Source organism: Callorhinus ursinus, unplaced genomic scaffold (assembly GCF_003265705.2).
Source record: "Callorhinus ursinus isolate GAN/ISIS: 27379988/994484 unplaced genomic scaffold, GSC_fseal_2.0 scaffold34, whole genome shotgun sequence".
NCBI classification, from domain to species: Eukaryota; Metazoa; Chordata; class Mammalia; order Carnivora; family Otariidae; genus Callorhinus; species Callorhinus ursinus.
In genome coordinates, this window is record NW_027397096.1 from 6,221,083 (window position 1) to 6,272,568 (window position 51,486).

Below are 51,486 nucleotides of genomic sequence, written 5' to 3' on the forward strand. Positions count from 1 at the left end.
ACCCCGCCGCGGCTCTGCGCCCGGGGCCGCGCCGCTCTGACCGATTTGGCTCTGGTGGTGGCGCCCGGGGGCGGGGGACGGCGGTCCCCGGGAGCAGCCCCGCCCCCGCCCGCGCGCCGCCCCCGAGGAGTCCGCGGGGAGGAGGAGACTCCGGCGCAGAGCGGGGGCCGCGGGAAGCGGGAAGGGAGCGCGGGGAGCCGCGGTGGCCGGGGCCGGCCCAAGGGCGCCCTCGCCTCGGAGCCGGGCGTGGGGGCCGGGGCGCAGGCGGAGGCCGGCGGGGCGGCGAGCGCGGAGAAGTTTGGCGGCGAGGGGCCGGGCGTCCCGGGGCGGCGCGGCGGCGAGGCGGCGGCGGCGCGGGGGCCGGGGCCATGGGGGCGGGCGCGGGCGGCTGGGCTGGCGCGGAGGCGGCGCGGCGCGCACAGAACCCTCGGAGCTGCGCGGCCGGCGCGGCGCAAAGTTAGCCCGGCGCCCCGGGACGAGCCCCGCAGCCGCCCGCGGGCCCTGGACCCCGCGTCGGCATGGGCGAGCACCCCAGCCCGGGCCCCGCAGTGGCCGCCTGCGCCGAGGCGGAGCGCATCGAGGAGCTGGAACCCGAGGCCGAGGAGCGGCCGCCGGCGGCGCCGGAAGACGTGAGTGCCCCCTCCCCCGCCCGGGCAAACTTTCTGGGGGGCACTAACTGGGGAGCTGCCCCCGTCTCGCCCCCGCGGGGCAACTTCGAGGTTTCAAGGTGACGCGGGAGCGCCCCGGATTGGCCGGGTCCCCGCGGGCGGGAGGGGGCGGAGGGACCGGTCTCCCCCAAACGCGCGCGCGCCATCCCCCGCTCGGGCTCCGCGGCTTCCCTGCGGGACGCAGCCCCGCCGCTGCGCTGGGGACCGGTCGGCCGCGGGAGCCCCCTCCCCGCGGCTGGTGCAGTGGCCGGGACACGGCGTTTTCCCGCAGAGGCGGCCGCGTCACAGCCGTGACTACCCCTCCCCTCCCACTCGCGACCTGCGGGCTCTCTGAGCCCGGGGAAGGAGCGGGCGCCGCGGAGTCCCCGGAACCCGGCCGCGCCGACCGCTCTGGGGACCCCCTTCTTTGCTTCCGGATTAGCTCCCTCCCGGCACCTGCCCTGTCGCCACACTGAAATTCAAGCCGGCCCGGGTCCCTGAACCCGGCCGGAGGAGGGAGAGGCGGAGTGCTGGGAGCGGTGTCGCTTCCAGAAGAGAGCCCAGGAGTCCCAGACCGAGTCGATGCCAGCGACGGTCCCCCGGGCGAGGATGGGGAGGGGCTGCCCCAGAGGGCTTCCCTGCCATCTGCTGCTGGAGTCTCTCCTTCCCTCTGGTCCGGCGAGCCATCGGCGGAGCGGGCACTGGGGAGTCCTGGGAACTGGGGTTTCTTAAGCTGCTCCCTCCTGGGGTTAACCTGCATATAGAGGTGAAAAACTGGAGAGACATTCTGCCCTGCCCTAGCCCTCTCTCAGGGTAGGGAAAGGGAGAAGCCAGGACGGGTAACCTACCAGGGAATGTGCCCCAGGAGAGCTTAACCTCTTCCCTCCCCTTTGGCTCCCTTGGTTAAACCTCTCACCTGCTTCTGGCTCCCAAGCCCTGTACTCACCAGGCTCGTGTACTCAGAACTTAGATTCAGCCTTGGAGAGACTGTTTAGATTTCAGTGGATTCCGGAGACCCCCTCCTCCCAAACTGCAGGCAACCGTTAGTGTTTATTCAGGGCTGAGTTTTCCTGAGTGGGGGTGGGGGGGGTCTCTGACCCCCAGCAGGTGGAGACTGTTGCAGCAGGGTGGGTTCCCAGGTGTGGGAGTAGACATGGAAATGAGCTTTAGGCAGAAGTTATTAGAGGCCCTTGGATAGAGTTGGATGCCTTTATTTAGTAATTGCTGAGAATCACCCTTGTTCAGCGTATCCGTCTTCCCGCCGGACTCCAAGAGAGGGACAACCCCCCCCCCACCCAACCTGAGTTCCCTGTATTTGCTTAGTGCAGACTCATTTAGGGAGCTCCTCCCAGGTTTCCCCTGGTGTCTTGTGGCGGGTTCCTGAGTCTGGGCAGCAGCTGGGAAGCTATGTCAGAAATATCAGGGGCTAGAGAGTCCTTGGTGATAAGTATGTGTTTCTTTCTCTCTCTCCTCTTCCTCCTCTTCTGCATGGCCTCCCTCTCTACCAGCACTGGAAAGTCCTGTTTGATCAGGTATGTGAGCAGTTAAATCCCCCCACTTCCTTCCAGCCCTCCCCACAATCAGTCTCCCTGCTTGCGTGGGCTTCCCTAGCTCTGCACTCCTGAGACGGTGACGTGTGGTGGGGGCGTGGCTTAGTGCATCTCCGAGACTGATCGACAGTGCTCTCCACTGCTCTCCAGGTTTCAGGAGTAGGCGGTGGGCTCGCCTGAGAGATCCTTCGCTCCCTCCTCCTCCCAACTCTGCCTTCTAAATACCATGTAGAAATTGCACAATAGGTATCAAAAGCCTGGGACATTCCCTATATGCGGGGATGGGTGGGGGGGATTGCAGTCGGGACTGAGGAGGTGGGGGGAGGGCTCAGATTAATATCCTCTCTCCTTTTTTACCTCCACCTTCAAAGATCCGTGGCCACCACTGAAGTCAACTCTCTGCTGTCCTTGGAGGGTGACTCACAGTATGGGCTCTTTTGAAAGCTGACTCTAACTTTGCGGCAGGGATGAGAGAGTTATGGGAAATAGTATGTGATTGTTTGCAACTCCTAGCGTCTAGGTGTGGGGAATGGAGTTGGGAATGCCAACTTTGGAATCTCTTGATGGACATTTGACCTTCAGCAAGGAAACAGTGTCTTCGTTGCTTAGTACCAGTGTTGAGAGCTTTTGTGTATTTCCCTCTCTGTCTCCATTCCCGGATGCAGAGGAGAGGAGGCAAGTGATGGTCCATCGCAGGGAGACTGGTGAGCACTCTGGTCCTGCAGTAGGCATGATTGTGCCATGAAGTTTGTGCAACTTTAAGAGCCCAGTCTGGTTGGGCCAGAGGGAACCTGTTGGGTTGGACGAGGAGATGAAGCTAGCTTGGACCAGACCTTATCCTGTTGTAGGCAGGGAAAGCCTTTGAAAGTTTTTTCAGCAGGGATCCAAGCAATGCTTTGGAAAGGTCTGGTGTGCTAGTGGGAAGGAAGTAAGGTGGATGGCAGGCATGAGAGAAAGTAGGCAGGGACCTGCTGCAGTGAATGAACATGGAGGATGGCAAGAATGGAAAGGAAGGGGGACGTGGCAATGGGGGGAATTGGAAGATCTCACTGGACCCACGTAGATGAGTGAAATGCATAGATAACTTTGGGATTCTGAACCTGGAAGGAAAAAGGGAAAGTCAGGGTGGGGAGTGGGGTGTTAGCAAAAATGACAGCTTTGGTGACAGACCAGTTCAATGCAAAGAACCCACCAAATGCAGGTGCCCGAGTGGGACCGAGACCTGGAATTACAGCAGGAAAGTCGTGGTAGGCAGAGGTTGAGGGGTGCTTGTGGGCATCCCGCACATTAGAATGAGGCCTGGCTATGGTTTGGGGAGCATCCACCGGCTCCCGTCCCAGCGGGGTGGCGCATCTCTCCCTCTGCTCCCACTCGCCACCCACTCTCCCTCCAGTTCCTGGGAGCACAGCGGCCGCCCTGAGGCAGGAGGGGCCTCCTGCTGCCACCGACACCACGACCAGCAAGCTGTCAGCCCTTCACACCTCCTGCCAGATTTAGAATCAGAACCTAGAACAAAGTGTATCATTCTTTTTCCCTCTGTGTCTGTCTTCCTCATTTGATTAATTTTCTGTGTATGTTTACATTTTAAAAGGGACTATTTCGGTGAATGGAGGAAAACAGTAGGAAGAATTTGGAGCAGAGAGAGGAGAGTGTGTGTGGAGAGCAGAGAGAATGTGTAGCAACTAATATTCGAGGGTGGTGTGAAATCCATTTTCTCCCACCAGAGGGAGGTCCCTCGTGTCACAGGGAGCATCCCCCTGCTTCTGGGAAGGCCCACCCGGAAACCATGCTAGACAGACAAAATTAATTCTAGGAAAGAAACTCCCAAAGTACTCCAGGCAAACCATTTTTTTCTCACAGTAAGTTCTGCCTTATGCCTATTCCCCATCTATCACGTGGTGTTAGAAGCCCATTTCTGGGGGCACCTGAGGTGGGGGGTGCAGTCGGTTAAGCATCTGACTCTTGGTTTTGGCTGAGGTCATGATCTTGGGGTCATGGGATCGAGCCCCACGTCTGGCTCTGCTCAGTGAGGAGTCTGTTTGTCCCACTCCCTCTAAAATAATAAATCTTTTTTTTTTTTTTTAAGAATTTATTTGTCAGAGAGAGAGAGAGCGAGCTTGCACAAGCAGGGGGAGCGGCAGGCAGAGGGAGAAGCAGGCTTCCCGCTGAGCAAGGACCCCGATGCGGGGCTTGATCCCAGGACCCTGGGACCATGACCCCAGCCAAAGGCAGCCACTTAACCGACTGAGCCACCCAGGCACCCCTAAAATAATAAAATTTTTTATAGAAAAATTTTTTATAGAAAAAATCTATAAAAAAAAAAGTGCCCATTTCTGTTGCCTTCCTTCCTGTGGGTGATTTGTGTTTAAGGAGAGCTGCTCCTGAGCAGGCCTTGACTTCTGTGTTCCTTGCCCCTACTTTGTGAAGCTGCCCCTGGACCATTCCCCAGTGGTGCTAACTGGAGAAATGCTATGAAGTTTCACAGAGGGGTGTGCAACTTCAGGATGCGAAGGTTATTCAGAATTCGGAAGGGTTTTTCCCCTTGCCTTTCCTGTGGGCCTGCTTAACGGTAGGACTTGAGGATTGTGGACCTTGGTGCACTTAGGAAAGAGCATTTCAGTGGAGGTTGAGGCAGCCCCCCCCCAAACCACCTTATCCAGAAATGGGCAGCCCTGACCAGTCAAACTGTGGTCAATGGGGGGTTCATGACACCTGTTGGAGTCTCTGCAAACTGATATGTTCACCTTCCAGAGGTTGATGGGATGAGAAGCTGGCCAAAGTTGGTCCTCCTTTCCTTTCTCGGGCAAGGGAACACCAACGATGACCCAGTTTCGAACTGGGACCTGCTGGGACTTCTCCCCCTGGTTTTAGGGATATTTGGCATTGCACCAGTTCCCTCTGTGCTGTCTGGTTCTTTAGCACATGGAGTGGCTTTGACCCAGCATGAAGCTAATTAAACCCCAAGAACTAGAAGGCACGACCTTGGCCTGTTGGTCCTGTGTGGTCATCCCTCAAATAATTGGTCAGGATGCCTTTTGTGGGAGTTGGAAGTGAAGAAAATAGGTGACCCCAGTCCCTTGGAGTCTCCCCTCCCCCATATTCTGGGAATTTGGCTGGCCTGCTCAAGCAGGAGAGTAGCAGGCCAGCCCTCCTTACCCCATCCCTGACTTCTTCCCCGTGGGTCCTGGAAGTTATAGTAGGCGGGAAACCAGGAGGTCATCACTTCAACCCCTAGACGGTCCATCATATGTTTTGTTTCTTATTTCCACTTCTGCTTGAGGGAATTATCTTTTCATGCGCCTGGGATCTAAACGGTTTTCCTAAATATTAGATTTTAAAGTTACGTAAATACCAATCTGTCGTCATAGTGTAGCATCTTACAAAATGTCTTTTCTGTAGTTGAATCTTTTGAGCTTTTCCATCATGATTCCTTCTATTGCTTTAGACCTGAGACGGTCTTCATCCCTCTTTATTTTTTTTAAAGTTTATTTATTTATTTAAGCAGTTTCTACACCCCACGTGGGGTTCAAACTCACAACCCTGAGACCAAGAGTCGCATGCTCTTCCGACTGAGCCTGCCAAGCGCTCCAGTCTTCATCCCTCTTTAGATCTTATAAATATGCACTTCTATTTCCTACTGTAGTTTCTGTGACTAAAGAAATCATCCAGCCCTTTACTCCATCCTGACCTTGTTTCTATCCAGTTATGCCAGCACTTAGTAAGAAACACTTCCTTTATTTTTTTTTAAGATTTTATTTATTTATTTGAGAGGGAGAGAAAGTGCACGGGCACAAGCAGGGGGGAAGGGCAGAGGGACAGGGAGAGGGAGAAGCAGACTCCCAGCTGAGCAGGGAGCGCGATGCGGGACTCGATCCCGGGACCCTGAGATCATGACCTGAGCCGAAGGCAGACACTTAACCAACTGAGCCACCCAGGCGCCCCAAGAAACTCTTCCTTTAATGTGTTTAGAAAATTTTATCACTTGATAAACTTTTATATGTGGGGGGCCAGTTTATTCTTTATGTCTCATCTATCTCGCTGATGTTTGTAATTTTGTGCAGGTAATGTGCCCTTCACTTCTTGCTTTATGTTGTTCCATAGGCTCCTCTTTTTCAGGTTATGTTTAGACAGTCTCAGTCCCTTCCCGAACTCTAGGGAGGTGCCGTCAGGGATCCAAGGTCAAAGAGCAGGGCAATGGCAGATACTGGACCCGAATGCACTTAACCCCTAAAGGGCTTCCAGGGTGGGAAAGTCATTTCCAGGTTCACCCTTAAAATACCTTCAGGATCTATCTTCAAGATCTGCAAATGTTTAATGAGCAAAAGTGTGGAGCAGAAATCTGTTGAGTCAACAAAGCACAGTTGCTTTTGAGCTCAGATGAGTGAGAAGGAAAAGGAAGGATTGGAAGTAATTTGGGTTTTCTCCCCCACTTCCACTGGGAACATGCATTTCTCAGGCCCCCATAAGAGCCCCAACTTTGCTAATCTCCCAGAAGGAGAGCAGACAAGTTGTGGCTGTCCCACCACTGACATTATAAACGTGCTACAACCAGCACGCAGAGCAACTGAACGACCTGCTAGATACAAAAGCCTGGATTTGGAGTCAGATGGACCTGGCTTCAGGCCTTATGCCTTTGTCACAGGGGCCAAGTGGCATTAGCTCTCTGAGCCTCGATTTCCTCATTTGTAAAACAAGGACAGTGATCTTGAACTCCAGGAACAATAGTAGGAATTAAATGAGAGTGGAGATTCTTTACAATGTCTGATATCCAGTGGACATTCAACAGCTGTCTCTTAACTGGGAATCAGAATTTGCTGGAAAGACGCACAGGGTTGCTTCTGAGATCCAGGCCCCCACAGGGAAATCAGCGGCCTCTCTAAACCAGCTCCTGCCCAATCCAGGTTCCTGGAAAGAGAGCCACTTCTGAGCCCGGAGGATTTTCCTGCTGGCTTTCCCCAAGTGTCTCCCCTGCTCGGCCCCCTTCTCTCCAGCCTGGGGTCTTCCCTTGGCCTGACCCTGAAGCCGTCCTCGTTTGCAGTTCTCCCGCAAGCTGGCTTAAGTTCTGGGAGCTGAAAGGGGGTTCAAATGGGGCCACCGAATGGATTAGCAAGGGGCCACAGAGAAAACACCTGCCCCGGAGACAGGGCATTGATGGCGGCCCCCAGAACACACGATTAGCCAGCAGAAAGAGGTTCCCAGAGAAGGACAAAGCCACGGGTTTGACTGGAGCCCTTGCTCAGGCTCTGCACCTCCAGCCCCTTATCAGGTGGCCTCCAGGGCGCTTGAAGCTGTGGACGGGCCTCCACCACAAAGCGGGCCTCCACCACAAAGCGAGCTTTCCTATCCTGCTCCTGCCCCAGTGACCTTGGCAGCCGTGCTGAGTTAACCCTTTTTATCCCTCACCTCTCACAGAACTACATTTGGTGGCAGTTGAGCGGTGGGGCCCAGGGACCTGAGATTGCATGCTGCCTGCCGCATAACGGGCACACATGCATTCAAGCAGACGACACGTCAGACTGCAGCCCTGTGTGTGTCGTCTTGGGTCAAAGCGTCTCCTCCCCACGCAGGCCCTGACTGGGTGGGGCTGCCTCACTCACGCCGGCCCCTCTGGGGCTGCTCCCACCTCAAGGACCATAGGTTAGGAGAAGGTTGGTGGAAGCACCTTGTCCGATCTGCTCCTTTTGCCAGCGCGGAAGCAGAGGTCAGCGGCCCTCTGAGATCATCTGCCTGGTGTCCCGTTGGGCAGTTCCTGGTGGCCTCCCGGGAGAACAGGGCACTCTTCTGTGCTGTATGTGTATCTTGAGTGTGAACAACTGGGGTAGCCACCACCTCTGTCCCGCCAGCTTTTCTGAAGCAAATTGCAGGTTGGAGTCGGTAAATATTTCTTTGAGGGAGCAACTATTGAGTGCCTACTGCATGCACACAGGTCCTCCTCTCATTTTGATCTTTCAGCAACCCTGTGAGGTGAGTGGTGCTATCCCCTCTTTACAGAGGAGGACACTGAGGCCCAAAGGGGAAAGGCTTGCCCAGAGACCCAAAGCAAATAAGGGTCCTCTGCAGAAGGGGCTGTGTGTCTTTGTCCACACGGCTTCAGGTGGCTTCTGAAACAGGGTGGAGGGCCCCCAGGAGGTGAAAGTGTTTGGTGACCGTTTATCCTACCTGCCCGGCTCCCATTCCCCTCCTCCCTGGATCTCCCAGCCCATTCATTTCTGGGGAACAAGGGACCCTTCGGTGGCTTCCAAGAGAAGCAGTGGGAGGAAATGGGTTTAGGCTGAAGGGAGGGATGGGGCAGGTGTCAGCCCCCTGCCCCCTGCTTGCACCCAACCCCACCCCTCCCTGCCGGTGGCTGCCCCCCGGGCCTGGATGCCTGCCTTTGTGGCTATGACTCAGCTTTGGTCCCCAGGCAGCTGTGATGGTTGTGCCTGGATGAGTCAGCCCGGGCAGTGCTTCTGCTCCTTGGGGACCCAAGGGACCTGCCTCTGAGTCACAGCCCCCAGCTGCCCTCTCAGAGTCTCCAAGGCCTTCTTTGGGGGGCTCTGAGAAAAGGAGAAGCAACGTCTTCCAAGAGGCTCTGAGGCTGGAAAGAGACAAAGCCTGGAGGAAGGGGCCAGCTCCTTCCTCCAGAAGGGGAGCTGGCCCCCACCCCTCACTGCCCTCCTAACCCCAGCTTCCTGCATGGGGGTGGGTGGTCTGGGAGCTCTTCCCCTCCAGCCCAGGTGTTGAGAGAGTTGGGTGGTTTCTGGAAACATGCCCATTATCCAGCGACTCAGCCTGGAATCAGGCCAGGATGCCCACTTCTCTGCTGAGGGAAGGGCGTCCTAGCTCCCTAACCAGCCTGCCAACCTCAGAGCCGGGTTCAGCTGTTTGACTTATGGGGAGCAAGGATGCTCAGGAGCCCGTCTTGGGGCTTAAGGGAGAAACCTCCTGAGAGGGATGAACTGCCTCCCCCCAGACCCCTCCCATGGTTGCTGAAAGAACAGAAATAATACAGCTGGGAATCCTAGAATCACAGAAGCTTCTCCAGCTGTCCGAGGCCTTGGCCTGGCCAAATTCCAGGGGGAGCACAAGGGTCCCTCATGCCTCCATGTGGGGAGACCCAAGGACAGGAGGGTCAGAACCTGTTTTTCAGGAACTGGTCTCTCTTCTGCCCAGGGAGGCTTCGAGGTTTGAAAATCCACTCCAGCTCCAGTTTGAGCAAGCCAGATGGTGCCTTGCTCCACTCACTGAAAGGGTCTCTGGGCAAACTGTCTGTCTCTGAACCTCAGTTTCCATATCTGTTAAACGGGACTAATCACACTCACTCTAGGGTTGGTGTGAGAATAAAAATAATAAGATATTTGTGAAAAATCAGTATTTCAGAATCAGGGGACTGGCGTGAGGTGGTTTTCTCTATGGGGAGAATTAGCATCCTCATTTGCGAGGAAGGAGAACTGGAAGAGAAGGCTGCTATTCCCATAACCTCACCTCCTGACCTCAGCAGCTGCAGGCCTGGACCTGATTTATGGGGCAGTAAATATCCATAATGGGCCAGAGTTCCCTGGTGGGCTCTGGCTGTTGGGTGGGGACAGCACTGCTGAGCCCTAAGCCCCTGGGTAGCCTCGTTAATTCATTTCTGTTCAGAAGCCGGGTAATGATGCAAGGACCCAGCAGATGAGGCTTGCTAACCATCCCCAAATTGGAGAGGGGCAACTGCCTGTGCTTTGCCTCACCCCCTGCATGCATGCCATGTGGTCACTTCCCAGGGCTCCTTCTGTCTTGGAGGACAGAGAGAGGACACTGGGGTCAGGGATGGGAGCCTTCCTTAGATCCCAGGTCCCGACCTTCTGGACTGGAGAGGTCTCCACCAGGATGGCACTCCACGTGCTTCCTTCGGGGTCCTTAAAGGTACTCACACCCTTCACTGAGATCCTGGGCCTCTCTACATCCAGGAGAGGGAGAGGGTCGGCCTGGGACAGGAAAGGAGTTCGAGTGTTGGAAACAGGGATCAGACGTGCAATTGTCCTGGAAATGCAGTTTGTCCAATTCATACACACGTAATAGATATAAAATACGTGTGTTCCTTTCTTCTTTTTCTTATGCTTCACTGCTGCTGGGTAAACTCTGAAGCTTGGCCTGGCTCCCTGGCTGGCGGCGGGAGGGGGCGGGGGAACGTGGCGCCGCTGTCCTGGGTGCTGAGCAGGCAGATCCCGGCTCCCGCAGGGCTGTTCTCTGTGAGCTCAGCCCAGCCTTTCCTTTAGGCCAGTCCCTGATTCTTCAGCCTCTCCGGGGCAGCATCCTCCTCAACCCTTGGGCTGCGGCCTGGGTCTGGCAGATTTCTAATTGTGGGAGGCCTCCAGACAAAGTGTCGACGGACTTGAGGGCCTTTGCCACTCAGGAAATGAAGGTGAAAGGCTGGTTTGGAACCATGGGCAGAGGGGCCGGGTTCCACAAAACAAAGAAATGACTCTATGGACTCATGCATTTTTCCCAAAGAGTATTCTATGGCATGTTGCTGTGGAAAGTATGATGCCCAAAGGTCCAATAAGTTTGGAAAATGCTGGGCTGAACAAAATCAGACACGTCTCTTCACTGTGAGAACTTGCAGAGCCCTTAGTATGGTTTTATGCATCAGGCCCTTCCAGAAGGGTTTCCCAAACTTATGGGACCTTGGAAACCTTATTTTAGACACCATCTTGGGCCTGGTGTTCCACCAAACACACATGGGGAGACTCTGAGCCAGGGGCCATATTTCATACACAAGACAGGACAAAGAAAGACAAGGAAGGGCAAGCCTGGGGCAGGTTCCCATGGAGGGACCCAGAACCGTTCCCATCTTGACCACTAACTCGAGCTGTAACCTTGGGCTAGTTTCTTTTGCTCTCTGCACCTGTTACCCTGTCCAGAAAATGGGGTGCGATGCCTGGCACATGGCCGTTCCTTGGTAAATATTTGTTAAATGAAGGAAGGACTGGTTTGGACTGGGGTCTTTCAAACCGTTTTTAGCCACATGGTCCTAATGTTAGGAGGGGGCAGGCCACAGGCCCTTCTGCCTGGATGTGAATCCGTCTGCACCAACTGCTGGCTGTTTCAACGTGGCCAACTCAGCTCTCCAGGCCTTGTTTTCCCCCATGTAAAACGGAGGTCATAATAGCGTCTACCTCAGAGTTTTGTTGGGAGGGACCACCTAATATATCATCCAACTTGGGACCACTTTTGAGGGGGAAAGGGGTACTGGTAATAATCGTGCTCAGTAGGTCTCCGGCAAACTAGGATATGGGGCAAGCTGAGGTTTCAGTCAGGTAATACCTGAGACCTAGAAGCCATTCTGCATATATGTAGCTTCTGTCATGTTCAGCCGAGTACTATGCAGGAGGCCAGTACATGAAGCAACTCCAGAATGGGGTCTGCTCAGCGACCCCCTCCCACCCTCTCGGGGTGTCAGAGCCCCTAAAACTCTGCAGAGCAGTTTGAGAACCATAGAGATTCCTGTCAGCTCTCCTGGACCATGAATTCCGATTCCCTGGCCTGCTGCCCCTCTCGCCACTGACACCGGATCCCTCTGACAGCACGCCCCCAATGCGAGTTGCCTCATCCTGACTCCAAATGTCCCATCAGCCCTCTGACTGACCAAGGAGAGAAGATTGGCTGCCCCCATGGGCTGTATGGGTTGTGGATTTCTTTTTAAAAAATATTTTATTTATTGGGGCACCTGGGTGGCTTCGTCATTAAGCATCTGCCTTCGGCTCGGGTCATGGTCCCGGGGTCCTGGGATCGAGCCCCGCATCGGGCTCCCTGCTCGGCGGGGAGCCTGCTTCTCCCTCTCCCTCTCCCCCTGCTTCTGTTCCCTCTCTCTCAAATAAATAAATAAAAAATATTTTTTAAAGATTTTATTTATTTGACAGAGAGAAAGACAGCAAGAGCAGGAACACAAGCAGGGGGAGTGGGAGAGGGAGAAGCAGGCTCCCCACCGAGCAGGGAGCCCGATGCGGGGCTGGATCCCAGGACCCCGGGACCATGACCCAAGCCGAAGGCAGATACTTAACCGACTGAGCCACCCCGGCGCCCCTCGGTTGTGGATTTCTTTCCCCAAACCCCATTTGCATGTGGTGTGCTTGTGTGTGCAGGGATGGGGATGGACACCCTTACATCCCCCTGAGAAGGGAGAGTTCCTACCATATGATTGGAAGAGAAGCTGAGGCAGCGTGGTTCATGATCTGCCCAAGACGGCACAGCAGCTGGGGGCAGGGTCCCTTCTGAAACCCTCCCCCTGCTCCTTGCCCCAAAGAAGGGAAGCATCCCTAGGTGGTAGCAGTGCCGAATGTGGCGGCTTCTTTCCCCAGTCTAGGTCACGAGTGCACCAGGAAGCGGTCCAGGCCGGGAGATGTGGTCTGTGACAGGGCGTTTGTGGGGCCCCAGGCTGGGGAAAACTGGCGACCTGGAGGATTAAGGGGCCAGAGGGCTGGATGGTGCTGGGATTAAACGTCCCTTGGGAGCCTCTGGCAGCTCTTTTCATGGCGGAGGCAGGTGGGCGGGAGCCGAGGGAGGGTCAGCCCTCACCCTGCCGTCTTTCTCCTCCCCCTGAGGCCAGCATCCTCCGCTCCAGGCTGAATGTGGGCTTGGCCTTCCCCCTCCCTCCACAGTGCTGGGCCGTAGTCAGGAGGCAGCTGCGAGGATGCTCCTGACTCCTGGCTCCCTGCTGGGCCCCTGCCTGTGGCCCTTTCACAGCCCACTGCCCCCAACTCCCCCTCCCAACACACACACACCCCAGCCTTCGTCAGGCTGCCTGGAACCCGCCCAGCCCAGACCTCATCCCGAGAGCGACCCACTGCTAAAACTGGATGAATCCCGGGCTTTGGGGGGAGCTTTGGGGCCTTCAGCACATTATTAATGAGGAAAATTGCATTTGTAGGGGTTTCTTTTCCCAAAAGCTCCAAACCACGGGTCTTATCCCCCATACCTGGCCTCGAAGGAGTCCCAAAGGCAGGAAGTGTGCCCAAAGGGCTAGCCAAGCCCCTGTGACAGGGTTGCTCCCTGCTTTGCTTTGAATGAGGCAAGAAGAGCTGGACACTGAGTCTCCGCCCTGGCCCTGCTGCCCTGCGTTTGCTCTAACCCACTGCAACCTGAGGGGACACAAGGCACGCTTGATAGATGAGGCAATTATGGCTTGAGATGTTTACTCTGAATTATACAAACTCGTTAGTGGCTGAAACAAGAATGGGATTTTGCCTTGCTCCATGCAGCCTCCTTTTGAAGCCCTCAGTTTTCTTCTGGGGCAAGGGACCGACCGCTGTCCACCTTCTGCTCGCGTCCTCTCTCTCTGATTCTTTCTCCCTTTGTCTCCCTCTTCTCCTCCCCCCCCCCCCCCGTGCCCCATGCCCACAGTCCGCCTCTGCTCCGGCCCTCATCCTCCCAGGTGGTGGGGGCCCCGGGGGGTGTAGAAGGGGTCCTGTGAGGAGCCAGCCCCTTCCCTGCCTCTCTCTCCCCGCTACGCACCCTCCGTCATCCCTGAGGCCTCATTATTAGGTAGCGATGACCCCCCATTGTCTGGCTTGTCTGGCCCTGGCACGAAAGGTAGAGTTTTGGCAGGGAAGGGAGACTTGGCCTGTTCCCAGCTCATTCTCCATAGTCTGGAGCCTGTAATGTGCCGGGGGCAGGACTGGCAGGGGGGTGGGGGGCTCCTGGAGCCACAGGGCAGCCCCTGTCACTAGGACAACAGCAGGGAGCCCTGGGGGGGGGGTGGAGGGAGAGCTGGGGAGCAGGTGGTTCTTTGTCTGGAGCTGGAACAAGGGAGAGGGGCCCTTGCCTGATCCCAGTCCCCCATCCCGCTGCCCTCCCAAGCCTCCGAGGCGGCCCCTGGGAGGGGATTGGTGTCCCTGCTCTTGAATGAGAGGCCACTGGGCTTCCTCCCCCAGACCCGGTCAGGAGAGACTCCGCGCTTCGGGCATGTCACTGCCCCCCTGCAGTGCTCATGGGGGGGTGGCACTGGGGGGAAAGTGGGTTTTCCCAGGACTCGGGGCTGCTTCTCCATCTCCACCCCTCACCCCCACCCTCAGCCCACCCAGCACAAGGGGTCACGTGAGGCCAGGCCGGTGAGTCAGGGGGCCTGTGTCAGCCTGTGGGGATGCAAGGGGGGGGTCCCAGGTACCAGGAGACCCTCACTGGCTGTCATTGCTACTTTCCCATCCAGGCCTCACTTTCCTATCTAAGCAGCGGGGGGTCGGAACTGTGGCTGTGTGCGGCTCTTTCCCGCTTTCAAAATCTGTGTGGGATAAGCCCCTGAGCCCCCCTCTCCCTCCTCTCACCTCTTTGATGCTTCACTTTTGCCCCAGAGCAGCCCCTGGAGGCTGAAGGTCAGTGGCCACCAGTGCTCAGCCGCCGGGGTGCAGAATGCTGTTTGCCAGGCATGTCCCCTGCCTCTCAGTGCTCCTTTCCCTGTGCCTCGATTGCCTCATCTGTAATATGGGACTAGTTAAATAAGACCTGCTTCAGGAAGTTGTTGTCGGGGTTCAGAGAAATCACAGACATAAAGCGCTTAGAAAAGTGTTTGGCCCCATGAAAACAGCAAATTTTTCTTTTTTTGATTTTTTAAATTTATTTATTTGATAGAGACACCGTGAGAGAGGGAACAGAAGCAGGGGGAGTGGGAGAGGGAGAAGCAGGCTTCGTGCTGAGCAGGGAGCCCGATGCGGGGCTCGATCCCAGGACCCCGGGACCATGACCTGAGCCGAAGGCAGTCGCTTAACAACTGAGCCACCCAGGCATCCCCTTTCTTTTTCTTTTTTTTAAATTTTTTAAAGCAAATTTTTATTTTTTATTTTTTAAAGATTTTATTTATTTATTTGAGAGAGAGAGAGAGAGAGAGAATGAGAGAGAGAAAGCACGAGAGGGAAGAGGGTCAGAGGGAGAAGCAGACTCCCCGCTGAGCAGGGAGCCCGACGCGGAACTCAATCCAGGGACTCCAGGATCATGACCTGAGCCGAAGGCAGTCGCTTAACCAACTGAGCCACCCAGGCGCCCAGCAAATTTTTATTCTTAAAGATCTTTATGGTGCAGGGAGTCACTGCGTTTCCTGAAATACTCAGTGGTGCGAACCAAATGGGTGTCATCCCTGGAACCTGGTATTTGGAATGGAGGGTGGGGACACATGCCGATTTCTAAATAAGCCTCTTTAGGGATGTCTTCATGCCGATTTTTAAATAAGCCTCTTTAGGGATGTTTTCCCTCGTTGAGTTCTGGGAAGAATTTAAATAGCCCAAGACTTGTGACTCTTGGGTTGTCTTAGAGGTACTGCACACCGAATCAGCCTTCCCAAAATAGTCTCCATTGACCTTCTCTAGAAAAGGGGGGAAACGTGGGCTTGGTCGTCTGGGCTCCCCTGTCCTGCATACAAGGACATCCACAGTGTCTGTTTGCCTCCTGAAATCTCAGCCGCCCACTGCAACGTCTGGAGGCACAGCAACATCGTGTGGGGAGGCTCTTGGTGGACAGAACAGCTGCTGACATCTGCGAGAGACAGTCCCCGTCGTTCTCTAGCAGGGCGTGTGCTGGGGGGCGCTCTGTGAGGAAGGGGGGCCTGCAGAAGAGGCACGGAAAGGCTGGGGGGCTTCTCTGGGAGAGATGAATGAGATCCTTTTCTACCTGAACCGATGATACTTTCCCTGGAAGATTAGTACCCTTCTGTTCATCCAACACCCGCTATGTATCTGCCCGGGAAATGTTTACCGAGTGCCTGCCAGTCATGCCAGGCTCCTGCTAAATTCTGGGGTACCCCCGTGCCACCAGCCCAGTGAGGGGGCCCAGATAGGAGATGAGGGGGCCGGGCAGGCTGGTGGCCAGAGGTCTGTGCGATGTGCAGGGGACGGGGTGGGGGGCAGCCCGAGCAACCTGTGTTCCGGGGAGTCCCGAGACTGCACAGAGTCGCTGGGTGGGGTGAGTCGGAGTCTCCCTGGGAGACGAGGGGGCAGGGGGCCCCCAGGCCGAGGGACGCAGGCGTGCAAAGCTGCACAGTATCTCCAGGGAGCCCCACCCAGGCCCGTGTGCATGGCTGTGGGTGTATGTGAGTGTGGGTGTGAGAGGCGCCGGCAGCCAGGTGCGGCCGGATTTGCAAGGCTGGGCCCCCGCTCCCTGCGGCCCCTGGCCCTCAGCGTCCCCACTGGAGTCCCTCTGGCCCGAGTCCCGGAAGTTCCTCATCTTCCTCCCCTCGTTGCCTTTTCCTTCCTGCTCTTCCTCATGTCCAAGGTTAGGATTAGGGGCGGATAGGAGGGGGCTTAACCTCTCTGAGCCTCAGTTTCCCTACCCATGCACAAGATGGTTGGATTGGGCGGTCTCAAAGGGCTCCAGGGCCTTCTAGGTCTTTAAGTGGTTGTCCGTGCCCTAATTGGAGGTCTCCCATGGGGGCCTTGGACACATCCCAGATGAGTCCTGGGCCTCTGTTGGCAGAGGGGCTGGGGACGGGAGCTGGTGAGTGGTGATGGAGACGGGCACCTGCAGGGCCCCACTGACCCCCCTGCTGTCTGTGCTTCCCCCTCAGTTTGACCCTGGGAACACAGGCTACATCAGCACAGGCAAGTTCCGGAGCCTCCTGGAGAGCCACGGCTCCAAGCTGGACCCGCACAAAAGGGAGGTGCTCCTGGCTCTCGCCGACAGCCACGCAGACGGGCAGATCTGCTACCAGGATTTTGTCAACCTGGTGAGCACTCTGGGGCCCTGACCGCTGGGAGGGGTCTGTTCGGGGGTTATGGCTGAGAAGACCTCTTTACACGATTAAAGGGATCGGTTGGCTTGCAGCGTTGAAAGAGTCCCGCTTCAAGAGGACCCGGTTTCTCTTTGTCTCTCGGTTCTGCCTTCTGCAGTGTCAGCACATACCCAGAGAAGCCCCTGGCAGTTCCAGACTCGCCCATGTGGCGGCAAAGTGGCTGCAGCTTTCCCAGCCCTTACACCCTCAGGCCGCACCATGCTGGGCAAGAGAGGGTCTCCTCTGTGGTAGTTCCCACACAAAGCTTGGGATTTCCTCTCTCCCCTTGGCCTAGATTGGGTGGGTGGGAAGTGTTGATTGACTCAAGCCGATCAGTGCCCACCCATGGAGCTGGGGGTGGGGCCAGTTCCACTGAGAGGGAGGCTGGGGGTAGGAGGTGGGAAGGAGGGGAGCTGGGGAGTGGATGTTGGGAGCACTGGGCACATGGGTGAAGGCCAGAGCTCCTCAGACCTGCTGGCTGATGTCCTGGGTTGTTGGAGGGGCTGAAGACAGTAGGCCTGTGAACCCTGCCCAGTGATCCAGGGTTTTGGAACAGGGACTTCCTCCTCACTGGGGGGTTACTGCTGTGCTGTTACGAGGGCCACTGGCGAGATGGGAGTGGGGTTCAGCAGGAAACATCCCACCATGGATGGCTGGGACATGAGTAGAAGCTGGATGAACTAGCAAGATGAATGCAAGGCCAGAAGTTTCCTCTCGATTTCCCTGTTGGTGAAGTGATGATAGTCACCCCTTTTTCTTGTCACCTATGGAGGGATAAGAGTGAAATGACTTGCAGGAGGCTCCCCAGGCTCCTAGAATTCAAAGGCACCAGTGATGGGGGCACCCAGGGGCCAAGTGCCAAGTGAGCTCTCTGATCTGGGTGTCCGGGCTTTGGAAATGTTCTCATTGCCTCTTGATGGAAGCCTGCCTTTGCCCAGAGGTTAGCATGATCGCAGGGAGCAGCTGTAGCGCTTTTAGGGGGAAGGAAATTTGTTTGGAGTGGGCCCAGAGAGCAGGCTTCCTAGAGGGGGCGGGCAGAGCTGAGCTAAACGGGGGAGTGAGGACAGTCGGGATTCATGGGAGGAGGGGCAGTGGAGGTGAGCCTGTGACTTGGAGCCCAGCGGTGCCACCAAAGACCAGGCCAAGGGTTTGAACCTGCATCGGCTCATCAGCAGCCCAGCAAGCTTGCTACATGCCCTGCTCAGGCTCAGGGCAGAGTAAGGGCTTCGCTGGGCCAGTGGGATGCTTCTGTCCAGCTGCGGGTCTGTGGGGTCTCCCGTGTGAACTCCAGCAGTAGATGGCTTGTTCCTCTCGGGATGTCTGGATTCATGTTCTAAGCTGAAGCAGCCTGCCAGAGCCTGGATTCTTGTGAGTGGGGCTGCCCTGGAGACCAGGACTAAGGAGGGGCTCTCCGGGAGGGATGCTCTCAGGAAGGCAGAGTGCCCAGGGTCTGGAGTCAGGCAGACCTGGGTCCTGCTTCTGCCTCTGCCTCTGCCTTTCACGGAGAAAGATCTCCTGAGCCTGAGCCTGGGTTTTCTTGTTTGTTTGGTTTTTTTAAAAGATTTTATTTATTTTTTTGACAGAGAGAGACAGCGAGAGAGGGAACGCAAGCAGGGAGAGTGGGAGAGGGAGAAGCAGGCTTCCCACTGAGCGGGGAGCCCAATGTGTGACTCGATAATCATGACCTGAGCCGAAGGCAGACGCTTAACGACTGAGCCACCCAGGTGCCCCTGGGTTTTCTCATTTGTGCAATGAAGCCAAAGGATATCCTCTTTGGGGCTGTCGCAAGGATTAAATAAGATGGAGTATTTGAAAGATTTTGTCATCTCTAATGTTCTTCCCCTAGGTAAACTCCCCTACATCCTTTGTGAGCCCTTTCTCAACCCAACCTGGGCCGAATGAACCAACCTTATCCAGAGCCCCCACAGTGCATTGCCCAGGCCTCTCTTAGAGCACAGACCACATTGTATTATAGCTGGGTGGCCAGGGTCGTCATGTACGGGCGTGCAGCTTGTGCACTGTGCAAGGGTGACTGCCAGTAAGATGAATTGGGACTGAAATCTGGCCTGGGCTTTCTTCACCAAGGCCTAGAATGGGTGCATCCACCTGCAAGAAAAGACTCCCTTATCTAGTGGCACAAAAGTACCCTACAGGCTGGCATGGGCTCTGGAGTCAGATGTATCTGGATTTGAATCCTGACTTTGGGTCCCCCTTTTTTTTTTAAATTAAAGATCCTATTTATTCATTCGAGACAAAGAGATACAGAGAAAGAGAGAGGACAAGCAGGGGGGAGAGGCAGAGGGAGAGGGAGAAGCAGCCTCCCCTCTGAGCCAGGAGCTGGACGTGGAGCTCGATCCCAGGACCCTGGGATCATGACCTGAGCCGAATGCAGATGTGCCACCAACTGAGCCACCCAGGCGCCCCTCTTTGGGTCCTTGAGAAAATTATTCACCTTCTCCAAGCTTTAGTCCCCATCTTTATTTTTTATTTATTTATTTTTAAAAAGTTTATTTGTTTACTTAAGTAATCTGTATGCCCAATGTGGGGCTCGAACTCACGACCCCAAGATCAAGAGTTGCATGCTCTACTGACTGAGCCGGCCAGGCACCCCTAGTCCCCATCTTTATAATGTGAGAAAGTGCTGTGCACCCAATAACTAGCATTCGCCTCTCCTTGTAAGCCCCACGAGGCCTGAGACCTGGCTTGGTTCTAGGCACATCAGGGTGCAGGCGAATGGTATGTGGGCACATTGCTTCCCCTGTCCTCGTGGCAAGCCCACCCCCGGCGTCAGTCTTCAGGGTGTGGCCAGGGTGTGTTGTGAGTATGCTGTGCATATTCAGGGACTGGGAGAGAGGATGGTAAGAGTGCCCGCAAAAGACTTTGACAGGGGTGCCTGGGCGGCTCAGTCAGTTAAGTGTCCGACTCTTGATTTCAGCTCGGGCCGTGATCTCAGGGTTGTGAGATCGAGCCTCATGTCGGGCTCTGCACTGAGCGCGGAACCTGCTCAGGATTCTCTCTTTCTCTCTCTCTCTCTCTCTCTCTCTCTCTTTCTCTTTGTCCCTCCTGCCTGTGCACTCTCTTCCTCTAAAAATAAATTTTAAAAAATAGTTTGTATAAAATAAAAAAGATAACAGTTTGATAACATGATCCTTTCTTGAGCTTGCAGTGAATGAACATGGAGCCCCAAGCTCTGCCTACGTTTCCCGAACTCCTCCTGTGCCACCAAGAACCAGATCCAAGCTTTGTAGGCATGGAGAGGATGAGAATGGGGATCACTGGAAGGGGTTCATCTGGGAAGGCCTACTGGAGGGGGCGAGCGTTAAGCCAGATTTTGAAGGCAAAAGACCATAGAACCCAGGAACAGAGAAGGGGGACTGCAGACAAAGGCTCATTCTACGTGGCCTGCTCTGAACTCAGATCCTCTCTGGTTACTCCCTCCTGACACAGCTTCGAACCCCTGTGCCTTGGGCTAGTTCACCTGGCCAGCCCTGTCTGGACTTCTGCCTAGGGTTAGCCAAATGTCCCCTGCTAAGGCCACAGTCCCAGGAATATGTGGATAGTCCCTGCCTCGGCTCCCCAGGCAGCCCTGTGGGCTCTGAGGTTGGGAGAGCTCTATCTCCTCATAAAAAGGGTCTAGAGTGTGGTCGTGGAGGGCAGGTGGGAGGCGACAGAGGTCCCAGGAGGCTGGGAGTTAGCAGGACCGGCCACCTGGTCTCTGGGAATCAGACCGACCACAGCGAGGCAGCCAGGACTCCAGTGAGCATTCATCATGGCAGCATTAGGCTGCTGAGGGGAGGACCAGTCCACAGACAAGGCTCTAGAACCAGTTCCTGGGCTTGCCAGGCATTGCAGGTCCCTTAAAGGCCCCCAGGAGTGATGGCCTCCCGCAAGCACAGGTTTGGGTTCTAGTCCTAGAGACCTCTCTACAAACTCGCCCATCTAACCAAGGTCTGCCCACCTCTTCCCAAGCGAGGATGTCTGAGGACGCGAACTCCTCATCATCTTTCAGTTCTCACTCATGATCCTTTCTTGAGCTTGCAGTGAATGAACATGGAGCCCCAAGCTCTGCCCACGTTTCCCGAACTCCTCCTGAGCCACCAAGAACCAGATCCAAGCTTTGTAGGCATGGAGAGGATGAGAATGGGATCAACGGAAGGCCCTCCCCAACCACCATGGGACCAGGCTGGGCCCCTGCCTGCTTGCTCCCTCAGCAGCCTTCACACGGAACCATGATTGCTGCTTAGGTTATTTGTCCTGAGCACCGTCACACCCGCCCCGCCCCCCCGTGTCTGGCAATGTGCTGATACTTAGTAGTGACCCAGTAAATTGTGACTGACGGCTGACGGACAGGTGCACAGAAGGAAGGAACGGTGAACATCAGTATAGGTTCTGGAGTCATACTGGGTTTGAACTTGGTGGGTTCCTAAAACTCTCTGTGATTTGGTAGAATGGGGATATTCCTAGTCCTTACCTAACAGGTAGACCAGTTAAGAGTATCCAGTGAGCCCAACACACGTGAAGAGCTTAGAACCACCTCGGCCACAGAAGAGCTCAGTGAATATTGCTTCTTGTTAACTATTATAGAAGAAGGAGGAAGGGGGATGAGCCCTGGTTAGTCCAAGGAATGTGCTGGCTAGGGAAACGGGTCAGGGCTCCCCGAGACTCCCGTTCTGACCCTTTGCCCCACCATGTGTCCTGCACAGATGAGCAACAAGCGGTCCAACAGCTTCCGCCAGGCCATCCTGCAGGGGAACCGCAGGCTCTGCAGCAAAGCCCTACTGGAGGAGAAAGGGCTGAACCTCTCCCAGCGGCTGATCCGCCACGTGGCCTACGAGACCCTGCCCCGGGAGATTGACCGGAAGTGGTACTACGACAGTTACACCTGCTGCCCCCCGCCCTGGTTCATGATCACAGTCACACTGCTGGAGGCAAGGACTGGGGGTGGGGAGGTTGAGGGGAGCTGCTCAGGCTTGGGGAGGCGGTGGGGGCGGGGGAGCAGGAGACTAGCTGAGATCCAGAGGGGAAGGGTAACGTCTTCTCCCCGAAAAGGCAGTGGTCGAGGATCAGTTGTCATTTGCCAATCCGGCCCCGTGACAGTACCTACAAGTGTGGTCCCAGCCCCTGGGACCGCAAGGCTATCCCGAGGATTATTATCAAGCGATCCTCCCCACGGCAAAATTCCCATATTTCCACCCCTACCAAAACCACAGCAACACAAGCAATGTAATAAGCTTGTTGATTTGGGGGTAGTTAACTCATTAAAAACCGAGTGATTTTAGTTATTTTAGTTCCTCCCGGAGTGAGTAACTTGGGCAAGTAGTTTGCTCCCCTGGGACTCCACCGCCCACCTGCAAAGTAGGGATAACCAGACCTGCTCTCCTCCCGTAGGACTCCTCTATCCTAGAGCAAGAGCGGCTGGTGGTGCTTTCTGAACGCAAAAGCATTACACATGCATATGGGAGGGGGTGTTTATGAATAGGTAAATGTGGGCTTAACATTTTGAAAGAATCTTCTCCCCTTAGGGAATCATCCATACCTACTGTTACTCTAACCGTCTTCTGCTTATGCAATAGAATCCAAAGGGACGAATTTCAGAATCAGTGCCCATGTGTGAGAAACTCTGAATTCTTTTGGCTGTTCAGCCTAGAACCTCATGGGCCCCCAGCCCCAGCTCCTGAACCACATGCTATAGTCTGCAAAGGTTTCTCTTCCAGAGCCATGGGCCTAATTACCACCCCCGCCCCCCGCATATGTTCTTGTAAAGTTGATGCTGAATCCAGTAACAGGATCATTAAGCTCCGTGGCATCCTCCTTCTTTTTTTTCCTAAATCAGACTAGCTGCTCTGTACCCCCGCGCTCCTCCATTTGTTGTTATGTCTTCATCCAAGTCCATGTTGAAGATGGGATTTTTCTGAGATATTCTTGGAATCGTTCTCCAAATGCTTTCTGTGTTGGACTATTCATTAAGTTCTATTTGAGGACCGGTAATAATGAGCTGCCTTGGGAGCTGTATTTGCTGCCCAGAGGACAGAGGGGTTCCCCCATAGAGCCCAGGGGAGTCCTGCTGCGGGGCCTGAACCCCACACTAATTATAGCTTCGTTTGCTGTGTGCGTGACGGGCACTCGGCTGGCTCTTCGTGTACTTTACCCCCTTCAAACCTCATGACCACCCTGGAAGGGTAGGCATTGGCATCCCCATTTCCAGATGAGGAAACCAAGGACCAGAGACTTCAAATAATTTATCCAAGGTCATCCAGAGAGGCCAGATTGAGTGTCCAGATTGGTTTCACATTTCCAGAAACTTCAGCCATGTAAACTCAAACTGCCAATCTGGAAGAAAATATGGAAATAACTATTTCCAAATACTTGTACTAAAGCCCAAAGCTTTTGTTTTACATACAGTTTTAGGAACTTGGTTTTCTGGTTCCATAACAGGGAATGGAAGGGACATGGTAAGAAACTACTAGAAGGGGCTCACGACCAGCCAGCAACAGGGAGTAAGAACCTGGTTGTTGTACCTGGTTAATAACCTGCTGCCAACCTGGCAGTATGGGAGAGAACGAAAAATTTAGAAGCAGACCTGAGTCTTAAAGAAACACAGGAATTTGGGGGCTGTTTTCTGTAGGAGTAAAAACCCCCATCAGTTGCTGGAGAAGACTTTGCTCTAACAGCCCAGATCAATACCTGAGACAGCTTTAAGAGTATGCATACACCCTGAGGAGGAACACAGGAATGTGAGTGATGCATTTTCTTATTTTATTTTATTATTTTTTAAAAAGTTTATTTAAGTAATCTCTGCACCCAACATGGGGCTCGAACTCACAACCACGACATCAAGAGTCACGTGCTCTTCCAACTGAGCCAGCCAGGTGCCCCTGAATGATGAATTTTATTTTATTTTTTATTTTTTTTTGTTAAGATTTTATTTATTTGTTTAAAAGAGAGAGAATAGGGAGAGAGAGAGAATAGGATGAGAGAGAACCCCAAGCAGACTCCAGACTGAGTCCTAATGCGGGACTCGATCTCATGACCCCGAGACCATTACCCGAGCCGAAATCAAGAGCTGGATGCTTAACTGACTGAGCCACCCAAGCGCCCCTGAATGATGCATTTTAGAAAGAGTCTAGAAAAAAAACAACAACACCTTTTTGGGGTAAACAAGGATGCTTCAGTCATCTGCAGAAATCAGCTCATGTGGAGTGTTGGTGAGGAGGCAGAGAAATGGGAGCCCTGCTGCACTGTGGGTGGGAATGCAAACTCGTGCAGCCATTACTGGAAACAGTATGGCGGTTCCTAAGAAAATTAAACAGAACTACCATATGATCCAGCAACCCCACTTCTGGGTATATACCTGAAAAACATCAAAAGCAGGGACTCAAAGAGATATTGGTATACGTGTCTCCATGGCAGCATTATTCACAATAGCTAAAATGTGGAAGTAACCCAAGTGTTGAATGAATGGATGAATGGGTAACAAACTGTGCTCTGTAAATTCAGTGGAATAGTATTCAGCCTTAAAAAGGAAGGAAATCCGGGTACGTGCTATAACACGAGTGGACCTTGAGGACACGATGCTAAGTGAAATAAGCCAGCGACGAAAAGACAGACACTGTGTGAGTCCTCTTGGATGAGGTGCCCAGGGGAGTCAAGTTCATAGAGACAGGAAGTAGAATGGTGGTTGCCAGGGCTGGGGGAGAGGAGAGTGGGGAGTTGGTGTTGAATGGAGACAGAGTTTCAGTTTTACAAGATGAGAAGACTTCTGTAGCTGGTGCAACAACATAAATATACTGAATGCCACTGAGCTGTACATTTAAAACTGATACAGATGGGAAATTTTTTCTTATGTGTATTTTGCCACAGTTTAAAAAAATCTACTTATGTGGCATTGCCTCTTCTCCCAAATGAGTATGTAAGTTATTACTGCAATTCGTTGGGGTTTTTTAAAAGATTTTATTTATTTATTTGAGAGCAAGGGAGAGCAGAGAGAGAGAGACAGCAAGCGCGGGGAGGGAGAGGGAGAGAGAATCTGAAGCAGACTCCCTGCTGAGCACAGAGCCCGACGTGGAGCTCGATCCCATGACCACGAGACCATGACCTGAGCCGAAACCTAGAGTCTGACGCTCAACCGACTGAGTCACCCAGGCACCCCACTGCAATTAGTTTAAAACCCTCTGAGCCCTTCCTGCCTAGCACTTGAGGAGGTGTGGGCCCAGCCCCTGTGACCATGCTGTGACCATTTAATACAAAATAACCAAACAGAGGGATGCCTGGGTGGCTCAGTCAGTTAAGCATCTTCTTTTGCTCAGGTCATGACCCCAGGGTCCTGGGATCGAGCCCCGAATCGGGCTCAGCAAGGAAGCCTGCTTCTCCCTCTGCCTCTCCCTCTGCCTGCCGCTCCTCCTGCCCCCCTGCTTGTGCTCTCTGTCACATAAATAAATAAAATCTTTAAAAAAAAAAACCAAAAACAACCCAAAACCAAAATAATCAAAGAGAAGTGCGGGGAGAGGTGGTTGAAAGCTAGGCTGGACGCTGGCCGTACAGGTGTCCCTCATTCTCTGAGGAGGAAAGGGGACAACTTCCAGTAGGGATCCCAAGGGTTAGTCAGCGCCAGAGGGCTCGTGGGCAGTCTGGCGTCCGTAACAGGCCCTCGCCGTCCTGTGTTTTCATCCAGGTTGCCTTTTTCCTCTACAATGGAGTGTCGCTGGACCAATTCGTGCTGCAGGTGACCCATCCGCGGTACCTGAAGAACTCCCTGGTTTACCACCCGCAGCTCCGAGCACAGGCGTGGCGCTACCTGACGTACATCTTCATGCATGCGGGGTGGGTACCTGCCTTCTTTCGCTCTGGCCAGAGTGCCCGTGGGAAAATAGGAGGTCCAGAGAGCCTAGATTGAAATACATGTTGTTTTAGTTTATTCTTATCTGCCTGGACACAGCATTTGAGGTGGCTCCTTTATCTAATACCAAAATATATGTGTTACTTATTGACAGCGTGTGGGAAGGGGGAAATGGACGGATGAAAATGCTCAATTTAAGCCCACAGTGAGAGCAGTATAAATGTAGGTTATAAGTTTACTCTGAGCTTCCTGGTGGCCAAGGCAAAAAGGGAAGTGTGGATAGCAACCAAGTTCATTGTCCACGAACTCTGTGTGTGTGTGTGTGTGTGTGTGTGTGTCCCTAAGTGAAATAAAGGACAAATTTCTTGAAAGTGCCTTTTTCCCAAGGTGGTCTCCATAGGTGGTGAGAGTCTTTTTGAGGAATTCTAGCAATACTGGTAGTTTCTGTTGACAGATATGTGGCCTCTTTGGGGGCTGGAATACAGTCAGTTCTCACGGGTGCCTCCTACCCCATGATAAGGACCTACTGTCTGGCCAGGTGACCACCCGGGTCCCAGTCCCCTCTTGACTGGAGACTGTTTTTCCACAGTAAAAGCACTGAGTTGGGAAAGCTGAGTAGCCAGACACCCAGACCTTTGTTGTGTCTTCTATGGCCTCTGCAGAGAGAAGCGAAAGGGCTCACTGTTCGCCTGGGAAAAGCTCTGGGGGTGCTTGTCCCTGGGGTTGGAAATGGGAAGAGGATCGTTCTGGTCCCTGTGGCTCCATTATTCCCATTCCTTAGCAGAAAGACCCACAATGGCCAAGAGGGAGCCACACTGTGAGCCTCCCCTCCTGCTGAGGAGCCTCCAGAGCAGCACAGGTGCCAATCCCTAATTGGCTGCACTTACTGAAGAGGAGTTTTGGGGTGAACAGGCATGTCAGTGGTTACCAATGGCTGGCTCCACTCTGAGCCAGAGAGGGGATGGTTCGCACAGGCTGACGCTTTGCCTGCCGTGTCTCAGGCTTTGCTCTCACAGGACCAAGGAGCAGAACAAGGCGGCGCATCATGCATTGGTCTTCTTGTGAACCAAGGAACTGGTGGGGGGAAGGAGGCTTCCCTGCCCAGGCTGCCCAGCCTCTGACTGCACATGGGATGGAACTGCCTGTCTTGTTTCTGGGACTGCCCTCTGGCCTTCCCTGAGCCTCTGGGGTGAGGAACAAGCATGCACAAAGCCTCCAAAGCCTCCTTGTCCATTCCCTGCCTCTGGGAACTAAAAGCCTGGAGGCCGAAGTGGACAGGGCACAGAGACTCTTAGCCGAGGCCCATAGGGGTGGCCTCTGGCCTTTCTCTGGCTGGTGCTTCTGATGGGGCAGTGCCTGCCTGGGGGAACCCTGGGAGGAGCCTCCTGGTGTGTGATTTTTGAGGGAGGGTGGACGGTGCTGCAGCAGACAGGAGGTAGGGATGGTTGGCCAGCATGTGGGGCGAGCCCAGCAAGGTGACCTATGACCGGGAGGCCCACTGTGGACTGGTGAATCCAGAAATCAGTGTGGTAGAGAGGAAGGAGCTCGGCTTGGGAGGCAGGAGCCCTCTCTTGGCGTCTTCCAGTCTCGGGCTCTCATCTGTAAACCAAGGACTGAGTCTGATGCTACCGTCCAACTCCTTTCCAAGGCATTTGTCTGACGCTTCTAACCCTTTGGCACAGTCGGTGTGGGCTAGAAAACTCCAGGCATGGTGGGAGTTTAGGACAGAGCCGCATCTGTCTGAGCTACCTTGCAGGTGCTCTCCCGGGCAGGCAGGTGCCCACGTGGACCCGAGCGGCACAGCAGTTGGCCTCCAGGCAGGGCCTTGCCGACCAGGGCCAGGGCTGTGACCCAGGCCAGGGCCCCCCCTGATGTGCTCTATTACCCTATAACTTAACCATCCCCAGGAAGCTGTGCAGATGCTGCAGGCTCAGTTTAAATGAGATAATGGATGTTAAAGCGTTTTGTAAACTTGAAAGCACATAATTTGATGTAGTGACAGTAATGTTACAGTTTTTTCTAGTAACAGGTGCACTCAGCTAGACACCATTTAGCAACAAGATCTGGTCACAGGTGTATGATAGTATAAAAAGGGAAGTATTCACAGAGTAAGAAAAGCCATCCCTGGGAGTTTGGGAGTAGAGAGTGTTCCTTCTCACACCAGGAGGGAGAAGCTTCCCCTGTGAGATCTTAAGGGATAACTTTGAACTCTTTAAGTTCTAGGGGCGTCTGGGTGGCTCCGTCAGTTAAGTGTCTGCCTTCAACTCAGGTCATGATCCCAGGGTCCTGGGATCGAGCCCAGCGTTGGGCTCCCTGCTCGGCGGGGAGCCTGCTTCACCCTCTCCTGCTCCCCCTGCTTGTGCTTGCTCCCTCTCTCTCTTTCTCTGTCAAATAAATAAAATCTTTAAAAAAAAAAAAGAATTATTCAGTTCTAAGAGATTCCTCTAATGCTTGCTTTTGTTTGTTTGTTTGTTTTAATGATTTTATTTATTCATAAGAGAGAGAGGCAGAGGGAGAAGCAGGCTCCCCGCTGAGCAGGGAGCCCTGTGCGGGACTCGATCCCAGGACCCTGGGATCATGACCTGAGCTGAAGGCAGACGCTTAACCATCTGAGCCACCCAGGCACCCCACTAATGCTGCTTTTGTTTTGAAAACATCTTTCCTTTTTTTTTTTTTTAAGACTTTATTTGAGAGAGAGAGCGCGAGAGAGCACAAGCAGGGGGAGGGCCAAACAGAGAGGGAGAAGCAGGCTCCCTGCAGAGCAGGGAGCCGGACGCTGGGCTTGATCCCAGGACTCTGGGATCACGATCTGAGCCGAAGGCAGACACTTAACTGACTGACCCACCCAGGCGCCCTGAAAACATTTTTCTCTTACACATACAATAGTGAGCCCCAGAGCACCCTTGTAGCCTGGTGAGTGGAGCAGATTCTGCACACCAGGAACCTGAGCTGTGTGACTTTAAGCCGGGCAGTGCCCCTCTCCAAGCCTTGGCTTCTCATGTGTCAGCTGAGGGATTTGCTGGATCTCTACCACAGTTAGCTGCCCTCTTCACTATGGCAGGTGCAGACATTGCCAAACGCTGCCCAGGCCCTGCACCGTTCCTGTCCCAGGTGGCAGGCAAGGTATGCTCTTTCCAAGATGGTCTGTCTGCATTGTAATTCCTGCCCCCACTCCCAACCCAGACCATGAGCTCCTCAAAGCAGGTATAATTCACTGCTGGATCCCCTGCATCTTGGCATACAGTGTTTGCTGAATGAATGATGGAGTGTGGTCTTTCTATACAGGATAGAACACCTGGGACTTAACGTGGTGCTGCAGCTCCTCGTGGGGGTGCCCTTGGAGATGGTGCATGGAGCAACCCGTATTGGGCTTGTCTACGTGGCTGGTGTTGTGGCAGGTAGGCAGGTGGGCCACGAATCCACAGAGGTAAACTTCCCCAAGGCGGCCAGGAGACCCCACGGGACTGGGCAAGTCCCAGGCTTCCAGGGACACCAGACCCCATCCCCAAGGCTCCTAACTATTAGGGCTGTCCTCCGGGCCAATCTCGCCACCGCCCCAGGGGGGGCTGGAAAGGGGCCTACCATCCACAGGGAGAGGCATGTAATGGCAAGGGGAGGAGACTTTCCGTCTTTATGCTGCCATGTTGAAGCTGTGTGAGCTTGGGGAAATTCCTTAACCTCTCTTGGCCCTGTTCGGTTTTAGGAAGGAACTAATCAGATTTGCCTGTAGGGGGTTAGGAGGGCAAGAGGGGGATGACAAGTGGAGTAAGAGGGCCGTGTAAAGCATGCTGGGCGCGGTGAGATTCCTGCAGGGACATCCAAGGTGTGGGTGGGCCCAGGTCCGTCCCAGCCAGGCCAGCACCTGCCCTCCTGATTGACCCACTGCTGACCGGAAACAGTCTGGCCTGAGACGTGGTGAGCACCCATGCAAGCTGAAGGAGACTGGGGCCCCGCTGACTCTGCTCACACGGCGGAGGACCCTGACCTTGAGGATGGGAAGGGTACCCTATGGCCAGCAGGACTCCCCCTCTCCCTCCCCAGTGGAGGTGAGGCAGGCTGGGGTGAGCTGGGGAGAGCAGGCTGCGTTTCTGCAGGAAAAGTCTGCACCAACCAGGTTTCTGAACAGAGGGCTCTCCCTCGTGATGTTTCCAAGTTTATATAGCTGGCTTTTTTTTTCTTTTTCTTTTTACAAGGTTTGCCGCCTCAGCTCTTCACCTTGACAGCTGTGCCCAAGGGAGCTTTGTGTGTGTGTTTAAGTAAGATCTTAATCCTTTCTGAGTGGCATTAAAATTGTCATCAGGAGGGCAGGGCACCGTTGACCTTGTAAACCACAGGCACACAGGGACGCTGGGAGTAACTGATGTGGCTTCAAGAATCTGAGAGGGAAGGGTCCCACCCCACCCACCCATGCAAGGCTGGTCTGCTAGTTCAGGAACCCTCAGCGTGGGAGATTGGCCCCACAGCTTCTTCATTTCTCTGTAGGCTGAGGGTTGAAAACTTGGCCACCTTGGACAGCACCCCCACGGACAGCACCCCCACGAGCTTCTCCCGGCATCCAGTACCTTCCACATCCTTGAACAAAAGGTCTAATGAGGAGCTCTGTGCCAGACTTGCTCAGCCACCCACGCACCCCCCCCAAGTCTTGACATCTTGAGATTTATAGCCACATTTTCTCTACCTAGATACCCAGAGACCCAGATGGTTAATAGCGAGGAACAGGAAAGACACTCATAACACTTGCAGTTAGTAGTCAATTGGAAGGGAGTGCCAATAACCCAGAAGACAGAAATCAGATTCAAGATGACTCAGGCCTCACCCAAACCAGATGACACTCAGCAGGGAGGCTGCGCTGGTGACACTTCCCAGTGACACCAGTGCAGAGGGGGATGGTGCACCAACGGAAGGGGGGAGCTTGCCAACTAACCAGCAGAGTGTGGGGCTGTCTCATAAAGCAAATAACGTGTACTATTCTGTCGGAGGCATTGATTTAGAGAGGGCACTCTGGTCGCCGTATATCATGTCATTGATCTCCAGGATCGAGTTGATGGATCTGCCTGTACCCCTTCCTCCCTCTCTACTCTGTGTGCATCCCAAGTCCGAGAAGGGGCCCCCTTCACAGACAGCCGGGTCCTGACTGGATACCCAGTAGTTAGGAAGGGCCTGCCTTCCTAAGGCAGGTACTAGCACTTTCCACTTGTCACAGGTACAGAACCCGAGACTTGGCATGCCTCAGCAACTTGCCCAAGGAGACTCAGTTGTACATGGTGGAGCTGGCCCCAGACCCAAGCCGCCCGACCCCAAAAGCTTGCTTCAAACCACTGCCATATGCAGTGAGAACCAAAAAAGCAGGCCTTTTCCTTTGTGCAGATAATTCATTGTCAGAAACCCAGGGAGGTTTTTTTTTTTTTTTTAATTTTATTTATTTATTCATGAAAGACAGAGAGAGAGAGAGAGGCAGAGGGAGAAGCAGGCTCCCAAGGAGCAGGGAGCCCGACACGGGACTCGATCCCAGGACCCTGGGATCACAACCTGAGCCGAAGGCAGACGCTTAACCATCTGAGCCACCCAGGCGCCTGGGAGGTCTTAATAGGCATCGGGCCCTGCCCTTTAGTTCCTGCCCGGTGAAAAAGCTCCAAAGGCAAGTCCGTCACAATTTGTAGCAATGGCAGCTAACGTCTGCCAGGCGCCATAGGGGATTCTTGCACATTGTGTCCTGAATTCACCAAGTCTTACGAGGTGGGTACTGTCACCCCCATTTTATAAGAGGTTCCGAGAGGTGAAATGACTTGCTCAATTTTCTCAGAAGGACTAAGAAGTACTAGAAGTGAGTGGAAATCCTTCCTCTGCCCAGTGCTTGAGGCCAGTGCGTCTCTTGCTTCTAGCTAACAAATCCATGGCTGAAATTTTAGATACTGTAAAAGCCAGTATTTTAAGCTCTTCGGCAAGCTCTTCTTATAGATTATGTAGATTATAAGCCACGTGTGCCTCCCCAGAGCCTAACACAGGGTTTGGCATATGTTAAGCAACAAATATTTGTAGAACAAATGGAAGAATACATACATAAATAAAGTTATATTGCTTAAAGGTAGATGTTCTGCTGATTTTTATTGGGATTTTTTTTTCTTTTTTAATGGCCAAGGGAGACGTTGGAAAACACCTGCTTTAAATATTTCAGGCTAAAATTATCGCAGCTGTGCATGATGATAAAGTCTCCAATTTATCTGCATGCCGGTGTGGACCCAGAATTTTTTTGAGAAAGTTCACAGCCCCGACTGGAACTAGTCCTTGGGCCTGCTGCTGTGCAGAGATGTGTGTGTCCCTCCAGCTTGCCATTCTGTCCCCATGACCTCTGGGGAATTCATACTGGCCTTATGGAGCTGTCATCCGTTAGGTTAGTTTCCAAACAGCTTGTCAGGAATCCTGCTTGGCCCAGGCTTCCTGCCCCCAGGGGTGGCCTTTATTACTCTTATTGATAGGCACACATGCCCATGCTTGTATTTGACCTTTCCCAACTCCCTCTAGTCCAGGGCTAAACTGCAGCCTCTTGAGGAAAGTCTTTCCACCACACGTGGAGGACCGGTGAGTCCAGATTGTTACCTCCAGGATTCTAGAACCAGGATCCAAACCTCGGATCTTGGATCTCAGGCCAAGATTCAGGTGATTGAATCTGTGATCCGGAAGGAACTCTTGAGGTCCCCTCTGGTGGGTGGCAAATTTGACTCCCCAGGCCCCACCCCCCTTTAGCCATAGGCTCCCTGTGCTCTGCTCCGTGGGGTAGGGGTGTGGGTAAAGTTTCCTTTGAAAAGAGGGTTTCTGCTGCTTAGAAGTTGAAAAGCCTTAGACCTCTTGATTTCACAGATGTGAAAGCTGAAGCCCAAAGAATTCAGGGGCTGTGCCCAAGGTCATACGACTAGCCAGTCACGCCCCCATTCCAGACTCCCACCACAATCCCAAACTGACCCCTGAGGGGTCGGGGACTTCTACCCATGGGTAGGGCGAGAGAAGGGTCAGTGTGGGGAGGCTGGACCCTGGACGGTGTGTGGATTCCATCGCACCTGGGAGGCCGGGCGAGCAGAAGCTGGGCGGGTTTGGTGGGACCTGTGAGAGGAAAGAGGCCAGCCCGGGGAGGCTGGGGCTTCCTCTGTCCACGCGGTAATTAATGAGCTGCTCGGGCAGCCAGCCCTCCGCAGCCCTGCAATGCAGCTTTCCTTGCTGTGCGGGCCTCCGGGAGAGCGTGGGAATCCTTTGTCATGCAGATCCCACCGCCTGCCTGTTTGCCGTCCTGGGATTTTTTTTTTTTTCTGTTATATATGGCTGACCCCTTGGCTAGGCAGTTAAAAAAAAAAAAAGTTATCTGACAATAGATCAATACCTAATTAAAGCCAGAGGGAAGGCATGAAAGGGGAGAAGAAAGATTTATAGTTACCCTGGGAGGGGAGAAGGACTTGGGAGCCCCCCGTTCATGGCAATGCTTTTTCCTGGGAGATCACATCCCCCTTGAGACCCAGAATTGGCTGTGGCTATCTCTTACTTGAAGGATCTCAGTGAGCCACGGAGCCCTGAGAGAAGTCCAAGGGGGCTGGTAGGGGAGAGAAAGTGGATGATGTTATGGGGGTTCTCCATGCTCAGGGGTGTCAGGTGGTCTGGCTCCTGGCCTTGGCCCAGCCCCCGCCTAAGTAGCAGACCCCCCACCTCTGTAGAACCTGCAGAGTTTGGCCTTGGGCCGGTCCCTCCTGTCTCCACCCAGGCAGAGGCTAATTGGCTCTTGAGCCTGCGGGCATTTTCCAGTGGTGGTTTCTGCACACTCACCCAGGCCGGCCACTTCTCAGCCTCGGAGCCCTGGGCTCTACCTCCCAGTTATTTTTAGTCTCCCGTGTCCTTCCCTGGAAGCCAAAGCATTGATCCCACTTAAATGAGACCAGAACAATACATTTCCCTTCTCCTCTCTGCTCGGTTTCCCATCCAGCACAAAAGTTTGTCATCCCCCAGACCAAAAGTCTACACCCTTCTTTTCCCCCAGAGGGTATGACATCATCTCTCTCTCTTCCCTGGGACTTTTCAAGGACATTTTTCCTCCAGAGAACAGCCCCCACCCTGCTCCGGAGATCCTGTTGGCCTTTGGTAATTTCACTCTTTCACTTGGCTGGAGGGAGGTTGGAGGTGATGCCAAGCAGGTTTCTAGACGCCGGTGAGCAGAGCGAGCGGTGGTGGAGGATGGATGTTGACCTCTGTACCAGTCTGGGGAGTGGCTGCTGTCGAGGCCAAGAGCACGGGCCTTGTGCCACAAAGCTGGACTCACATCCTGGTTCCAGCCCTTCCTACTGAGTGACTCTGGGCTGAGTCTCCTCACCTCTGTGGTGTGGCCACCGTCTCTGTCCTCAAAGGATTAAATGGGACCATGTAGGTAAAGCACGCGGCCAGTGTGTGATGCATGGTGCCCATGCACTACTTCTGCTTCTACTATTTCTTGATCTTTTTAAAAAGATTTTATTTATTTATTTGAGAGAGAGAGCGCACAAGCAGGGGGAGCGGCAGGCAGAGGGAGAAGCAGGCTTACCCCTGAGCAGGGAGCCTGATGCGGGACTCGATCCCAGGACCCCGGGATCATGGCCTGAGCCGGAAGCAGCCGCTTAGCCATCTGAGCCACCCAGGCGCCCCTCTGCTAGTATTTCTTATTGCCCTAAACCCTGAGATGACACCAGGTGAGGCAGAGGCTGCCCTGACAGGCAGGTGATCCCCCCCTCCACTGGGTCTCCTATAAAAGAAGTTTGAATCTAATGGTTCTTTCAGCCATAAATTAGGCCTCTAGGGGGCTCCAGGACAACATGGGATGAAGGCCAAGAGGAGATGGAACCTTTTGCTCTAGGGTCTTACCCCAAGGCTGCTGGATACTAGGGCCTGGGGCAGGGGCGGGGAGCTCACTCCAGCATCCTTGAATTCCCGATCTCTCTCTGTACCAGGGTCCTTGGCAGTGTCTGTGGCTGACATGACTGCACCGGTCGTGGGCTCCTCTGGAGGAGTGTATGCGCTCGTCTCTGCCCACCTGGCCAACATCGTGATGGTGAGCACCTCCTGTCCCAACAGGCCTGTCTTGGCGTCCCCTCTGCACCTCAGTCCTTGTCTACTCTCCAGCTCAGACCCGGAAATGCCAGGCAGACCTGGCTGATGGTAGGGCTCACAGACGCTCCTCACTTTCTGCAGGCTCATTTCAAATGGGGCCCTTCCCTATATGATTCTTGGTTTTTTCTTCTTGGCTATGAAGTTACCCATTTCCCTAATTCTATTTTCCCACCTGACTTTAGAAAATGTTGCAGTAGGGCTCCTGGCTGGCTCAGTTGGAAGAACACGTGACTCTTGATCTTGGGGTCATGAGCTCAAGCCCCACTTTGGGCCTAGAGTTTACTTAAAAAAAAAAAAAGGAGACGGGGATGCCTGCAACTCTTTTTTTTTTTCTCTTTAAGATTTTATTTATTTGAGAGAGAGAGCACAAGCGGGGACAAGAGGCAGAGGGAGAGGGAGAGGCAGACTCCCTGCTGAGCAGGGAGCCTGACGCAGGGCTGGATCCCAGAGGCTGGATCCCAGGACCCCGAGATCGTGACCTGAGCCAAAGGCAGATGCTCAACTGACTGAGCCACCCAGGCGCCCCTAAGCGTCCAACACTTGATCTCAGCTCAGATCTTGATCTCGGGGTCGTGAATTCAAGTCCCGCATTGGGCTCCATGCTGGGCGTGGAGCCTACTTAAAAAAAAAAAAAAAAAAAAAAAGCACTTTAAAAAAATGTTACAATCCTTGACCCCTAGTGGCAAAATCGGGACTTGGACCCACAGCTCCTGACAATGATTCAAGTGTCATTTCCTTACACCAACCTCTTACAGTGGTGGGACACTGCCCTTCCTTTCCCATGTTCTTCTTTGCCTTTGCCTGAAAGGCATTCTAGGGTAATGGTTAAAGAGCACAGGCTCTCTGGAGCCAGTCAGCCTAGATCTGAATCCTGGCTACCTGCTTCCTAAAGAGGGATCTTGGGCAAATTACTTAACTGTGCTATACCTCAGTTTCTACATCTGTGAAATGGGATGATATGTGTGATAAAGGAGATAAAGCGAAGATATAACCACGCCGTATAAATGTTAACTCCCTACTCCTCCCAGAAGAGGCCAGAGTGGACTCAGAATAGAGACGGAGTCTTCAAGGCGAGAAATTGGAATCAGTTTAGTAGTCTCAAGAGGAGGCCAAAGTCCTTGTTTTAGAGGCCGTTGGAAGGAGGGGGCCTTTAGGCAGGGTCCAGGTTTTTTACTCATCCCCAGTACCTGGCACAGGGCCGGACAAATGGCAGCTGGTGCCGACTGAATTTTTTTATTTTAAGCAATCTCTGCACCCAGCATGGGGCTCGAACTCACAACCCCGAGATCAAGAGTCGCATGCTCTGCTGACTGAGCCAGCCAGGTGCCCCCTCCCCCTCACCCGCCGACTAAATTTTGAATGAAGGAAGGAAGGAAGGAATGAACAGTGTCTAGAAAAGGCGTAGCTTCCCGCCAGGGTCCTCCTGTTCTCACCTCCCTCCTCCGTCACTGTCTTCACCCACGTGGCGGATGTGTGAATGCTCAGTTACAACAGCCTGGAGTTTCCTGAATTCTCCCGTTTCTTCTTTATTATTGCCACTGTCACCTGCCGGCCCAACACACCATCCCTTTTCTTTTCATCAAAGTCCCCTTTGTACATTGAGAGAGAGAGAGAGAGAAAGAGAGAGAGGGACAGGAGGGAAAGAAAAAAAGGGGGGAGGGGAGAGACGGACAGACAGACACTGACAGCACTTGCTACCTGTCTGAATTTTGGCAACTTCGTGTGAGCACCTGGAGAAAGCCAGCAGGTGTGGGAAAGCTCGTGTGAGTGTGCACGCACACGTGCGCTTACACATGCGTGTGCAGACACGCGCGGCCGGTCTGCTGAGGAACCTGGCAGCACGGGGCTGCCTCGCATGGCCCTTTTAAATGGGTCATTCTGTATCAGTGCTACAGCTTTCCCCAGACACAGCTCTTTCCCTGAATTCCATCTCCGCCGCCCCCCCTCCCCCTGCCCCAGTTCCTTTTTGTAGGGGCCCGAACTGCTAACAAACCCTCCTTCCCCCTAAGATGTGTGTGTGTGTGTGTGTGTGTGTGTGTGTGTGTGTGTGTGTGTACGAACAGCACAACGGAGAGAAACAGACGTGAGTTCATAAGATGCCCGGTTTCCACGCCCTTCCCTGCCGCATGGGAAACAGCCCCGAGGCCCCCCAAGTTCCCGCGGTGAGGCCAGAGCACCCCAAGAACCGTGGGGTGTGGGGTGGCGGTTGAGGAGGGAGGGGTGAACGCCGTCTTGTTCCAGTTTATGCTTCTTTCCGGCAAGTAACCCATGGCCTGTGGCGGTGGAGATGAGCAGTCCCACTGGAGAGCCCATTGCCCTTCTAGAAGGACACAGCTTTCCCTGGCCCCTGGGAGCTTTGCAGTCCCCGGAGCATGACGTCGTGGTAGCCTTTCCCTAGAAGGTTGTGTGGTGCTTATTTGATGGGGAAAATAAATACCTCATGTTCTCATTAGAAAGATTGGTTTCCTTTCAACAAGAGGCCGCCTTTACCCACAGTAGCTCAGAGCCCAGCGCTTCAGAGATGCGTTAGGACAAACCCTATAAGGTGGCCATTTCGGCAAGAAGCAAACATTGGCAGTTTCATGTGGTTCCGTCTACTAGATACACTAGTATTTTAAATTGCCAAATGAAGATTTGCTCTGCGTGTGTGCGCAATAAAGCGCCTTGTCAGAACAGATAGGAGAAAAGAGCAAGACAGTCAGAAAATCTGGATTTGAGTCCTGGTGTCACCATCTTAAGAGCCTCTGCTCTCTCATCTGCAACCCCTTCTCTACAAGGTATTTGTGAGAAAGACAGGAAAAGGGTGGATGGAAAAATGCTTTCCACGTGGCGAATCACCACACAGCTGGGGGATCCAGTGTGTGCACACGTGTGTATGTGTGTGTATGTGTGAGTGTGTTTATATATCCTCGAATACATGTAATTTTTTTTTTTAGATTTTATTTATTTATTTGACAGAGAGAGAGAGAGAGAGAGAGAGAACACAAGCAGGGGGAGTGGGAGAGGGAGAAGCAGGCTTCCCGCTGAGCAGGGAGCCCGATGCGGGGCTCAATCCCAGGACCCTGGGACCATGACCTGAGCCGAAGGCAGACGCTTAACGACTGAGCCACCCAGGTGCCCCGAATACATGTAATTTTTTAATATTTATCCATTTTGCCTGTTATCTGCAGAGAACAATGAGAAAAATGCATCCTTTTTACTTCAGATACAAAATAGAAAAGTGTTGAACACTTCTATTATCAGGACTGTTTCAGTGAGAGATTCTGCCTTAAATGAAAGCATGTCTTATTTTTCATAAAAATATTCTGAGTTCCAGGGATACTTGGCTGGCTCAGTCTGTGGAGCATGCCACCTTTGATCTCGGGTTTGTGAGTTCGAGCCCCACGTTGGGTGTAGAGATTACTTAAAAATAAAATCTTAAAAAAAAAAACCCCAAAACCACTTTGAGTTCCAAAAAGCTTGCAGTTTATATCAAAGGATTAAGTTCAGAAAATATTTCAACAAAAAAACTGGATGGCATAGAAGACCTGCAATCAAGACTTGTTAGTTTAGGGACGCCTGGGTGGCTCAGTCGGTTAAGCGTCTGCCTTTGGCTCAGGGCATGATCCCAGGGTCTTGGGATCGAGTCCTGCATCGGGCTCCTTGCTCAGCGGGGAGTCTGCTTCTCCCTCTGCCCCTCCCCCTGCTTGTGCGCTCTCACTCGCTCGCTCTCTCTGACAAAGAAATACATAAATTAAAAAAAAAATCTTAAAAAAAAAAGACTTGTTAGTTTAAATGCTAGAAGTAGGGGCACCTGGGTGGCTCAGTAAGTTAAGTGTCTGCCTTCAGCTCAGTGCATGATCCCAGGGTCCTGCGATCGAGTCCCGCGTCGGGCTCCCTGCTCAGCAGGAAGCCTGCTTCTCCCTCTCCCACTGCCCATGACCCCCCACTCCCACCCGTGCTCATGCTGTCTCTTAAATAAATAAATAATATATTTAAAAAATGCTAGAAGTATAAAGATACACATAATTGAATAATTTATAAATTGCTTTTTGCTGGGGCCCACAGGGCAGCGTTCCATTATTAAATATACAAGATGTTTACTTACACTTCACTCCGTACGATGGATGTTTCCCTAAAAAGTGTTTGAGATCTCAGTTTTTGCAACAGGACCATATTGTCAAAGCACAAAGAAACACTGTTGTCTAAAAGACACCCGAGATCTCTATGTTGTAAGGCTCATTTTATTAATAAAAATCCTCTCGTAGGACAAGTAATTGCTCCCTAATTTATCTGTGTCATGCTTTCCCTTTCCTTGTGCTGGGTTTTCAGGAAGTCGTTTCTACCAGGGCATGTAAAACCATCAAGCCCCCACCTGGGTTTCAACCTCTGTGCTCTTAACTGGTCAATGAGATGCCGAGGGGACTGGTCACCACCTCGTTTGCTGAGGGTGGGTTCTTTCTCACCCTGCAAGGCTCTGGGAGAGAAAAACACAAAAAAGGCCTGCAAAAGATGTGTGTTCCCTGGAGCTGCAGCTGTTTCCACATTTATAGCAGCAGTGCTGGCTATGGGGACATTCTTTCTCTTTCCTCTTATTGTTTCACTGCAGCGCATTTTGTTGGAGGGAATAATGGGTCGGGAAAATGAAGCAGCTGGTGGGAAGGGGTGACTGTAGTTGAACCCCTCAGGGCTGTGAGACAAGTCATTGATCCACGTTCGCTCAGCTTTGGGGGCAACTGGAGCGGCCAGCAGGAACAGACAGAATGTGACCCTGTCTCCGAAGTGGGACAGACAGAGCCCTGGACTCATCGTTAACTTACTCTAACCTTGAACCAGCCCTCCTGGACTGACTCTCAGTTTCTTCTTCCCCAAAGTGTAGGGTTGGAGATGTAACTGGATCAACCTGGCCAGTTCCAATGCCTTCGGGGGCCATGCAGCGATTCTAAAGGGAGCTGGCCTGGGGAGGCTGGGGAGTCTGGGGAGGCTGGAGCTGCCCGGCTAGTCCAAGGTCATTCAGAAGTTTTAAAGGTGCTGTGCAGGGCAAACCCACTGTCTTTTCCTCAGGTCTCGATGATCGTATCAGACACTTACATGATGCTTACCACATTGCCAGGCGGTGTTCTTAGTGCTTTACTCACATGAATTCATTTTACTTTCACAACCCAGTGAGGTAGGTAATTGAGATAGGCACTAATGGTACCCCAGATTTACAAATGAAGACACCAGCCAAAAAGGAGTTCTGAGTCACATCACCAATGGCCTTGCCAGACCAAAGATACGGAGGGTACTTTTTTCTTTTTTTTTTTTATTATGTTATGTTAATCACCATACATTACATCATTAGTTCTTGATGTAGTGTTCCATGATTCATTGTTTGTGCATAACACCCAGTGCTCCACGCAGAACGTGCCCTCTTTAATACCCAGCACCAGGCTAACCCATCCTCCCACCCCCCTCCCCTCTAGAACCCTCAGTTTGTTTTTCAGAGTCCATCGTCTCAAAAGTATGGAACGCTTCACGAATTTGTGTGTCATCCTTGCACAGGGGCCATGCTAATCTTCTCTGTATCGTTCCAATTTTAGTATGTGTGCTGCCGAAGCGAGCACTGGAGGGTACTTTTGAAGTTAGACCCCAGATAGGGCCTGAAGGGGGCATGCATGGACCTCAGCTGAAGGACAGAGTGGCCAATATATTCTAGACTGATTTTACCTGATATTATCACTCAGAACACAGTGAAAGAGACACTGTCTTTAGGTAAGATGTTCATTCAGAGGGTTTTTATGAGGAAAAGGAATATTGGAAGTGTTCTGTATCACGTTTGTTTTTAATGGTGGTAAAATATACCATGAAGCCTAAAATTTACCATCTTAACCATTTTTAAGTATCCAGTTTAGTAGTGTCAAGTACATTCTTGCTGGTCGGGCAATCATCACTACCATCTATCTCTAGAACTCTTCATCTTGCAAAACTGAAGCTCTGTATCTACTAAACAACTCCCCGTCCCTCCCTCCCCCAGCCCCTGGCAAACACCGTTCTACTTATTTTCTCTATGAATTCGACCACTCTAGGTGTCTCATAGAAGTGGGCTCATACAGACAGTATTTGTCCTTTTGGGACTGGCTTATTTCACTTAGCAAGATGTCTTCAAGGTTCGTTCGTTACAACATGTTAGAATTTCCTTCCTTTTAAAGAGCATGATATTCCCTTGTAGCTCCATTCACCCGTCCGTGGACACTGGTTTGCTTCCACCTCTTTTGGTTATTGTGAGTCATGCTGCTGTGAACATGGGTGTCACTTTGAGGGGAGACTTAGGATCCGTGGGTGGACATCACAGGGAGGCAAAGCCTGGCCGGACGGTAGCAGGAAGAATTTTTCAGTGGTTAGAGCCCCTTCACAGGGCTGCCCATGGTGGGAGGGCCATTTTGTCAGCAGCTGGGCAGTAGGTGTCGCCCTTTGGGAGGAGACAGTCCGTCAGGTGACTCCTAAGCACCTGCCCATCCCAGGGTTTCCTCCTGCAGGACCATCAGCCAGCCGAGCTGGGTTCGATTGGGTTACCAGATCCAGTGGAGGCCACCGACCCGTTTTGCTCCCTGTCTTCTGGTGGGGCTTCTCTGTGGGCAGCCACCAGCAGGTGACAACGTTGCCCACCATCTGCTTCTTAGCACAGAACATGTCGGCAAGCAAAGATGAGACTTCCCCACCTGAAGAGGGGCTGCGTGTCGATCACCTCACCTTTTGTGACGAGGGCTTGCTGGCGAATACTAGGGGAAAGGGAGGTGATGCTCGGGACGCCAAATGCCTTCTGCAGGATTTCACCCTCTTTTTGGCGGTTCCCCTGCATCTTGATCACTCCACCGAAGCTTCATAAACATTATTGTATGAGCCAGGGCTCAGGGCCCCTGGTCACGTTTAACACGTGTTCCCCCAACATCAAAGGAGTGCGAGATGTGCCCTTAGCTGGGCCTGGGCCAGGTGGCAAAGGCAGAGTGGGTGTGTGGGAGGCAACAGAAGCCCCTGGCTGTACGCAGTTGCCTCCTTCCCTAGGGCTGATGTATTCCAGGAAGATTCCAGACTCGTTTCTGTGTGTGCGTGTATCTGTATAAATGGGATGGTACTTTGAATGCGCTGTGGGAGAGCCCCTCAAAGGAATCCCGTGGCGAAGTCTTTTGTAAAGTGAAAAATCCTTTTGTAAGGTGAATAATTGTACTCTATTTATCTGCTTTGGAGGTTCAGAGTGTTCTGAGATTCTCAGGGGAAAGAGGGATTTGTTTGAAGTCCCCCTTTTCCAATGCCTGATTCTGTAGAGCATCCCCTCCAAAGGATGTCAAGCCCCTGTTTGAACCTCTCAGTGATGGGAAACTCACGATCCCCCAAGATGGAATGTTCCATCGACTTATTAGAAATGGAAACATCCAGAGCTTAAAAAAGTCCCTGAAGTTTTAATCTATGGAGTCTTATGGAGTCTTCCGATTACAGGTTACACTGAATGTGCCCTGCCTTACTGTGACTCACTTGATACTTGACAACAGTGAACTTGACCCCCAGGTCTTCTCTCCATCCATTTCTCATAGGCCGGATTTTGATTTCTTTTATCATCCTGACGGTTCTGCTTTGACTTTGCTTGGTTTGCTGCCCTGCATCCCTTCTGCAAACGTGGGACCCAGCAATCACTGCAGTTCTCAGGGGTTGTCTGCCCAAGTTGAGGGGACAGGGCCCTCATCTCCCTAGATCTGGATTCTCTTCCTGCTTTACTCCAGCTTAAGCGCTTTTATGACAGTAATAAATTCACCATTGTTTGAAATCTCATGCTGGTGTGATCTGCTCACAACTGCCTCATTCAAGACTTAATTTTTTAAGATTTATTTATTTATTAGAGAGAGAGAGAGAGAGAGAGAGCGAGCGCGCAAGCACCAGCCGAGGGAGGGACAGAGGGAGAGAATCTTTAATCAGACTCCCTGCTGGGCCGAGAGCCCCAATAAGGGGCTTGATCTCAAGACCATTGAGGTCATGACCTGAGCCCCGAAGCCAAGAGTCAGACTGAGCCACCCAGGTGCCCCAATGTTAGGTTTTCTGAAGTGAGATACATCCGTAGAAGAGTGGTCAGATCTGGAACTAATGGCACTTTCTCCTTTTCCCCCAGAACTGGTCAGGCATGAAGTGTCAATTCAAGCTGCTGCGGATGGCTGTGGCCTTGATCTGTAGTAAGTGTTGGCAGGGCAGGCTGGGTGGGATGGAGCCCTGCCCCAGGCCTGGAGGACATAAAGATGGCGCAGTCCCTGCCCTGGAGGCCTTTGTGGTCAAGAAAAAAAGGGAAACGTCATCAGAGTGTGACAAAGTAGGGATGTTATGAGAGAAGTCTGGCCCACTCTGCTGCCGCTTAACCTTTCTTAAACTTTTTATTGATGTATAGTATGCACCCAGAAAAGTACAGGATGAGTGTCCAGCTCAGTGACCAGCACCCAGATCAAGAAAAATAACTGCTTTTTAAAACATTTTATTTAAATTCAATTATTTAACATACAGTATATTACTGGTTTCAGAGGTAGAGGTCAGTGATTCATCAGTCGTATTTGACACCCAAGCGCTCTCCTTAATGTCCATCACCCTGTTACCCCATCCCGCCCCCCCCCCCCCTCCAGCAACCCTCATTTTGTTTCCTAGACTTAAGAGTCTCTTATGGTTTGTCTCAAGAAAAATAGCTTCTTCATAACCTTTTGGGTCATGGAGTCGATCCTTTGAGGTCTCCTATTGGAACTAGAGACTCTTTCCCCAGGATAACTCACGTATACACACGCACGTGCGCATGTGTACACACACACACACACACACACACACACACAAACACTTGCAGTTTAGCAGGTGAACAGACTGTAACTAATCCACGAACCCCTGTGTACAGAGTCTGGTGGGTCCCTAGTCGGGAGAAGTCAGTTCTGCCTGCAGAGGTCATTTTGAGTGTCGAAGACAGCTAGACGTTCACCACGGAGACAGGGTAAAAGAGGACGTTTCGGGCAGAGATGCAGCATGAACGTAGACACAGGTGTGGGGGAAGGGTCACGGCCGTCAAGGCAGTTGACAAGACTGACAGTGAGCTTTGGGACTGCGGGTGTTAGTGATCAGAGATAATAGGAGTCGGGTCACGAGGGCCTTAAAGGCAAAGAGAAAGGTTGGACTTCATCCTGGATGCACTGGGAGGCCGCTGGAGGGCTGTAAACAGGAGAGTTCCTGGCAGATTTGACTTCACGAGACTATTCGTGAGACCAGAGGCTTCATAAGAGGCTCATTCTGAGGTGGAAAGAGGTAAGACGCGATGCAGGCAGGCAGACAGACGGGGGACACACGGTCTCTCATTCAGTCTTCAGGACACGGTTGTAGAAGAGGGTATTTTCTATAAGGCTAGATGTGCAGGTAGACACTGGAGCTCATGTTCCTTGCCCACGGCCACCCAGCTGGAGGTGATAGAGGCAGAATGCAGAGCTGGCCTGTGCCATTGCTAATGCCCACACTTTAGCCAGGCTGGGAGGGAGCACCTGGGCTGTCTGCCTGGATCCACCTGTGACCTGGGGAAGAGGAGGATGAGCCATAACAGACAGGGGCGGGAGAATGGGCCTATGCGGACTGCACTTCCATCCACTTCCACATCCCTTGCTCAAAAGCCCACAGACTCTTTGAGCCAGGGCAGTGGGGGGCAGTGGGGTGCAGTGAGTGGGGGCGGGGTGAGCATAGCTTCCCTGCCTGCTCAGACGCTGAGTTTGTGTGCAGGGAAGGGAGGAGAAGCCTGCGTCTTGATGTTTAAAAAAATCCAACTCATAAAAAATAGAATGCTGTTTTGGAGCGGAGGGGGGGAACCAATGTCTTTCAGACCTCCTTTGTGGCACCCAGGGCCTGCTAAGCAAAGGCAGAAGGGTGCCTCAGGGCCTGGGGAGGGCTTGGGGAGGCCTCAGTGTCGGTCCCTGGCTGCTCCTCTCCTGCCATCTATTGGCCATCCTTGGACTTGCAGGGCCAGGCCGGCCGATTAGGCGATCCCCGGGGAATGAACATCCCTGGAGGTCCTGGGTGCCCCCGCAGTGGCGACGGTGGAGAGAGGCACGCTGGTTAACTAAATGGTCACTGAACAAGTACAGAATTCCCCGGAAAGGGCTTTCTTTCACTCGTCGAATTTGCCTTGGTTTCATCATCTGCAAAGTGGGGATAAGAATGCCTGCCCTTAGCGCTCTTTGGTGGTGGGCCGTGAAATGGCCGTTTCCCAGCACCTGTCCTTTGGCGAGAGTGCATCCCATGGGACTGGCCGACCCAACAAGCTCAGGCAAGAAGAGTCAACTGGAGGATGGGATGGGGGCATTTGAGCGTCTGTTAGGAGAGAGACTCCAGCCCTGTGTTGGGGCCGTGTACCCCCATTCTGTCTTTGCCCTTTTCTCCCTCTATTCCTTCCTTCCAATCACAAAAGTTCTGAGGGAAAGGTTTCTAAGGGTTTTGAAATAGCACATGAAAACACTTTCTAAACTGTAACGTGCTAGCACATATTAAAGTTATCGTTAATGTTCCAGCCTAGAACTCTGCAGATGGGGAAACTGAGCCTCCCGGACTCATGAACGTGGGGCCGCAAGGCTCTTTGGGTTTCTGCACAAGCTCCCCCTTCTTCCTGGACTGCTCTTCTTAGGGTCTTCTCTTGATAGTCACGTTGCTGTGCACATTTCATATCTCTAGGGAGATCTTGCCTGATTCCCCAAACTAACGAATCCCCCCTCCTTACACCCAGCGTTGATTTAAAATTACCTAATTTTTTTTTTTTTACCCCCTATAATTTTTCTTACTGGAATTATCTGATGTATGTAATTGATGCTGGTCGATTGCCAGATCTGTAAGCCCTGGGAGAACAGGGGTTCGTCTGTCTTTCACTGCTCTATCTGCAGGGCAGAGAACAAACAGTGCTCAGCCTAGTGGGCAGTGAGTGAACTCACGGTGGACGGGTGAACGGGTGGCCGGGTGGACGGATGGTGTGCAAGGCCTCTCCCTCCGCCCCTGCCCAGCGGCCTTCCTGTGACTTCTCTGTGCTTCCTCCCCTTGCAGTGAGCATGGAGTTCGGGCGGGCCGTGTGGCTCCGGTTTCACCCATCGGCCTACCCGCCGTGCCCTCACCCCAGCTTTGTGGCGCACTTGGGCGGCGTGGCTGTGGGCATCACCTTGGGCGTGGTGGTCTTGAGGAACTACGAGCAGAGGCTGCAGGACCAATCGCTGTGGTGGATCTTTGTGGCCATGTACACGGTCTTTGTGCTGTTCGCTGTCTTCTGGAACATCTTCGCCTACACCCTGCTGGACTTAAAGCTGCCACCCCCTCCTTAAGGCGCTGGGGGACCCAGGTCGGTGGGGAGGGCCTAGCAGCAGCAGGAAGGAACATGGACTTTCTCGTTCTTGGCACCAGCTCTGAGAGGCCAGGGAGGAGAGGATGAGATGCTGGGCCACGGTGATGTTGGTGTTCAGGTTTGGACAATGGGGCCTCTCTTTCTGAGAGGTTCCTGCTGGATGAGTTGGATGCGGCCACCATTGTTTTTCTAGGCTGTTCTGAGGGCATCGGGCCAGGGTGAAGGCCTGGGGTGGGGTGAAAGCAGCCCTCCCCTTGGGCTGGGCTTGTTCTGTGTATTCAGGCGACGCTTCCCTCATCACAGACTGAGCGGCAGCCGCCTCCCTCATCCCCACCCTGAGATGGCAGGAAGACCCGAGGGTAGGGCAGCCAGGCAGGCCCTTGTCCAGCCCAGAGATACAGTTACAGGCCAGGAAATCTTCGCTCTACAGCTGTTGGCTTTGGAGCTCTGGAGTGGAGGAGGGCCTGGCGGTGGACATGTTGGGTTTTGGTGTAGGAGAGCCCAGGGTGCACTCCTGGTGGTGGGCACTGGCGCAGGCAGAGGAGGGAGATGCTGTAACTCCAGGCCTCACTCTTGCCCTGGGGGTATCCAGTAAGAGATACCCAAGCAGGAGGGAATAAACTTCATCCCAAGTACTACCCTCGGCAAGGCCCAGCACCAGCTTTGGGTTTCTCCCTCCCTGTCTCTCAGAATGCTGACATCTCATATCGGTGCCCCAGCATCCCATGTCCCGCCTTGTTTTTAGAGCCTTTTCCTTCCCTTCCATTGCCCTGACCCTACATTGTGCCACCCCTTTGGTCATGGGGACGTGTGTGTGTGTGTGTGTGTGTGTGTGTGTGTGTGTGTGTGTGTGTGTGTGTGTGGGGTTCGGTGGGTGAGGACATCCATGGGATGGTAGGAGATGCCATGGGAAGAACGTGAGGGAAGTCAGAGGCTGCAGAGGAAGCCCATGAGGGACATGGGTGTGTGTGGAAGGGTCTGTGTGAGAGGAAAAAAGGCGCTGAGTAGTGGGAGGGTGTGACCCCTGAGGATCTGGCTTTCGGCAAAGCTAGCCCCTTCCTTCCCATTCCTCATCCTTTCCAGGCGTCTCCCTGAGGACCACTGACCAGTGGGAGACTTGTCCTTGGTGGAGGAAGACCTTGGGCCCTTCCGGGGATGCTCAGGATGCCGCGGTTGGCCTTTGCCAAGCTCCCTTCTTGTTCGCCTCTGGAATGACCTTCACATCTGAGATGGTTCTGTTCTGTTTTCCTTACGAGGGAAGGAGCTTTGGGGGTGTCAGAGAGGCCACGGCAGGATTATTGAAGCCATGTGTCCATTGAGTAGGGGGGACTGGAGGCTGCGGTACAAGAAATTCCAATTTAGGGGAAAACTGCTTCTGGAGAATTGTTGGGTATTGGGATGAGGGTCAGAGGTGAGGGCAGCCCATAGATGCAGATGCTCAGAGCTTGGAGGGAACTTGGCTATTGTCAGGTCCATCCCCACCCCAAGGCACAGGTGGGAAAATGAGGCTAAGGGAATGACCCCCGAGCAGGAGCTGATACAGGCCCTGAGGAGAGGGGGAGGGGAGGACAGCTTTTGACAAAATATAGGATTCCCTGTATACTGCTCTTGGAATTCCCAACCACTGACAACCCAGAAGGACAAAGAACTCCAGTCCAGGAGGCAGAGGGACTGGGTCCATGCAGGGGCGAGGGCAGGAGCTTAGTCTGGAGTCAGCCAGACCAGGCAGTTGGGGGTCTTGGGCCGCTGTGGCTTCCTGTCCTCAGTGATCACACGTGAATGGACAGGGTCTCCATGCAGCCCCAGGCTATGCCAAGCCCTTCCCCGTCTTTGCCTGGTGCTCGATAGATTGTCCGGGTCCCCCCGTGTGGCTCCTGAGGTCGTGCTGCCCTCGTGCTGGCACAGTACTGAGGACTGTCAGGCCCAGCTGGCGCAGGCCCAGATCGGGGGCTGGGCCGCCTCACCCTGAGGCATCTTGTCTGTGTCCTGCCAGCCTGTCTCTGCCTCACTGAGGGAAGGGTGTAGCTGGGAGAGTCAGCTTCCTAGGAGAGGAGAGCAAGTTGGAACTGGGGCTGAGAGGACTTGGGTAAGGATGGAGGGGGGGCCTGGCCATGGGCTGCAGCCCCTTCAACCTGAATGGTGCTGTCCCTCCCTGAAGGAATGGAGGCAGCCGGTGCCCTATGGAGAGGCAGGGCGTCCCTCCAGGCCCCCCCCCCCCCCGTATTCTGGGTAGTGGGTGGAGGGAGTGGAGAGTCCCCCCCCCTTCCTTCATCTGGTGCGGCCTGGAGAGGGGTCTCCCTCTCGCCGTGGTGAGAAGAAGACTCTAGAAAGGCCTCAGAGAAGCGCCCAGTTCCCTCAGGGCCACAGATGGGAGCTTGCTACCAAGAAGGACTGCCTGAGGGGAAAATCCCATTTGCCGTCCTGTCTCAGACCTCCAACGGAGCCTCATCTAGCCTCAGGCCATAGGCCCCAGCTGTACCCTGTCAGCAGGGTCCAAAAGGAACCCCAAAGTTCTTTGGTCAGCCTCACACCCCCCTCCCCACCCTCGCCCAACCATCAGCTCCAAGCAGGGCCACCCAGTGGGGTCCATGGTCACTCCATACAACCCAGGTCTCCAAACCAGGGCCAGAGATCATTGTCTGGTAAGAAAGGTTTCTGTTTTGGTGTCTGGCTTTCTCCTCGGCCACTCCGCGCACCCTCATCCCCGGCACCCTGCCGGCAACCCATCCCCATCATCCCTCCTTCCTGAGCCCATGCAGCCACCCGCCCAGTGTGCCTCTTGGGGCTGTGGAGGGTGGCTGGCCTTCCATCCATGGGACGCAGAAACTGAAAGCTGGGGATTCCCCAAAAAGCAGCCATAGATTTGCTAGTTCGTTAAATGGAAGCGGAATCACAGAAACTAGGGAAGGGAAAACAAATCTTCAAAGGAGAAATTTGGCTTTAATGACACCATTAGTCATTCATTTTTTTTAATTAGGAAAAGCTCCCTAATGAGGCATTTTTGCCAGCTAATAGGACTCTCCATTTCCACGAGGACCCTCCTTACCCGGAGGATTAGGGGAGTCATTGCTCACCAAACCCAGATCTTCCCCCAGGGTCCAATGTCATTTGCAAAGAATGCAGATTCCCGGGTGCAGTGGAAGCCCTTTCCTGGCGTCCTTCATGTTGCTCCCAGGGCTGGCCAAAAAGCCCCGATACTCCTCTGCCTTAAAAAAACAGTGCCCAACGCTGAATTTCCGCACCCCTCCCCCCAAAGGACTTGAGTAAGTGGGAAACAAAAGGAAACACAAGCTGCAATGTTTGTTTCTAAATATTTTTGTATTGTGTACATTCTGTATATTTTTGTTGTAACATATTATTTGAACACAGATTCCATTAAAGATTTTTTTTTTTAAAGCCATCGGTGACTCAGGAGGTGACCTGAAGGGCTTGCACGGGAGCCTGTTTTGTCTCTGTCTGGGGCGGGGAGGTGGGAGGCGGTGCCTACAACACAGCTCCCGGAGTTGGTGCTTGGTGCTGGTGCTTCTTAACCGTTCTTGAATGACTGAACTCTTTTGAGTGGTTGATGGAAGCTGTGTTTTCTCTTGCTCTAAAAATGCACGGAGAGACGATTTTGTGTACAATGTGGAGGGGGGAGGTGGTGTGTGAATAAGGAAACTGGTCCATGGCTTTAGGTCCAGAACTTCTGTGCCCGCTGTCCTGCTGGGCACCCCGTCTTCCTTTTCTCCTCTTACCCTAGACTCTGACGGGAGATTAATATTTGGACTACTGTTATTGGAGTGATCTTTGAAATATCTAGGAGCTTCCTTCTTTTCCCCAATAGTCTACTCTTTAGGTCTTTCTAGGGGCAGTCAACACCTGGATCTTGAGGAAGGGATAGGAATGTTCTCAGGGTGAGAGGACATGGTTCACATACGGAAGGGGAGAGCGAGAGGGGCATAAATGGTAAAGTGTAGTGCTGGGTAAGTTTAATAATCAAATGGGCTTTGAATGGATGCAGTCTGAGAATTCAGTGAAGTGTTTTCTCCAGCTTTGCTAAACCGATGGCAGTATACGTGGGTTTGCCATTCATAACCGTTAGATTTCGTTGGGGGATTAAATGACCCTGTTAAATTCAGCACGGGAGCTGTTTCCCATACCGTTCTGTCGCATCGGTTTCCTGTAGGTCATTGAAAAACATTTCTTAAAAGCTGCAGAACAAACTTGAGAGTACAGATCAGGCTCAAGGTCAAAGAGCTCCTTTCTGTTTCCTGTGTGGATAAGTAACTTCCCTGGGGGGGAAATCGGGACCCTATCTGAGGCCCGGTGTACCCCACCCCGGTCAGTTGCAGGCTCCATAGCCGGGGCGCTTACTGGCAAGCCCCCTGGACAGCCAGAGCTGTTTGGCTTTGGTCTCCTGTCACTTCCCCCTTGACTTTTCTGGCTCCTCCCCCTCCGACCAGAGTCTCATTCTTCCAATAACTTAGTGAGACATATACTGGTGATGAGGTAACTATGAAGACAGTTTGCTGATTACTTAGTATGTGCTGGGCACTGCACGAGGCATTTTCCACAGACTATCCTCATTTAGCGCACAGCTATTTGGTGTGAAGTGGGTATCAATATGCCCATATTTATATGAGGGGCAGGCTTAGAGAAGTGTAGTGACTCCCGGGTACCTTATGGCAGAGATGGATTCGCACTGTGGTTCCCGAGTCCATGCTCTCACCCCTCGGCTGTTTGTGTGGGACTTTGAGGGCACGAAACCTGTGGAAGGGCCAAGGTGTTCGTTTCATGACCCAGTCTCACTGCATTAGTCACAGTAATGGACCTGGGAATATTCATTCCGCGCTACGTTGACAGGATCTCTGCTTTATCAGCCCTCCTCAGATAGTTTACAAGAAAATCCACAGCTATGAATTCATTGTCACTCCCTCCCTATCACCACCGACTTGCAGAATCTAGCATTTATGCAAGCTCGGAATGATTTGAAGTTTGTGACACATTCAGGAAGCTTAGCAGTTGCAGAGCTCTCCAGGTCTCTGAGACCTCCGAGTGGGAAGACTTCATCGACGCCGGGCTGTGTGTGGGGGTGGGGGTGGGGGGGTGGGATCTCCATGACTGAGAAGACACGTGGCTGGGAAAATGTGGTCTTCGTCTTACCTCCCAGATGCCTGCAGGCTTTCCTAGCATCCAGTATAGTGCGCCTCTGGTAAAGGACAGGCATTCTGTCACCGTTAATAATGAGAGTGAAGGGAAGGGACTTGGGTTATTGAGTTCTGTGGGTGTAACTTCCCTGG

The 51,486-nt window shown here is 53.1% G+C and overlaps 1 protein-coding gene and 1 non-coding gene across 4 annotated transcripts; one reads left to right on the top strand and one right to left on the bottom strand.

Annotated features, from left to right (window-relative positions):
• The first annotated feature begins 452 nt into the window (after positions 1-452).
• RHBDL3 (rhomboid like 3) lies at positions 453-49,594 on the top strand. Of its 3 annotated transcripts, XM_025851477.2 has the most exons (9): positions 453-629; positions 2,156-2,179; positions 16,707-16,865; positions 21,614-21,838; positions 25,582-25,730; positions 29,032-29,144; positions 34,707-34,807; positions 42,986-43,046; positions 45,916-49,594. In XM_025851477.2, exons 1-9 carry the CDS (start codon positions 519-521, stop codon positions 46,185-46,187), a joined length of 1,215 nt encoding a protein of 404 aa, XP_025707262.1. In that variant the 5' UTR covers positions 453-518; the 3' UTR covers positions 46,188-49,594. The 3 variants fall into 3 exon arrangements, with proteins under 3 accessions (XP_025707262.1, XP_025707263.1, XP_073735517.1); XM_025851478.2 differs by lacking the exon at positions 2,156-2,179; XM_073879416.1 differs by lacking the exons at positions 453-629; positions 2,156-2,179 and adding an exon at positions 13,990-14,265.
• LOC112808480 (U6 spliceosomal RNA) lies at positions 40,345-40,451 on the bottom strand. The gene has a single exon (XR_003204356.1). It is a non-coding gene; the product is annotated as a U6 spliceosomal RNA (small nuclear RNA).
• Positions 49,595-51,486: the final 1,892 nt, after the last annotated feature.

Excerpts from the sequence above, each read along its gene's own strand:
- RHBDL3 (XM_025851477.2), top strand. The coding sequence starts at position 519 with ATGGGCGAGCACCCCAGCCCGGGCCCCGCAGTGGCCGCCTGCGCCGAG. Across the intron at positions 630-2,155 it reads CGCCGGCGGCGCCGGAAGAC|CACTGGAAAGTCCTGTTTGA; the intron begins GTGAGTGCCCCC and ends CCTCTCTACCAG. Across the intron at positions 43,047-45,915 it reads GGCTGTGGCCTTGATCTGTA|TGAGCATGGAGTTCGGGCGG; the intron begins GTAAGTGTTGGC and ends CTCCCCTTGCAG.